The sequence below is a fragment of the Equus asinus genome, chromosome 2, assembly GCF_041296235.1.
Source record: "Equus asinus isolate D_3611 breed Donkey chromosome 2, EquAss-T2T_v2, whole genome shotgun sequence".
In the NCBI taxonomy this organism is placed as follows: domain Eukaryota; kingdom Metazoa; phylum Chordata; class Mammalia; order Perissodactyla; family Equidae; genus Equus; species Equus asinus.
In genome coordinates, this window is record NC_091791.1 from 180445074 (window position 1) to 180517162 (window position 72089).

At 37.8% G+C, this 72089-nt stretch overlaps 1 protein-coding gene across 4 annotated transcripts; it reads left to right on the top strand.

Annotated features, from left to right (window-relative positions):
- Positions 1 to 1451: 1451 nt before the first annotated feature.
- BRMS1L (BRMS1 like transcriptional repressor) lies at positions 1452 to 28404 on the top strand. Of its 4 annotated transcripts, none has more exons than XM_014853083.3 (11): positions 1456 to 1794; positions 4829 to 4919; positions 7250 to 7289; positions 8738 to 8865; positions 10652 to 10731; positions 21801 to 21897; positions 22951 to 23034; positions 23681 to 23745; positions 24478 to 24517; positions 24952 to 25099; positions 26538 to 28404. In XM_014853083.3, exons 2-11 carry the CDS (start codon positions 4874 to 4876, stop codon positions 26653 to 26655), a joined length of 846 nt encoding a protein of 281 aa, XP_014708569.1. In that variant the 5' UTR covers positions 1456 to 1794; positions 4829 to 4873; the 3' UTR covers positions 26656 to 28404. The 4 variants fall into 4 exon arrangements, with proteins under 4 accessions (XP_014708567.1, XP_014708569.1, XP_070360356.1 ...); XM_070504255.1 differs by having other exon boundaries at positions 24973 to 25099; positions 26538 to 28397; XM_014853081.3 differs by lacking the exon at positions 7250 to 7289 and having other exon boundaries at positions 1452 to 1794.
- The last annotated feature ends 43685 nt before the right edge of the window (positions 28405 to 72089 follow it).

Here is a 72089-nt window from a genome sequence, read left to right on the forward strand (position 1 = left end):
AGTTCAGTTTTGGAGAATATAGTAAGAAGGGAGAAGTAGGCTGACACTAGATAATACAAACCCCTTAATTTGGATTTCACCCTGTAAGAGATGGATAGCCCTTGAAATGTTCTCTGTCATTAAATTCTAACTTTATCTAATTAAAATCTAACTTTAATCCAATTATGCCTGGATACCCTTACCATCCTCCATCAAATGTCTTTGGATCTCATGTTTGAGAAAGAAATGCTGTACAATCCACAATATTCTATGAAATATCTTTCAATAGCAAATCGCCACTTCAAGAAGAAACCCTGAGGGGGCTGGCTTGGTGGCCTACTGGTTAAGTTCTCTTGCTCTGCTTTGGCGGCCTGGGGTTTGTGAGTTTGGATCTCAGGCATAGACTTGTATACCACCCCTCAAGCCATGCTGTGGCAGCATCCCACATACAAAATAGACGAAGACTGGCACAGATGTTAGCTCAGTGACAATCTTCCTCAAGCAAAAAAAGAGGAAGTTTGGCAACAGATGTTAGCTCAGGGCCAATCTTCCTCACCAAAGAAAAAGAAAAAAGCAACCCTGTCTTTATAATGGATAGATTGTAGATTTGTCTGCAAATGAAGTTTGCTCATCTGTCAAATGGGGATAATAATAGCACCTACCCCAGGGCTATTAAATTGGGAATTAAACTCAATATAACCTATGTAAAGAGCTTACCAGGGTACCTGATACAGAGTAAAAGTGGTCAATTAATATGTTATTATGATTATGATATTTATTGAGTTTTCTTTGTCTGTCATCCCTGTCATTGAGAAAATATAACATTTCATTAAGTCAAATATATGTTTTAACTGAAAACTGAAGTTAAATCAAGACCGGTGGCATTTCGGTTGCATTTGGTAAAAAATAAATGCAAAAAATACCAGATGAAAATGCCTAGATTAAACTTCCGTCCCTTCTATATTATTGATGCAGAAGTTTCAAGAACAATTTAAAGATTCTTGTGCAACGTAGAAAGTGCAAGTTATCGTCTGCAGTTACTAATTCAATATAATAGTTTATTAGTAGTAATAAAGGTTCTTAGGTACAAGAGACGTTTCTCCAGTTCCCCAAGCTCAAAGAGGAGAAAAACTCCTCAAGCTAGAAATCTTTTCACCTCTGACAGTAACATCTTGGACAGCCAGGGAGCTCAGACAATCATTTGGCGGGAAAAGACTAAATACAGACCAAATTCGCACAATCTGTTTCTGTTTAGTTTATAAACTGCGATCAAGGCTGTCAGCTTTTGTGCCTTGTGGGACTTGAAGTCCAGAGGGAAGAAGTGATCAGGGTTGTCGAGGCTTGGAAGCCAGCAGCCCCTGCAGGTCTGCGCAGCAAGGACTACAACTCCCGACACCCACCGCAAGGCCGCGCTGTAATTACGGGCAACCAACCGTACCCGAGCAGGGCAAGCCCCGCCCCCCGGCTCGGAGGACTGCCTCCACCAATGGCAGAGCTCCCAGCGCACAGCCTGCGGGTTAGGTTGTGAGGCTCGGGCCGGGGGCGGGGAGGAGCCGAGGGGGTTCAGACCGAGCTCGGCCGCTGGGTGGGTCGGGGCGTTCGGCGCGCCCTTCATTGAAGCGGCGGTGGCCGGGCTGGGCGCCGGGAGTGGGAAGCGGCGGCGCGGCTGGAAAATGCCAGTCCATTCCCGAGGGGATAAGAAGGAGACGAACCATCACGATGAGATGGAGGTGGACTACGCCGAAAACGAGGGGAGCAGCTCGGAGGACGAGGACACGGAGAGCTCGTCGGTCTCCGAGGATGGAGATAGCTCAGGTGCGCGACCCAGCAGGGCTGGGACCCTGAGTGCTCGCGCCCGGCGCGCGACAGGCCGCTCTCGGCACGCCGGGCAGCTGCGTCCTGCTGGGAGAGCGGGGCGGGGAGAGAGGGAAGGGGCGGAGACTGGCTCCCGGCCCTCGGCAGCACCCGGACCGGCGGCGGGGCGCTGCTGGCTCCAGGCGGGTCCCCGCCGGTGGGGCGGGGCAGGGCGCGGGTCCGGGCTCGCCCCGCTCCGGGACGCCGCGCAGTCCTGCTCGCCGTCGGACCCGCCCTCGGGACCTCCGGGCGCTGCTCGGGGCTCTCGACGGACGCGGGGAACGCCCCGCAGCTTGTCTGGGAGACCCTGGAAACGCCTCCTCTACCCAGACCGCCCACTTCTTCCCTTATTTTTCTCCTGTGCAACCCTCACTTCTCAACATGGGTGTGCTGTCGGGCCAACGGTAGATTGTACCCGCTCTTGGCTGGCTCAGAACTTAACCTCAGCGTCCAAGTCAGCCTGTCAGTCAGCCCTGCACTTCGGTGCTCTTGCGGGGACTGACTTGGGATGTGGCCAGTTTACAGCATCTCTCTGAACTTTTCAGGACTGAGAAGAAGAGCCCAACATCAGGAGCGATTTTGGATCTTCCTATGCGTGTAAATTGGCTGATTTTCGGCAGCTTTGAAATTCTCCAAATCTTTTCTTCCTTGCAATCTTTTCTAACTTTGGGCTGTTTCAGGTTTTTTTGGGGGTCGGGGTGGCAGAAGGAATGGGGGGCACATTAACACCACAAATCAATTTTGCAAACTTTTAGGAACGGTTATTAAAAAAATAAATGGAACTTGTGATTACCTAGATTCTTTTCCTTCTATCCACATGATGAGGATGAGACTTAGTTCTTTCCTGGCTTGATTTTGGCCATGTAAAGCAAGGCTTGGTGACAGGTTGATGACAGTCTGTTATCGCCCCTACGCCCTCTTTTCAGGTTTCCCTTTTAAAGCAAATCTCCATGGAAGTAAGTAATTTCAATCAGTAAACTAGCTATCCAAAAATAAGTGTTTATGACTAGCTTCCTCGTGCAGCACTGGGCACTACTCAGTGTGAGGTATAAATAAATAGTTATGATTTGATCTCAGTTAAAGAGCTTGATTAAATTGCCACTTGATTAAATTGCCAAATGAATGCTTAATTATAAACAATGCTGTAGGAATTCAGAGGCAGAGGCAATCTTGGCAGAATAGGGTGGTCAGCAAAGGCTAGTTGAAGAAGGTGGGATTACCTTAATTATCTTGAAGAATGGGTACAATTTAGATTGGGGTGGTAATGGTCCAGTTGTTTCTAAAGGTGGAGGAATGTAAGAAAAAGTGCAAAGGTCAGAGCTTAAGGCTTATTTGAACAGTGAGAAAACCAGTTTGGTTGGGAGGAGGATTTGAGCTAGAAAAGGAAAAGGAGGGTATAGATGTGAAAGATTTCAAAAAAGGAGAAAACAGGATTGATGAGTGCAAGTTTAGGAATGAAGGTAAGAGGGAAAACCCACATACAAGGAGAATGGTGGTAGCATGAACAGAAATAGGAAAGTAAAAGGTTTGAGATGAAGATGAAAGAGAGAGTGGTTCAGACATGTTGCTTTTGAGGTGATGGTGTTGTATTTAAGTCAGAGTGCCCAACTGACAGATGGAAATGTGGCAGTGGAACCTGTCTAGGATGGGAAACATAATTTGGAAGTCGTCTGTCTAGCTTTGAAAGTAGGTGAGATTTCAAAAGTGAGGAACACAAAGAAGGAACATCTAGACTGTCTGAATACATTTCCTAGATTTGTAAAACACTTTATCATCAAGTGTGCTTTGTTTTTTTGGTGGGAGCTAGGATCTCGCAAAATGACATCTATTTGTTAAAATTCCCCCTCTCTAGTTTTTATGTTGACTGTTGTGATTTTTCACTGGTTTTTATTCCATCCCAGAAAATAATGGACAACTTAATTTGTGAAGAATGTAGTAATAATTTGAACTACAAGTCGGATTTTTTAAGTGCAAAGAAATGATTTAAATAAATTTCAGAGTTTTGCTTCTTGTAAAAGCATCTCTTTTCTGCCATATGTCTTGCATGTTAAACTTGCACAGTTTTAGTCTTAAACCTTGCTACCGAGCAGGTCTTAAGGCTACAGAAAAAACTCTGCTATCCAGAGATATTGGGGAGTGAGTCATCTTGAGGGACCAAATTTTACATAGTCAAAGAGTAAGCTGTTGAGAGCCAGAAAGAATTTTAATCTGTTTTAGAAAAGTTAAAAAAATGAATCATCTACTTTCTTGCTATATGAAAATAACTGGACGTAATTTGATCCTTATAGTTTGACCTTTATTTGATGAAGATCAAGATGCAGATCACTTTGCACTTCATTTATTTTGATGTGTTGAATATATGTGAGGTAGAAATAGAAGATATGGAATATAGGACAGACCTGGTAATTAACCGTTGCTTTCCTTAAAGCGTTGGCTTGTTTTCTTCTCATTCTCACTGACTGACAGTAATGTGGGGTGAGGGAACAATGGGAGTATAAGAGTAGGAGACCAAGATATCCTGTGGTAAACGTAATGAGTTTAGTTTTCTTTTTTATGTGTCTGGGCAATCAGCCCTGTGAGCAGTTCTGAAAGAAGAATTCCCAAAGTGTTTTTGAGCAATTTTAACCTTTAAAGGATGTCATCATTTTGGTACTTAAGTTCTGGTGAGTGGTGGAAAACAAACCAAAAAAAGTGGGTTAGTTACTTCATAGTCATAGCTTAATGTAGCCCTTTAAAATGATTTAAAAATGGATGAAAATAAGAAGGTCTAGAGAATGCTCTAGTTTTAACTCTCATCTGTATTTTAGGTTAAAACCTATAGTGGAAATTATTTTGGATAAATGTTTATTTTCTCTTAACGCTTAATATAGGCTTTGCACATCTAACTTCATGTTACAGGTTTTTTTTTGTTCTTTTTTACCATTTGAATTAACATTCAGATATATTTGGAACATAAAATTAATTTTATCTTTGATACTTGCCTTTTTATTAACAGAAATGGATGATGAGGACTGCGAAAGAAGAAGAATGGAATGTTTAGATGAAATGTCCAATCTTGAAAAACAGTTCACCGATCTCAAGGATCAGTAAGTAGTGGCTTCAGAAGGTCATTGTCACTGAATCTCAACCATGTCACATGTGTTCCAGCGCAAGAGAAATGGTATTCCCTCGGAACTGTTTTCCTTTTTGTATTTTATGGGACTGAGTGATCTGAAAGGGGCTTCAACCATTGTTTGCCTGCTAAAGACCGTATTAACTAAACTCAGGGTTTCGAGGCAGGTTTTTGGGGATGAAATAAGATTTCTATGAGAATGTTGGTAGTTAAAATATTCCCCCTGGGTTGTTGCACCCAGGTTCTAATCTGCTTTGTTCATTCCTTTGTTAAATAATTGGATAAAGATAGCATTGTTAAAATTTGAGAATAAGAGAGAATATTTCCCAAAGATGGCATAGTGATTTTTGTTTATATCTTAACATTGAATAGTACACACATTACGTGTTTTTTACATGCGTTGTTTAGTTTGCTTCTTGCAGGCGCTCCATAAGGTTGGAAGATAGATAGTCTTATCTCCGTTTTACCTGTGAGAAAGTTGATGCTCAGAGAGGCTAAGTGATTTGCCCATAGTATATCAGAAAGTGATAAATTAAGCCAGGCTTTCTGCCTCCTTGTGCTGCTGTGGTGTTCCTTCCACTGAGGCATATTACACTGGAGGAAATGTAGAGGAGTAGAAAGAGCATAGGTGCTGAACCCAGGCTTTTTTGAAAGATTAAAAAGGAAAAATAATAGCTTCCTTATTATCTGCCGTGAGGAATGAATGAGCAATATGTAAAATTCCTAGCCTTTTGCCAGGCGTGTAGTGAGTGCTTATTAGATACTGTTTTTTCCCCTCTTTATCATGCCAGAAGTCTTATGTGAAGTTGGTAACACAAGAATGGGCCCCAGTGATTTGAGAGAACAGAATAGATGCAGATGCAGATTTAAAAAAATCTTGAAGGTGAGCTTTCACGTTGGAACTTGCTGGCAAGGTCATGGGGCGTAGCTGCATTTTAGGAATTGTGAATGACAGAGAGAAACTTCTGAGATATAGACACCTTAATTTATTCAGAAGCTGCTCTTCAGTTTATAAATTCTTCATGATTTTGCTGCTTATTCTTTTTCTCCTACTGCTTCCCTAGGGAGTCCCAAAGAGGAGACGAAAACCCGTTTAATATCTAGAATTTCCACACTAAAATGGGACAGATTTGTTTACCATCTAAATCCTGCTGTTTATGCCATTTCTGGCCTTAACTTTCACTGGCATTAGGATGAATGTGTAGATAATGTTCCATTCTAGTACAACAAATTAATGTAAACAATCCAAAAGAATTACAGGTTTAAAATTTGGGCTTTAAAAAACATGGTATTGTTTTCCTATTTTAAAGCTTTACATTATTGATTTTAAATTAAAATTAGTTTGGATCCCTAAAGAATCCATTATTTGGACAACATGGAGAATTCATCCAGGATCATTCTGGAAAAGAGGAAGTAAATTTGTGCTTTTGTATTTTAGCACAAGTAATCTGTGAATGAATAATTCTCATACAATTAAGATATGCTCTTGAGCTTTTAAAGTGTATTTTATGGTTATCCAAGAAATGAAAATTACTTTGAAGCTCTAGTACAACATATTACACAGAACTTTGCAGCTAGTCAGTCATTAGGCCTCTTGTTCATCTTGGGGCTGGTTGCCTTGATTTTTGCTTTATCGTAGCTCCCTGTGAACACGAGCCAGTTCCCCTACCAGCTTCATTCATCTCTGAAAGTGTTAAAAGTAGGCCCATTACTATTATTTAATAGGATTCTTTCTCAAGGAATTGGTATCCAGAAATAATGTTTTAGAAAAAAATAATTAATCTTTACACCAGGTTTATAATTATCTTATTTTTTCATCTTGCCTCAATTAGCTTGTTTGTTATTTTGTCCCATTGCACTGTGTGTCTCTGTGAGCTGTCTGAAATCCTCTTTAGAAGAGGTGGGAAATATAATAATAATGATGATGATGATGATGTAATTATTCTGTTTCTCCTGTTCTAGTACCACAGAACATGATAGCACTCCTTTCATAAGGCAGAAAGTGCACCGTTTGCAGTTTGTATAGTGGTGTAAAGTGACTTCTTCCACCTCCTTAAAAAGATAGAGGAACTTATACCACCTGAGTTTCCATTCATTTCAATGTTCAATATCCAACAAACATTAATTGAGCATCTACTCTATGAAGTGTATTGTGGTTGCTGCTGAGGGACTAAGGATCCTTGCCTTTGATGAGTTTATACTTGAATTCCAAGGTTGTAGAAATTATACTGATTTTGAGGAATCTATTCTTTTAAAAGGGTAGTTAATTGCATATTGTTAATTCACATATCTTCTTCCTTCAAGATGCTGTTCACCCATTCAGGATACTTTATCAATATTTTGTGTAAGTTTGATATTTTTCAGGTGCAGTCATCCTTTGTATCAAATTTTTAGCATTTTACCTAAAGTTGTATTTGTAATTACTATAAGTATCACGTTGTACTTTTCTGACTTTACACATTTGTTTATTATTGTATCTTGAGTTTTAGAAAAATATAACCCAAATGTGACAATGTATTGTTTTGGCAGTTAACTCAGATAATTTTTCCCTTTTTGTTTGGAAAAAAAAAAGAATATTTATTGCATTAACACTCAAACTTGCTTTGTTCCTTCAGAATCATCATATAAATCTTTATGCTAATTATAACGATCAATTATAGACAATTAATATTGATTTTCTTAATTGTATTGGTTTATATTTTCAAGAGGAAAGAGGAGAATTTTATACGAAAGCCAGGTATCATGTTTTCAAAGCCAACTGCTAGTTATGCCAGCACCTGTAAGCATAATTGGTGGCTTTTTTTGGAAGTTACTATATGCCATCCTTGTGACATAGTATGACACAGTCTTCACCTATCATAAAGTAATAAACGGCAAAAAAAAAGAATTTTTAAGAAAATGATCTTAAATTGTTAATAGGCTTTGAAATTTTTAAGATATCCTTGAAATGCCACAAAACCAGGATTAGAAGTGCCTTTCATAAAGAATGACAATGTAAACATTTTTCTGTTAAAAAGAGTTAGTTCTGTTCTGCAGGATTATTGCCAAAAATAAAGAGTTGTCTCACATACTCTTGTCTTTGATAATCAAGCTAAAGGTATTGGTGTGACAGCTGGCAAATTAGAGTATTTTTATGTAGCTTCATAAATATGGCAACAAGGATCCGCTGCCCCGTTTCTCGTTTCCCCATCCACTGAGCAGCTCGTTTTGTTATGGCTTCTTCATCTGCAGTCCAGACAGCCTGGGTGCGCCAGATCACATGTTCTATAGTCATTGGTTTTACCTTCATCACTGTGCTTCCTCTTTGTTCTTTTTAAAAAGCAAGTGGGCTGAATATTGTAATACTGACTCCTTTTCAGGAGAGGTGGAGAGAAGCCAGGGAATAATTTATTTTCACAACTAGTAATGTCTATATCGAAATTATTCAAAATAATTTCTTTGTTTCTTTTAAATTCAGTGCTTAAATGACCTTTTCTCTTAGAATCGATTTATTGTTCTACAATTAAAACAAAAATAAAAATCTGAAGTGCCAAAAAGTAGTTATTTCAGTTGTATTTTTTGTATTGTGAATTAACCATTAGTGATATATCTTAAAAAAGATAGAAAAACGTCTGTTTTGTGATTATGTGCAAAAGTCAAATAATGTCACTGAGTTCTTGAGATCAAGGCAAAAATACATTTGGTAGCTTATTAGAATATAAATGATATTAGGAAGAGATAATGTATAGAAATGGTAATTGTTAGCCTTTGTTGGGCTTTTAAAATTAATATCTTAATTTTTGCTTTGTTAAGACTTTATAAAGAACGCTTAAGTCAGGTGGATGCAAAACTACAAGAAGTCATAGCTGGAAAAGCACCAGAATATTTGGAACCACTGGCAACTTTACAAGAAAATATGCAAATTCGTACAAAGGTAGCAGGTAGGAAAGTGCAACATCTTTTCATGTGGTAGAATATGGACTCTGATAGATTTAAAAGGTTTTATCAAGTGAGTGTTTGCTGTTAGTGGAATTACAGATATATTTACATGACCAGAGTATTTCACTATCAGTCAGCCCACAATTATTTACTAAATGACTTTTGCTTTTTCTCTGCTGCTGTGGGGGATCAAAAAAAAGGCCTCAAATTACTAACAGTGTTGTTCAGAAGATACTTTCTCATGAAAAACAATTAGAAACCATGATACTTTCATTAAGGAATACTGTTACTCTCACAGTTTAACTTCCTGTTAGGTAAATTAAGGTTCACTTTAAGTACTTAGTATATTTCATCTATAAGAGTGATAAGGATTTTTTTATTTATAAAAACACTTAAAAAATGTTTGATCAGGATATTAAGAACAGGAAATTAGCCTTTAACTCTGTAATTTAATGATAATTTTTTATTTGGATACGTTTGTGTACTCTTGTGGCTAAATGAAGAATAAAATGAAGATGTGCTGTATTTGTATGGTTAAATTTTAGTCTTCTGTTTATAACTGGGGTCTGGCCTCAGTATTGTGTCCTAGGGCTCATAACAAAGGATGTGTCTATTTGTAGGTCTCTTATGATTTTTCATAATCAAACTAAAAACTGAATTTTAATTAATGGAGATGCTGATTGTTTTGTTTTTGGGAGACACTAATTGATCCTCATGTGCCTGTTATGTAACACCTAACAAATTGTTGGTAATAGATTCTTTTTGTACTAAATCCACCTTAAACCAAATTTTATTCGAGTGCTTAATATTAAGTATGTAGATGATGTGATACTTAACCTACTATTTTTATATATTACCTTAGTGAACCCTTAAAAGTAAACATGTCCTTACTTTTCTTCGACATTCTAAAAGAGCTAAGTGAGACTCACTGGGTGTTTAGGAAATATTACTTGAGTCAGTTATCACTTTTCTACTATGTGGCCTCCTTTACTTTTTGATTATACAGAGAGTAGTGTGTGTGAATGTGTTACTAATGGCATAGTTCCAGATATCTGTCTCTTGCCTTTACTGTACAAGAAAGAGAATTACATTTCTAGGGCCAACTATGGCATAGAGTTTAGCATATACATCTAGAGCTCTTTGTTTGCCATTTTTGTGATGGCGTCTTGCATGGCCATGTTGCCTGTTTTATGCTGTTGCCTTGGTACCTCTAAGGTGAACTCTTGTGAGCACCCGTCCTCTAGGAAAAACCCTGTCAGGAGCACTCAAACATCATATCAGTTTACACATTTTGTTATATCAGTTTATATATTTAATCCTCTTGGAAGTTTCGGACTCTGAAAATAAATAATAGTTAAAAATAGTAGTTTTAGTGGTTATGGTATCCAGTTGTTACTTTGAATATACATAATTAATGAAACCAGAATTTATTGACTCTGTTTTCATTATGAGTCCTAAGAGATTGTTTTTCGTAGGAAAAGAGTTTTATTTTCATTTTGATCATTCTTTATCAAACATTTTGGAGTATTCTTTAGAAGAGTGGGATAAGAAGTAAAATTTGCAGTGTAGTTTCTGTCTAGCTCTTAAATTCTTAAGTTTTCTATTCTTCTTTGATTTATATTTTAACTGAGCCTTTTAATTTTTAGTTTGTAAAGATAGAGTTAGAATCACTTGTCAATTTCTTCTTGATTCATCTTATAAAATACAGTTAGGACAGAGTTTCTGTAGGGAAGTGATAATGAAACTCCTTATTCCTAACATAATCAGAGTAATTGTGTTTGGTTGCAGGAATCTATAGAGAACTCTGCTTAGAATCTGTAAAGAACAAATATGAATGTGAAATTCAAGCTTCTCGCCAGCATTGTGAGGTACTGTTATTTTGCTTAACTTTTAAGCTAATTTCAGCTCTTCAAGTCTTTTTCTGAGTGCAGTAGTTAAAAAAGTAAATAAGTGAGATAAAATTAAATAGTACTTTAGCTCATCGCTTGTATGATTTCTTTCTTTCTTTTTTTTTTTAAATACAGTTGCATTGGAAGCTGTATAGGACACACAGAAGAGACCATAGAAAAAAACTAAGTGAGATAATTTTAGAAGTTTTGCAACTATTACCTTAAAAAGACTTTGTAAAGATTATGTCATATAGCATCACTGAAAATATTAGTATAATTAGTATAATCAAGTTAAGACTCAAAAAAATGTATATCCAGGACTATAGTTAGGATGTTGGTCTATATTATTAATTTCTGACTCTCTAGATCTATTTCTGCATCTTAGGGCAGATAACTTTTCATAAAGCCTAGACAAGATCATAAATATACTAGTGGAAATAAAATGACAAGTTCTATACTGATTCTTATCTTCCTTTAATATACCAAATCTTTATAAGTTATCAAAATACTAAGAGTAGATGGGTATAAAAATGATGGAGTTTGTTTCATTTTCTTGATTGCAACTGGGATGAATTATGTTTTGATGTTTACTGGTTGCTTGGACTTTCTTTCCTAAGAAGTACCTGTTCATATCTTTTGCCTTTATGTTGGGCCATCAGTCTTTGCCTCATTGACTGTGGAGGTTCTTTATATGTTCTGGATACAAATGCTTTGCTGATGATATGCTTTACAAATATTTTTACCCAGTGGTGAGATGTCTTTTCACTCTTTTTGATGACTCGATGAATGAAAGTTTTACATTTTAAGGTAGTTGAATTTGTCATCTTTCCTTTATGTTATGTGCTTTTTGTGTCTTCCCTGTTTTGAGATAAGAAGATGTATTTTCCTTTAAAAGTTGAAGTTTTGCTTTTTAACGTTTAGATTGCTAAACTACCTTTAATTTTTGTGTGTGGTATAAAGTAGGGATCTAATTTTATTGTTTGCTTGTGGATAGGTAATCTCCACATTACTTATTACATACTCCATTGTTTTTCTGCCAATCAGCATTTCCATCTCTTTTTTGTGTCAAATGTCCACTTAATGTTTTTTCTATTTCTATAAAAATATACCTTTGGGATTTTCATAGAGATTGCATTGAACTTGTAAATTGCCGTTGGGTAGTATGGGCATTTTAACGATGCTAAGTCTTCTGATCCATGTACATGGATGTCTATTCCATTTATTTGTGTCTTCTTTAATATCTTTCATCAGTGTTTTGTAGTTTTCAGTGTACAAGTCTTTCTCCTCCTTAGTTTATTCCTAAGTATTTGATGCTCTTGTAAATGGGATTGGTGTTTGTCAATTTCCCATATCTCCTTATATTTCTAGGAATTTTTGCTTTGTATATGTCTATTGAGGCTATATTATCAGACTCTCACATTTTAGAGGTTTACATCTTTTAATAAGTGTAACATTTTATCCTTTTTTAATGCTCTTCTTTGTAATGATGATTTTTGCCTTGAAGTCTATTTTGTCTGATCATTAGAAATAACTAAAACAGCTATCCTAGTTTTATTTGGCCTGGCATTTGCCTGATAAGAGGTTTTTTTTATCCTTTTGTATCCTCCAACTTTTTCTGGCCTTATATTTAGGTGTATTACTTGTAAGTAGTATATGCCTTGATTTTAAAAAATCCATCTTAACAATCCATGTCTTTTAACTGGTAAATTTAGTCTAATTATATTTATAGTGATTATTTTGATTTTTAATACCAACCTATTTTGTGTTTTCTAGTTGTTCTGCTTTATCCTTTTTTATTCTTTCCTGACATTTTTGGGGGTGTGTATGATTTATTGAGTTTAAAAAATAACATCATAAAATCATACCATTTCTATTATTTATTTGTTTATTTTTTAAAGGTTTTATTTTTCCTTTTTCTCCCCAAAGTCCCCTGGTACATAGTTGTGCATTTTTAGTTGTAGGTCCTTCTAGTCATGGCATGTGTGATGCCACCCCAGCGTGGCCTGACGAGTGGTGCCGTGTCCGCACCCAGGATTCAAATCGGCGAAACCCTGGGCTGCTGAAGCGGAGCACGTGAACTTAACCACTCGGCCATGGGCCCGGCCCCTATTTCTATTATTTTAATGTTTGCCCCCATACCTTCTCTTTCTATTATTTTAACGATTACCTTAAATTTTCAGCTTGCATACCTACCTTAGTAGGATCTAAATATTAATCAATAACTCTGTCCTCCTCCTGAACTATAAAGGACCTTACAACTCTCTAACTCCAATTACTCTTTCCCAAATTACAGATGATAATTGTTCACTATCTCGGTTCCATCTTGTTTTTTCACCCTTCAAATGAGATGTTATTTTGAGCTCATAGATGTAGTTCTTTTTAGGTTTATCTACATTTAACTAGTTATTTTGCTCACTGTTTCTGAGATGCAACTCTTCCTTGCTGGTTTATTTTTTACTTCTTGAAGAACATCCTAGGCATTCTTTCACTAAGAGTCTCTTAGTGGTAAGCTCAATTTTTATTTTTCCAAAAATAGCTTTATCTGTAGTAATTCTGGAAGGACAGTTTAGAGGGATATAACATCCTAGGATGACAATTATTTCTTCTTAACATTTTTAGGATCTTACTTTCCACAGTCTGTGCTTAGAAGTCTACAATCATTTGTAGATAACTTTCTTTTAGTTCCTCTCACTGGCTGCTTTTAAGCTCTTTTCTTTGTTACTGTTAAGTTTCTCTACTGTGTGTCCCCACAGAGATTATTCTTCTCAGCTGTTATCTTTTCTGATATTGCCTCTCTTCCATTTTCCCTACTTCTTTCTTCAGGAGCTCTAATCAGCTGTATGTAAGTCCTCTTTGTGTCTTTCATATTGCTTAATACTTAATTCATATTTTTTATTCAATAAATCATTACCTGAAGTTCTTTAGAATCTAGTTCTGCTGTCTTTAAATTTCTGCCAGACCTCACAGCTTATTTCCTTACTTCATCATTCTGGACTAAAGCAGGCTTAATGGTAGGAATTCTTTGAGCCTTGGGCAGAGGATATAGCGATAGTGTCTGCTTTTATTTCCGCTAGGTTGTTTCAGCTAGGCATCCTGGCCTGCCACCAGCACGTGACTGCTGTGGTTTTTTGGCTTGGGATTTCCTGGAAGATGCAGGTAGTCTGTATTAGAATCTCAAATACGTGGAGGTCAGGCCTGAGATGACATCTTTTCAGGGAAAACGTTTTTCCCCACTTACTGCCTGGGCTGAGACAGTTGTATTTCCCTCAGGTGGGTCTTCTCTAGTCTGCCTTTTCATGGAAGGCAGTAACCCTTCGGAGCTGTGCAGGATCCTAGTTCTCACTCCCCACTTTGCTTCTGCCCAAGATCTTTCTCTTTTTCTCAAACAGCCACTAAAAACCCTGCCTCTCTGTTATTGACACCAGCAAATACACTCAAGAAGACCCGAGCTTCACCATCCGGTTAGCATGCTGGTTTCTGGCTCCGTGTTTACTTTTGGTCGTTGAGGGTCTCTCTGATTTTCTTAAGAGCTTAGCTGTACCTCTAGAAGGATCTTTGTGATATTTTATCTAGAGTATCTATCTAGGTGTTTTGGGAGTTTTGTTTGTTTTTTGGGGATATCTAGTCCACTATATTGCCAGAAATAGAAGCCAACAAGATAGCTTCAAGTAATATTTTTTACTTAGACAAATAGATTGATATTCTTTCTTTTCCATCATTTTTCAGCTTTGAAAGTCTTCCCTCCTCCATAAAGATGCTAAATATTTACCTAAATTTCTTCTACTTTGGTTATGGCTTGATGTTTTTTATGTTTAACGTATAATTAATGTTATAAATAATTGTTTAATTATATAATTAATCTGAAGGTACTCACCAGTAATTCAAGGACATTTTAGACAGAGGGAAATAAAGGGTGAAAGGAAACTTATATTTAGAGTGTTATGTGTTTTATATTCACCTTCTCATTTTAATCCTTACAGCAACCTTATGGAATAGGAATTATCTTGATTTTATGAATGAGGCTCAGAGAGGTTAAGTAATTTGCTTGGGGTCACACAATTAATGAGCAGCAGAACCAGGATTGAAATCGTTTGATCTTTCTAGTATTCGTGCAGTTTATCATTAAATCTGAATCTTATTATTCAGGGCTTTTCACCTGCTTATCCCTTAGTTCTGCGTTTGACTCATATAGAAAAAACTCTGAGAGGCAAGGGAAGTGGGAAGAAGGAAGACACGCTGCCAACTGTCGGAATAAAAGTTTGATGAGCAGCAGATAGGAAGGAGGGGCCAGGAGCAGAGGCTGGAGCTGCTTACACAGGTGCGTGTGCAGAGAGCACGCCCAGACCCACAGAGGCAACCACGGCACTGGATGGTTTGTGTCAAATTCAGGCAGGAAATCACGTTGACAGAATACTACAATGTGCCAGACACTGAAACGGGGAGGTACTTTATTTGGGTTATCTCATTTAAGCCCCCACAGGGCTGGAGATGAGTATTAAGAGCTGACAGCAGGAGGGAGCAAGGTCTCCGTCAGGCTCTTAGGGTTCAGGGTTAGGATTCAGTTCTTGAGAAGATTGATGAGAGCTCTTCAGGGCTCTGATCTTTTGGTTTCTATTCATTTAATTGGTTTTTTTTTTTCTGAGTATAACATTAATGTGTCTACTGAGAAAACTTGAGAAACAAATCTAAAGAAGGAAATAAAATCAACCATAATCTGCTAAACAGAGTTAATCACTGTTAAAAAGTGTGCATATGTTTGTAAAATTGTTTTTCATGTACCTGGTATGACTATATATATACTATTTTGTATCCTAACTTTTTTTTTTTTTAAGGATTTTATTTTTCCTTTTTCTCCCAAAGCCCCCCGGTACATAGTTGTGTATTTTTAGTTGTGGGTCCTTCTAGTTGTGGCATGTGGGACACTGCCTCAGCATGGCCTGATGAGTGGTGCCATGTCCACACCCAGGATCCAAACCGGTGAAACCCTGGGCTGCGGAAGCAGAGCAGGAGAACTTAACCACTCAGCTACAGGGCCGGCCCCACGACTAACCTAACTTTTTTACGAGCAGCATTTCATGAGCCTTTCCCTACATCTCTAAATACTCTTTGAAAATTTGCTTTGAACAGATAACGTGTGTACACATTTCTGAAGGCACAGGCTTATAAGGAGCAACAGCAGTCCCCTTTCCCATCTCTCAGTCCTGTGTCCCAGCGGCAGTTCTCTCTCTCTCGTTTAGCTACTGCTTCTGCAATTTATCCTCATGTTTCTAAATAATATCAGGTTTATGTTTCCTGTTATGAAAGCCGAGGATTCCATGATAGTTTGCCTCGTCCCATTCTCCTAATATTGTTATGCCACAATTTTTGTTTCTGTTGTAACTAACCATTGTTTACTGAGCCAAGAGTTATACTATGCTTAAACTTCCCTTCTTGTACAAGTATTTTTTAACCTTGGAGTTAATAATTGCTTCATTTATTGTTAGTTTTCTCTGTCTTTACCAATTCCTTCCAGATTCCAGCAGATCTAAGAAAGCCCCCTAATGCTGTTTTCCCTGTGATCAAGTGCATCAAGTAATCCATGAGTCCTATTTTCTTCTGGAATCTTCCCTCCTGGGAGCAGCCCCTAAACTCCTGGATCCCCTGTCCTCCTGCTCCATCCTTCAGATGCTGTCCAGGCCAGCTGCATCTCTGTCTTCATGGGCTGTCTCTTCAGCATCACCCTGGAGCTCCCCTTTACATCTTTCCTGCTAGATATTGTTTTCTTTTTCAGTTTGTAGAGTAGCTTTTTGAGAAAAGGTATATAGAACTCAGTTTTTTGAGACCTTTTGTATTGGTTATCTATTGCTTTGTAATAAATTAGTCCAAAACTTAGTGGCTTAAAACAACAAACTTGGGGCCAGCCCGGTAGCACAGCGGTTAAGTGCACACGTTCCGCTTCTCAGTGGCCTGGGGTTCGCTGGTTCGGATCCCGGGTGTGGACATGGCACTGCTTGGCACGCCATGCTGTCGTAGGCTTCCCACATATAAAGTAGAGGAAGATGGACATGGATGTTAGCTCAGGGCCATTCTTCCTCAGCAAAAAGAGGAGGATTGGTGGCAGATGTTAGCTCAGGGCTAATCTTCCTCAAAACAACAACAAACATTTATTATTTTGTGGTCTCTGTGGCCAGGAATTTGGGGGCGCCCTTGCTGGGTGGCTCTGGGTCAGGGGATCCCATGGAGCTGCAGTGGAGAGGTCAGCCAGGGAAGCACAGACCTGAAGGCTCGACTAGGGGCTGGAGCATCTGCCTCCACAGTGACTCTCACGAGGCTGTCCAGTTGTTGCTGATTGTTGGTTGGAAACCTTAGTCCCAGGGGCCTCTGCACTGACTGAGGGCCCCCACTGCCTGGTAACCGGCTTCTCCCAGAGTGAGTGATCCAAGAAAACAAGACAGAAGTGACTGTGATTTTTATGACCTAGATTTCTGCCACATTCTGTTCATTAGAAGTGAGTCACTACGTCCTGCCCGCATTCAAGGGGCGAGGAGTTAGCCTGTACCTTTTGAAGGCAGGAGTGTCAAAGATTTATTGGACATGCTTTAAAACTCCCACGTCTTTCATGTCCAAAAGCTCATACCTAAAAGAATATCGAATTCTAGATGGCAATCAGGTTTCCTCAGAATGTTGGATGCATTGTTCCATTGTCTTCTAGCTCCCAGTATTGCTTATGAGAAGCCTCTTATCATTTTGATTCCTGATCCTTTGTATGGGACCTGTTTTCTTCCTAAACACCTCTCAGATCTTTTTTTTAATCTTTGATGCTGTGGAATAGCACAGATGACATGCCTCGATGTGGGTCTCTTTTCGTTCATTATGCTGAATACTCAGAGGACCTTTTAATCAAGAAACTCTTATCTTTAGTTCTGGGAAATTTCTTGTATTGTTTCTTTAATACTTTCTTCTCCGTAATTTTCTGTTTTCTCTTTTTGGAACTCTTATTGGTTGAATGCTGGACCTCCAAGATTGATCTTTGAATTTTTTTTTGTTCCTATTGTCCCTCCCCCTCCCTTTCTTATTTTGTTCCCTTTAAGAGTGTGTTCAACTTTCTCTTCCAATTCGTTTACTGAATATTTTATTTCTGTTATATATTTAATTTCCAAGAGCTCTTATGTCCTCTGATTACTCATTTTTTATATTTTTTATAACATCTTGTTCTTTTTTCATGAGTGTAATCTCTTTTCTCTGAGTATTAAATATAGTTACTTTGAAATTTTTTCCTTCTTGACTTGTCTCTGTTTTTTTATACTTCTTTTCTGTTTTTCTCTCTGCCTTTCACTTTGTATGCTTTTCACAATGACTAGTCATCTTTGGCCATTATTCATATTTAAGAGTGAGTCAGTAAAACCTGCCTGTGTGCAGAGCTTGTCAACTACTGAGCTCTAGAAGTTTTCTTCTCACCGTTGAGCCTAACATGACGAGGAGGGGCCTTCTCTCTAGGACCTTCTGTCTATTTTCCCCTAGAGTGTCTATCCCGACCCTCCTTCATTTCTTTCTAGATCTGAAAGCTGTCCTCAGACTTTTTAGAACATTGTCCCTTCTCTCACGTTCTTTCTTTACAAAGTGCACACTCGTGAATGGTGTAACATAGAGCAGATCTCGGTGTCCTATCTTAGTTTAGTTACCATGTTCAGAGATTATGGCATGAGATTGTGCCCCTCCCTTTGTGAGAACTACAAGTGGTGTTTGTTGATTTATTTTGTGCATATTTTTTGTTGATTTTATTATGTCTAAGGGAAGAGAGAGTTTATGATCTGAGTTCATCTGTAATCTTATCCTAGAAGTCTCTCCCTACTTTTTTGAACTCTGAATTTTTACTGTCTGCAGAGCAGTAATATGGATCACCATAATTTGTATAGCCAGTATTCTATCAGTGGATTTTACTTTGTTCCTCATTTTATGCGTTACAAATACTGCTATTGTGAGCATCCTTTCACATACACCTTTACCTGAGGTTTCTATTTCCTTAGGATAAAATCCTCAAAGTATAATTAGTAGATCAAAGGATACAGTCATTAAGGGCCTTAATATTTGTTTCTAAGTTACTTTCCAAAGTGTTGAATTGGTTTATACACTCAGTATTAGTCAACATTGTTTATTATAATTGAAAAAATAGAACAACCCTGCCAACTGAAAAATAATATCACATAGTACCCATTTTAATTTGCATTTGTGTTTTCTTACTCTCTCTTCTTTGGCCTATTTTGGCAGAGAGTATGGAAAATACTTAGATTTTTCTTAGTGATTTATCCCTGCTTGTTTAATGCTATCTTAGGGTTAAGCTCTTATCATCTTGCAAATATTTTTTAATTGCCTTCCTTTTACTTTTGTTTGCTTTTTAATGTGTTTTTAATTTTTATGTGATTAAATGTATTAGTCTTTTCCTTTATGACTTCTCCTTCTAATTTTGTGCATTGAAAGGCTTCCTTCATCCCAGCATCAAGGAGTCACCACCTTTTCTTTAGTTCTTTTAGATTTTATTTTGTAAATTTAGCTCTTTAGTCCATTTATTTTTTTGTATAATGTGAGGCAAAGAACCAGAGTTGTTTCTTTTTATAGTTAAACTCATTTTTCTGTTGTCAGTTATTGTCATCAGATTTCCAGATGACTTGAAAAGTTACCTTATCATATACCACAATTTCCCATAATCAGATCTGTTTCTGAGCTTTTAAATTCTATTCTGCTTATCTTTTTATTCCAGTGCAGTACGCTTTTAAAACACTATGATTGTAGAGTTTTAGTATATTTTGCTCTCTGGTGATGCTAGCCCTTCAAAATCTCCCAGAACACCAGTCCTGAAGTCAGGGCGCCGCCAAAGGGGACTTGGTTCTGAACACAGGCCGGGGGGAGACCAGCACAAACGCGGAACCTCGGAGCCACTTTCCTGGGGCCCTTCGAAGCTGCCCTGATGAGGACAGCAGGGGTGTCAGCGTTGGAAGGGCTCAGTGAGCAGGTTCACTGAGTACATGTGTGGGGATTGGAGGGGTATGGGATCTGGAAGCCAGATATGTAGTTAGAATTAGTGTTTTCAAAAAGCTGAAGTACCTGTTGAACATAGAAGCCTCTGCAGGCACCAAAGCAAGGAGTTTGGATGCCCTTGTCTTTTCCAGGCGTCTTCCAGCTGCTCCATTATGACTTTCTTTCCTCCGTAGGGAAGCCTCTGGAGGGTCTTGTGGCGGTGCGGATAAAGGAGAGAAGAACACAGAAATAAGAATGAGAATAGATTCAAGGCCCTTCTCTCTGTACACCTGAAAGTGTACCTAGAATATCTTTAGAGATGCCTTCAAAGCTTCAGACATTTCAGTCCCACTGTGGCTCTGTTTTTTAATTATAAAGGATGATTAGTGGATTTATTTTAGAATTTCTGCTTGGCCTAGGACAAATTTGTCAATTGAAGGGAAAGAGAATGCACCAGGTAAACTTTCATATTCATAAAAGCAAAAGCATTATCGCTCTTGCTCTGCATTCAGAGTTGGCCTTGGTTGGACAGTCCAGGTCTGTTTACAGCGGTCATGCTCTCTGGACCATGGCTGGGGCCTGCTCTCCCTTTTTCTCTGATATATAACATTTCCCAATTCTTGTAGCACAATGTAGATAAGGCTGGAATATTTCGTAAGACTTTGTAGCAAAGACAGAGGAACAAGTAAAAGGGGGTAAGCATAGAGAGTAGCAATGAGATAATTTCTCAAATGAGATCTAGTTTTAGTCTTCTTCAGCTTTGCTTTCTCTCTAGCTCCTGGCTTGAGATTGACAAAAGCCATCTTCTCTACCACTCAGGAGAACCTTCAAGTATGTGTGGACTCTCAGTTTCAAACCTGAAAGAGAGGACTTCATGATTGACACCGGGAATGCTGCCAAATGGCTGTGGTCTATGCCTTCCGCTTAAATCATATCTAACTGTGTAGGCTCTATGAGACAATCGTGTCTAGCTAGATCCCAATAGCCTAATATCCTTACTGGAGATGAGCATGTGGTGGGTGGGTTGGGAGTCTGACATAAGCTTTTTACATAATCAATCTGTATATTAGACTTATGCACATTTTATGGCTTTTAAAATAAGGGGTACAGGGGCCGGCCCAGTGGTGCAGCGGTTAAGTTCACACGTTTCGCTTCTCAGCGGCCTGGGGTTCGCTGGTTCGGATCCCGGGTGTGGACATGGCACTGCCCGGCGTGCCATGCTATGGTAGGCGTCCCATGTATACAGTAGAGAAAGATGGGCATGGATGTTAACTCAGGGCCAGGCTTCCTCAGCGAAAAGAGGAGGACTGGCAGTAGTTAGCTCAGGGCTAATCTTCCTCAAAATAAATAAATAAATAAATAAAATAAAATAAGGGGTACAGTGTTTTCTAATTAGAAGAACGATGGGCTACAACTAGTAGGTGTGGGTTCCAGTTTGATTTGCCAGTGAGCAGTCTTGTCTCTTTGGGAAAGTCATTCGATCTTTCTATAGTTTTGTTGAGAGATTTGGATATAATTAGTGTGTAATTTTATGATTTTGTAAATAATTGGGTTATTTAAAATGATTATAAAATTTGTGCTTGAATCTTTCTTTCTATGGTATATATTAGTCTCTTTTAATATGATGCTGAGATGTCAGTGAGGAATAAAGGCCCGATTATTGTTCCAATGAGAAAACATGATCCATTTTATAATGATGTACTTTATAGGACAGCTTCTCCATTATGGTGACAGGTGGGACCTGCTTATATTTAAAAGGGGCCATGAGAGCTTACTTTACCTTTTTATTAGGTAAATATTTGCCTCTTTATTTATCACGTATAAATTTAGATGTTCTTAAACAATTTAATTGTATGTAGTTAAATCTGTATTTAGATTCTATATTCTATAGTTTCATTTCTTTCACGTAGTTGACATTTCATCTTTAACATTTTTAAGTTGAGCTAAAAAAAGCAAAAGGGCCATATGTTAAAGTACTTTGTTATTTAGTACTCTTCATTAAGATAGACTGATTTTTCCTTTCTGCTTATGTGTAACCTATTTTTTTTCCCCAGAGTGAAAAGCTTTTGTTATATGATACCGTCCAGAGTGAGCTGGAGGAGAAGATAAGGAGGCTCGAAGAGGACAGGCACAGCATTGACATCACCTCAGGTGACGGCCGTGATGGGATTGGCGTGGTTGGTTAAGTGACGCTGAGCCTTTGGTTTACTGTCGTGCCTCGTGATAGCTTAGCCTCCTGCTATCAGGGTATGTAAAGTGAGGTCTCCTAATGAGGGGAAGGGGAGACTTCTGAAGAACTTGACAGGATTGTGATTGTTGCTTTGATTTGAGCTCACACTTCAGAAGGACATAGAAAATGGAGCACATGAAAATGGACAAAATCGAAATGTGACAGGAACTGTGCAAATGAGAACAGTAAGAATGTTATTATAATATAGGAATAGGATTGGAAGACAGTAAGAATAGTATTGGGAGACAGTCACAGTATATGTTCTTTCCTCTGAGTCTTGAAAGACCGTCACGTGGAAGAAGGAACAGAAACCTTTTCTCGTTAGGACCGTGCATATCGGGGCGAATGGATAGAAGTTTCAGGGAGGCCGGTTTGTGTCTCAGAAAAAGGAAAAAGACTTATTAATAATTAGATCAATCGAATGTGAAATTGGCTTTTTCAGGGATATTATGAAAAGGCTTTCTACACTGTGTGGCAGGTTTACTGGGTTATCCTACAGTTCTTGCATATGTATTATTTTACTGTTGTAAGTTTGATTTCTTTAGTATAGAGTAGGCATAGTGGGGTCAGACGAGCTGAGCCCTAATGCCCCTGCTCCATCATCTACCAGCTGGGTGAGTGGGTGACAGTTTAGCTTTTCTAAATCAGTCTCCTCATCTGTCAAACTGAAATAATAAGAATACCTACCTCAGAGGTAGCTTTGAGGATTAGATGAGACAATGCATGTAATGTGTATTTAACAAAGTGCCTGATGCATGTTCATCAATTATTAGTCATTAAGTGCCAAGTTGATGTTTACTTTAATAAAGGCAGAGAAAAATTCATCTATCTATAGCTGCTCATGAAATTATATAGTCATATGTGTATATACATAGCCACCAATGCAATTTTGCTACCAGGAAATTATATAGCCTTTTTTCAACCCCTTTGATCTCCAGAAATCAGCTAATACTTGATTTTTATTGACTTGCCAGAGCTGTGGAATGATGAGCTCCAGTCAAGAAAAAAGAGGAAGGATCCTTTCAGTCCTGATAAGAAGAAGCCAGTTGTGGTTTCAGATATCCTTTCCTAAATTCTCGGGGGGTTCTTTTGCCTTGATGTGAATTTTTGCCTTGTGCATACCTCTGTAACTTCTGTTAGTACACTGACTTTATTTGTATGATCCTGGAATAAGCAAAAGATGATTTATAAAACTGATTGAAGGCAGAAGGGTAGATTAAGGGTAAGATTAGATTAAGAGGGGTGGGGAGGAGTAGAAATTTAGTTACAATCTCAACTTTGAAAATTCATATGGCCTTCCAGTTCATAAGGGCTTAGATGTGCAACAGCTGTTTAGTATATAGCGCGATTGTTTAATTCTGATGTGTAATTTTTGACATTTTTAATGTTTCTGAAATTGGAGTGCCTTTAAATTAAATTAATAGATGCATTCGATCTCGGCATTCCCTGTGTTGCCCCCTGCACCTCAAAACAGTGATTAGGTTGGTGGTGTATCTTACCATCAATGATATCATAGAATTAAGAGAATATCGTTATAACATCTGAAGTATTGAAATATATTTTATCCTGGTACTAAGTTTTTTGAAGAATAATTTGAAGTCAGAATTCAGTATGCCAGAGGATTATGGCCAGAAATCATCGCTCCGTTCTCATATAATTCAAAGTGTGAAATTCTTACAGCTAAATTGACCTTGACTTTTCAACGTCCATATATAGTTTATATGCTGCAAGATCTTGATATTCTTGAAGACTGGACAACAATTAGGAAGGTATGATTAAAGAGCAATGGAATATAAATATGTTTTTATAGCCTACTTTTTAAGATTCTATGGTTTTTCACTAATATATCAAAATACGATTATTGTAAATATGCTTTACTTTGTAACAATCTCTCTAAGGCAGTTAATGCTAATACAGATAATAGTGGATTGCAAGAATATTTTAGGAGAGACATGTCAGCAGCTTGATTATATTTTCTCCTGTAATAATGTAATTAGCAATTTATGCAAAAGTCTACAGAAAAGCCTTTATTTAGGTTGCCCCACAAGTAACAAATAACCATTCTATGCCTAGTCCTTCACCCGGTCCTGGCTTACGGAGGCACTCAATGTTTGTCGAATAAACAAAAGTGGATGTTTGAACCCTTATTACGTGTCTTACATTCTGTCATCAAACATTCAAGAGTTACAGGATTTTCTGTGCTTGTTTGAAAGTGGAGACTTGTTTTCCTTATTGAATTTTTCCGTTTTTAGCAACTTCTTAGTTGAGAGTTAGAGATTATTCCAGGTATTGATAACACTTCCGGGAGAAATTGTTATTCTTTGTATGTATTCCTTATTCATATTTCTTAGACGTGAACAGTTTATTAGAGCAGCTGAAGATTATATTTCACTGTTTGTTATTGAGGTCATCAGTAGTGTGGTAAATATTAAATAGATACGAAAATATACTTTTAATCTATGAACTCAGATGATGTCTTCCTTCCTCTTTTTTTTATTAAGGCAATGGCTACATTGGGTCCACACAGAGTGAAAACAGAACGTAAGTCATTTAGTCTAAGTTCAGAAATCTGCCCTATGAGGACTTGTTGAGTCAGGCTTGTTAACTCGTCTGCAGACTGAAGAGCTCCCCCAGCAGGGGTTTCATTTCATCAGTAAACACTATATCTGGAATTAGAATATTTTAAATCCTACTTAAAATTGGCACTAGTAGTTGATAATATACCTGCTTCCCCTTCTGGCACTTGTCTAGTTGATGAATGATTTATTGTACATTGTTTAGCTTTTGTTTAGTAATTATACTAAAAACTTAGTGAATTTTATAAAAAACATAAGAAATTTCTCTTATTTCTATTAGATTTAGGTTTGTTATCTAAGAAATATTTTTAGTGTTTTTTCACGTATATGCATGGATTGGTGTTAATTCTTAATGCTCTGCGCTTTTGTTCTTCTGACAATGTCTTATTAATATAACAGTTTTTGAACTGATCCCTTTAGCACCTGTGAAACTGGAAAAACATCTGCACAGTGCTAGATCTGAAGAGGGAAGATTGTATTATGATGGTGAATGGTATATACGTGGACAAACTATATGTATTGATAAAAAAGATGAATGTCCTACAAGGTAAAAAGCCTTTATCATTTCGGTCTTGCTCAGTATTAGAGTTTGCAACATTGTTATCAATAAATATTTGCTGCCTCTATAGGCATACATTCATAGTGTATCATTAGTTCTCTGTGAATCCTTTTTTCTCGTGACATATGATTTGATTGGCATGTGTGTGCATAGTGTTAGTATTTATACACCAGAGTTACATATTAAGTTCGTGAATGCAGCATTAATACGAGTGGAAATGTTGGAATTATTTAGCAGGTAAGTGATCCTGATTGTTAATTCTTATAGTAGATGAATTGTTAGGATCTTAATATTATGACCTTTAAATTAGACTACTATGAATTTTTGGTGGACCTATTAATATTAACCCTTAACTTTTTTGGGTGTATTACAGTATTTTGGATAAAAAGAATTTGTATCAATTAGAATAGGAAAGGAATGGAAAATTAATGAAAACTTTAAGAGGAACAGTAATTAAAATATAACTTGAAAGTAAAATTGCCTTTTAAAAAGACCCAATCTGTCTAGGCTTAAATAAAGTTTATATAATTATGTATATGGCCTTCTAAGTTTTATCTGGTTGTGGCCTTTGGAAAATGTGAATGCTAATCACTGCTTCTGTTCCTTTGGTAGTTTAGGATGTAATTCTCAGAGTAGTAACCTTCTACAGTAGGAAAACATCTTTTCCTAGGTATCAGTGGTAAATAAAGTGTTTGCATTTAGTCTAGAATACTCATTTTCCAAATACAGTGGTTTTATTTGGATTGTAATTTCATCTTTAAATTTTTAGGATACCAGGAGCGTTGTGTACAATAACTTTTCTCATAGAAGCCCATTGAACTAATCACTAGGTTATAAACGATACCCCTGGATTCTTTGCTTTATCTTATTGCTTTTGAGACATTTTACTTGCTACTTAGCATGAAAGTGGTTGAGATGAAATAGTATTAAAGAGGATTAAACACAAATCTAGTTTTAAAGAGATTTCTACATAAAGATGAGTAGTGTGCAGAAAAATTCGTACAAGTACCGTAGATGGTTTGACCCTGGGAATAAGGCATTGGTGTTGGAAAGATTTCCTACAGCCCAGGCTGCTGTGAGTTGGAGGTGTCATACCGCCCAAGTAGCGATTTTAGCTCCACTGTATATTTTTGGGGGGTGGGCTGGGGATGGAGTGGGAACAAAGTGCATTAATAGTTCTAGTAGTGAATTTTACCAACTCTATTAAGAAAAGAAAGGTGGTTATCTATTAAGTGTTGCTGAATGTGATATTTTTAACAGCATGCCCTGCTGATAGTGCAGTGTTCTGGTAAATGACAGTTACATCCCTGGATCTACTCTTGTGGTCCAGCTATTTTGGTTTTATAGCTGGTACTCTAAAATGAGTGGAGGAGGCATATTGTAATTCATTCATTCATTCCTTTTTTTTTTTTTTTTTCCTTTTTAGTGCCGTAATTACAACAATTAACCATGATGAAGTTTGGTTTAAGAGGCCTGATGGAAGCAAATCTAAGCTTTACATTTCACAGCTACAGAAAGGAAAATATTCAATTAAACATTCATAATCATGATTAAAGTGTTATCTAAAGCTACCTTATTAGTGTTACCAAATGTGATGTGCCATGGGAGTAAAAAATGTATTCAGTAACTTAATATTCTCATCGAATCATGAGAGACTGTGTATTTGTAGGTAGTACTCTAAGTAGACCTCATGTTGATATGTTATTAAGAGACAGTAATAAAAGTTTAATCATGATCATTACATTTATTTGCCTTTTAGGTCCAATGACCAATAGGTATATATGGTAGGGGTTTCTTACTGAACTTTTTTCTTTGTTTTTTAAAAACATTATGCAAATCTGTCTTGTCTTTAGTGAACTATGTTGCTAAATGGCTGCATTTATCTGCCATTTTTTGATTTTCCATGTCTTTGTCTTTCATCGTGTGTTTGTAAATAAGCCTGATAAAATGTTTCCTATAAATGGTTTGTACTAGTACATTAGTGTTAAATCAGAACTGAAATTTAAACATATATACATGAGTATGTATATTTGGCATCATCAGCTTACTTAGAACTGATGGCCTTACTCTACAATCTTGTTTTACCCCAATTTAGCTCTTGGGTTTGAAAGCTAAAAGGAGCACTTTGGTAGACTAGCAGCTCTCCTCTCCTCTTCCTTGACTTGACGGTGGTGACCGATTTTTACAAATTACACTGAATGTTAATTAGTAACATTAGTGTCAAGTAATAACATGCTTCTGCCTGTATTTCTCGTGACCCGTTAGAGGGCAAGTTTCTGCGCCTGGTGTTCACGATGCGGTAACTGACAGTGGATGGTAACTGACAGTATTGTGGTGCTTGCTGTACATGTCTGATCTTTTGAAACAGAGTTTAGTAAGCATTTTCCAGAGGTAAAATTAGGTTCCTATCCTAATTTTATTCCTAGGGCAAGATAGACTGGGATAATTTCCTTGAATCTTTTCCCAAATTAGCATTTTTATCTTTGGTCTTTCCACACTTTAAGGCCACTTGGTGCAATTGAGGAAGCATTGGCCCCTCTTCCCTTAGCCACATGCAAAATTAGCTTCTAAAACCTCAGGAACAGTACAAAGAATCGAAACCCTCACTACAGCAGCGCAGTTGGCTGGAGTATATCTTAAGGGACAACCAAATCAAGTATTCCTGGTGGTCTTGTGCACTTTAATTTCTGTTCTAACGAGACTTAAGAGGATGAGGAAGAGATCTACTTATTAACACTTAGGGCAGGAATATCTGCATTATTCCGTTTATTTTCTTACTCTTTTACCTCTGCAAACATCTTCCTGTGCAGATCACTACTTCACAGTTGCCAAATGTTAAAATATTTGACTTCTGAAATTCGTTATCAGCAAAGTTATGTACGTTCTGTTTCTAATGAACATTAGCAAATGTACATAATGTCACAATCCAATAGTATTTGACAGTACTTATGTATACAATGTTTCATAAGCATTTTTAATAAGATTTGTATTTTTAACTTTAGTATATAATAAAAAGATGTGTTTGAGTGTCATCTGTAGTGTCTTGAGTTACTTGTCCATAAATTCTTTTATTATTTATAACCTATCCACTTCTAAGAACTATTTGAGCCAATTTACACTAATAGATATGGAGTGTTGGAGTGTTGAACAAATGTTTCTGCTTCCCTAAAGCACAATTCAACATCTGTTGGGGCATATCTAGATATTCAAGATGGCTAAGTTATACTTAATTTAAAAATATGCATATATGTTATACTTTAATAAAAAATGTACTGCCTATGCTCTGAAATTCTAAATGGACTATCTTTATTTTAAAAACTATGCTTTAGTACATTTACTTTCAAAACATTAATATTTATATCCAATGATTCTATAATATTGATGTTGATTCAGGTAAGCATATGCTTATTTTGATTTTACTACTATAAAATGTATTTTGTTATTGGCAGTTTGCCATTAGACTTGTGGTCAAAGGGTTCAGTTTAGGAGAATTGCTGTGAAATGTGATGTCACAGCTGCTGCTGCTGTTATGTATATGATCAGCCTCTGTCTTAGGATCAATTTATGGGCCTTTCCTGTGACAGCTCCCAGTATTTCCTATTCAGTCCAACCCCTTCCTGCCATTTCCCATTAAAAAGAATCCAGTCATCACTAATCCAATTCGTCACTAACATTAACAGACATTAACATTAATGGCCCACTCCTCATTCTGTCCCTTTCTCTTACTGGTTGCCGGGGTGTTGAGTACTTTTCATTGGAACCTTCCTCGTGTAAAAGTTGTACACATTGTTACTCAGAACTCAAACACCACTGACAGAACTGTGTATATACCTTATTGATGGTTATTTAGAAAGAAGAACAGGGATGTTTGCTGTTATTTCTAAGATTTTGTTTTTGGACCTAGTAAGACCAATGCACTAAAACTGAACCAAAATGAATTTCTAAGATAAGGAAAATGGATATAGGATGAATGAATATACTAGTTAGAGTGTACGTAGTTTCTTGCCAAATTGGAATATAAAGTTTTAATTGCTAAAGATAAGGAAATCTAAAATATTAAAAAAAAACAAACATGAAAGCTCAGAGTGAGGTTAGAGAAAATGCGTGTTCCTTGTATTGTCTTTAGGGATGGACTAGGGTAATTGTGGCTGGCTCCTCAAGTGGGATTAAGCATGGAAGTGTCCCCCATTGGTCACTGTGGCCCAGAGTCTTCCCCTTTACTTGATAGGCCCAGAAACTTGAACTTTGTCTATATACCCTGTTATGGGCTGAATTGTGTACCCCCCCCAAATTAATGTGTTGAAGCCGTCATCCCAGTATGTCAGAATGTGGTTGTATTTGGAGATAGGGCTTCTAAAGAGGTGAGTAAGTTAAAATAAGGCTGGTAGATTGGCCCTAATCCAATCTGACGGGTGTCCTTATAAGAGGAGGAAATTTGACAGCAGATGTGTGCACGGAGGAAAGACAATGTGAGGACACAGCAAGAAGGCAACCGTCTGCAGAAATCAAACCTGCCAACACCCCATCCTGGACTTCTATCCTCCAGAACAGTGAGAAAATAAATCTCTGTACTCTGAGTCACCCGGCATGTGGTATTTTGTCATGGCAGCCCTCACAAACTCACACGTGCCCAAGGTGACAGCTCTGGAAGCAGCAGATTGGCCAATTCGCAGTGGACTGAAGTGACAGCTGAGTGTCAATTGCATCGTTTAGAGTGGGAAGTATAACAGAAGGAGACCTGATTCCTCAAAGCAACTAGTTGGCATAGTCTTTCTTCGAGGGGAATCTTTGTGAAAGCAAACTTGTTCTCGTGAAACTTCAGGGAAGGACCAGTCCTCCGTGGAGGGTACCTCCTTCCTGCTTTTGTGCTGGACACATTGCTCTAATTTGACTTTCTTTTTTCTTGGTGCCCTACTGACCAAGATCGCTCCCGTGTTAACGCGCTGCGCAGTCCTTGCCCACGGCCCCTCTGAGTCCTTCTTATACCCTGCGCTCTGCCACTCTGGCCAGTTTGTTGGACCAGTGTGGCCCCTGACTCCTGGGCAGCTGGGGATAATAATACTTGTAATCAGAGTGCTTGTCATGTGCCAGGAACTATATTTAATATATAATTAACAGAAAAATCATCATGTAATATTGTTCATGCTTAAAACAAAGTGAACGTAAATGTAAGAATTCTGGTATGTTTTTATAAATTTACCATATGTTAGGAATTTCTGGTCATCATGTTTTTCTTAAGACATGAGAGGCAAAGTACTGTGGCAGAACATATATATATATATATATATATATATATAAGATTGGCACCTGAGCTAACATCTGTTGCCAATCTTTTTTTTCTTTTCTTTCTCCCCAAAATCCCCCAGTACATAGGTGTATATTCTAGTTGTAGGTCCTTCTGCTTGTGCTATGTGGGACGCCGCCTCACTGTGGCCCGACGGGTTGTGACATGTCCGTGCCCAGGAACCGATCCAGCGAAACCCTGGGCCATCGAAGTGGAGTGGGCGAGCTTAACCACTCGGCCACGGGCTGGCCCCCAGAACTTATATTTTGAATGTTCTGAAATTGAGTTGATGATCTCAAGTTGCTAGTCTTTCTGAAAAATGTGCGTGTTACATCTATCTATCTAATCCATCTGTCTGAACTGGAAAGCAACCGTAAGTCTAAAATTTCTTTGCTCCTAAACCTGAAGCTAATGTATTCTCTTTCAAAGACACGTTATGAAAGGAGGTCAGGGGAAGATGCAGTAACAGTCTTTAAAGTTCTTTTTTCCTTTCCTTTTCCATTTTCCTGTATATGATAGCGCTTTGAGGTGGGTGACCTTGCCAGGAGACTTTTGCATTCTCTTGAAGAATGAAGTGCCATAATTCTAGTCCAGATGCAGCCACGTGGCAATGTTGCGTCTCTGCTAATAAAGATTACAATTTATGTTAAACCACTTAGAAAACCATCTCCTTGAGCAGAGGTTCAACGACGTCTACTATTAGAAGGATGTTGAAAGAAATATCATATTTCATTTATTATTGAAACAATTTGAAAATGGCATTGTAAATAGCAAAGAGTAAAGTGCTTTCACTTGTTTGATGACAAATTTATGATTTCTGTTTATTATGTTTAAGTACATCTATGGGTAATTGCACTTATTAAGGAAAAGTGATTTTTTTTTGCAGGCTTCAGGAACTGTTTAAATTATTCATTGACTAGAGCAGTTTTTGATTTGAGGCTTACACTCCACGGTGTTAACTTTTATTTTATCAATATACTTATGTATGCATATGTAATCACAGTAGCTACACACAAGGGCCAACTTGGTTTGGGCCTTTCCTACATGCACTTCAACTGTACCCTCTCTCATGCCAAGGGTTCTGTTGGGGGTCTGGGCACGGATGAAGGGGAGCACAGGGTTGCACCCAGTCGTCACCCCTCTCCTCCTTTAGAGCTGTCCTCGCCTCTCCCTCCTCCTGGTGTGGCTGCTTAAGGGAGTTCTCGGCACCAGTCATGCCCAAGCTGACTCTCTGGGCAAGGCTGTCAAGGCGGGAGGCGACGCGAGAAAGAGAGGCTGCTGCTCCGGCCACTGTCTGCAAGATGCCTCCTGTATTCTCTCCTGGATCTCTGGACTTTCTCTTTTTCTACCTCCATTTTCAGCTTTAAAAGGTTCTGTAAGATCCTATGCCCTATATTGGTGGCTTTTCTGCCAGTTAAATAGGGCATAGCAGGTCCTGTTATTTGCATTAAAGGAATAGTGTCTGTGCTCTTCTGTGCTTCTCTTTTTCTTTCTTTTTTAACGTACTGTATCTCGGTGATCCTTCCACATCAGCCCCTAGAGAGCTACCACATTCTTTTTAGTGAGGGCATGGTGTTCATCTTATGGAATAACCACATGGCGTTCCGTGGTGTGGAATACCAGCACAGTGTGGTGGATATATAATTGTTCCTTCCCTCCCTCCCTTCTTCCCTCCTTCTCTTTGTTCCTTCTTATCAAACAAGGCTGAAGTGAATACTCTTGGACATATATCTTTGACCACGGGGAAGAGTATATTTGTGGTATAGATTTCCAGTCTACTTGAAATTCCTTGGTCAAATGGTAGGGGAATTTTATATTTTATTAGATATTGCCAGAGTTCCCTGCAAAGAAATCGTACCAGTTTACACCTCCACTGGCAGTGTATGAGGATGCCTCTTTCTCCTTATCATCAGAAATACTGTTGGTGACTGATTTTCAAGGTCATTCTTCTACCTTCTCTTTCCTTGTTTGTTTACCTTCAGGCTGCGTGCTAGGACCTCATTCAAGTCCTTTTGGAAGTTTCCACTCACTTCTTTGACTTCAGCTGCCACCCATGTCCCGACAGTCCCAAACCTGAACCTCTGCCCTCGCCCCGGTTCCGCTGGGCATTTCCATCTGCTCTTCACACTTTTTTACACCTAACACTTACAATCCCAAATATTATCTCCCCTTCACGTACCTCCCCCAACCCCACAGGTAGTCCTGTTGTGTTCGCATCCTTGATTCATGCCTCCATCCGCCCAAATTCAGACCTTGGAGAGGCCGTGGCAGGTGGTCAAATTCACGGACTTTGGAGCAAGACTAACTGGGTGTGAACTCTGCCACTTATCCCCTGTATGACCTTGGGCAATTTCTTAACTTTGTGTGCCTAAAATATCCCCATCTGAAAATGGAAATAATAATAAAACTTCATAGGGTTGTGGTGAGGATTAATGAGTTAATATACGCTATGTGCTTAGAACAGGGCCTGTTACATGATAAATCCTATATGTAAGGGCTTTTTATGTATTTTGACTCCTCATATCTAATTAATTACCAAGCCCTATAGATTTTAACTCCAAAACATTTCCTGAAATCATCCTCTTGTCTCTAGTCCCACCGATGCTGCCTTAGTTCAAGCTGCGAATTTCTTTTCCTGGGTGACTGTGGTGAGCTAACCGGCCTCTTTGCTTCCCGCCTTTGCCCTCTGTAGCAAATGTTATATTTCTAAAACCCAGAACTAATTTTTTTACTCTCTGCTGGACTTCAACTCTTCTGTCTGCCCAGCACTCCAGGTCTTCTTTTTCCAGGAAACGCTTCTTCCCAACTGTGTGGTTCCAACGGGAGCATCCGTTTCTCTCCTCTCTGCCAATCTTGGTCACAACTGTTTGAACTAAGCGGGAACGTTACTCAGGCTGCCCCACTTAGAACCCTTCCCTGAGATCTTTCAAACTATAACTGTGGAAAGAGAGTCAGTCTCCCTCTTGTCTTGAAACTGGCAAGACAACAAAGTTTTGGAATTATAGGCAATGAAGTTCATGCCCTGTGGAGAAAGATGGCACAAAGCTGAAGAGAGGAGAGATGACAGATAGAAGCTTGGCATTTAACTTTCTGCTTTCAGCTGACCCACGGTCCATCAGCCCCCCAATGTTCCTCACGTTAATGGGTCTTTAATCAACTTCCCTTTTTCTAATTTTTTTTGAGTTGAGTTTCTGACTCTTGCAACATTTACCATGAACACTAGAGCTTCATATTCTGTTGATTTTCATTTAAAAAATTATAATAAAATTTTATAATTTCACCACAAATTCAAGGAATGAAAAATAAAGGCACTGGTAGAATTGCAATGGTACATGCGAGAAAGAGAAATGCAGCCTCCGACTACTAGGAACTGCCAGGCGCTCTCTGCTAAGCCTTGGTGTTCTCCTGAAGGCCACTATGACCGGACGAAGTGAGACGGAAAAACAAGACCCCTCCCCCTCATAATCTTGTTAAAGTAGATAGAAACAAGGTCAGCCTGCAAACCACAAAAACATAAGACCTCCCCCTATCCTGGTGAATATGAACAACTGCTGCTGCTTTATTAATTACACTGTTGCCTCATAAATAAGGTTTATTAGGACACCCCACCATAGAATTGCCCCCACTTCCTGACATTTCCTTGAATCCTACCAAAAGTCAAACACAAGCCCAAATCCTGAAAGCCCTTTGTGAATACGTTCTGTCTCAGACACCCACAGTTCCCTACGGGGTGTGCTCTCCTCCTGCAAGGAGCAAGAAGCCCAACTTGTTCGACTGCAGCATGTTTCTGGTGGTCTTCAGCTGGAGGGCATTGACACACGTTTAAAACAGTCTTGGCTGGGTCAGCCCGGTGGTGCAGTGGTTAAGTTCGCGCACTCCCCTTTGGCGGCCGGGGGTTTGCAGATTCCGATTCTGGGCATGCACCTTATCAAGCCATGCTGTGGCAGGTGTTCCACATATAAAGTAGAGGAAGATAGGTACAGCTGTTAGCTCAGGGCCAGTCTTCGTCAGCAAAAAGAGGAGGATTGGCAGTGGATGTTAGCTCACGGCTAATCTTCCTCAAAAAAAAAACCCTACCAGTTTCGGTTGAAGAGTTTTTCATTCGATTTAACCTCAAGATACTCAAGTATATTTTGGACAGTTTCTGGGAGCTCCCAGTATATTATTATAGTTATAATGACTGATAAAACACGCTATCATAAAAGACAAGGCGAAAGGACATTTCATGAAAAGCCTTTTGTTCTGCCATCGAAGTTAGATAGCACTTTGCTTCCCAAACTAGCAAATAGTGTTAATATTTCTACCACATTAACCAGGGACTGTCTCCTGGAAATGTAAAAGCTCTAGTACCCATGCATTTTGATTAAAACCTGAAGGTGGCAGTAAATTCCTACCAGACTTAGGTGCTTAATTTAGAATTTGTATTTGTTCTCCTAATTATTCAAAATCATGTAGTGAGGCTGCAGTTGTATTTAATTCTATTACGTACTTATCAAGGCGTATTCAGGAAGAAGATAAAGTTAGAAACAAGGATTATATTGTTATTACTGTTTATTGACTGAGAAAGATTTACCATGTAAAAGGCTTAGGAACATTGCAGTGGATAATATGCTTTACAGTTACTATAGAAACACAGTATGTAATTAAACAAAAGGAAACATTAGAACTTTTAATACAGATCAAAGTGCTCTGAAGGGATGTGGCAGTAAAGGGACAGTTTATATTTGTCTATTAAATTATTAACCCTCTTGTAGGCTTTTGCTCCACACTTCTCCAATTTTATCCTCAATGTTCTTCAAATAGAATTTTGTATAGTTGTATTTTTACCCAATGACCTACTTATAATCAATAGAATCTCTAGACTATTATTAATCAAGAATGGCCTAATGAATAATTTAATATAGAAAATTTACAAATAGCAAATTTATAAAGATTAATCTGTATTGGAAAATGAATTGCTTCATTGGTCTTTTATATAAAGATCTAGAAATAGATCATTTCATTTTCCTTCTCTTAGAAGATAAGCATTGTCATTGGTATGTTGAGTTATACCAAAAATTATAACAAGGTTTTAGTGACCTCAGTGTATAGGCACAAGATTTTTATAGCTTTAAAAATTAGGAAGCATAGAATTTCTATAACATTTCTAGATAAAAGGTAAAATAAACAAGAAGTATACATATTAGAGTGTAAATACACAAAATAAAGTAATCAGTCTTGTTGAGCAAGATAAATAATGCTCTATTTTAAATACTTTCCTATGATGATGCTGACATGGAAATAATTACCAGTTTAGAAATTGTTAATATGGATGATCTGAATTTTCAAGATATTTTATCCCTCCACTTAATTTTATTTAACTCTTTTTTTTCAAAGATTTTATATTTTCCTTTTTCTCCCCAAAGCCCCCGGGTACATAGTTGTATATTTTAGTTGTGGGTCCTTCTAGTTGTGGCATGTAGGACCCTGCCTCAGCACGGCTTGATGAGCGGTGCCATGTCCACGCCCAGGATCCAAACCAGCAAAACCCTGGGCCGTAAAAGCAGAGCATGTGAACCCAACCACTTGGCCACGGGGCCGGCCCCTGTTTAACTTTGTTTTTAAAGTCATACTATAATAATAGCTACTTTATTAACAATAGTAAATGCAAATTTAATTTTCACAATTCTGTAGAAGTTTTTTTTTCTTTTTTGGTCATCTTTTTTAGGCAGTTAGAAATTTTACAGAGACTGAAAGAGGATAGTCATGGGTTTGATTTTTTTTTTTTTTGACCAGGGAAAAGTGTAAAGTTAGAAATATAGACATATGACATATATTTATTCCAGAAATATTGACACATGTTCACAATAAAAAATTTCTAAAACATCTATTTTTAATATAACAATTTTCAATAATTATAAATGACTAGTCTGTTTCATTTTTAAATAGTGCATCTATTTGTTTGTAATACTTGAAAATGTGGTAAAATTAAAAAAGAACGCCTTTTAACTATAGATTCTATATAATTCAGAGATATTTTAACTTATGGTACTTGAATTCCATTTCGTTTGTTGGTGAACTTAATAGTAAATATAAATATAACACCCTATGACCTATCACCAGCTTAAAACTTAAAATGTACCAACGATATCTGCATTATTTTGTAGTTATTCACTGGTGGTGGTTAATACTGGCTGCCAGCAGAGGGCGCTTTGAGGTTTATCTGTTAGAATTCCAAGACGTTGGTGGCAGAAGAGTCTAGACTCTTCAAATGGGTTTCCTAGGAGTAAAGACATCTCTAACATTTCTTTATTGCCTATGATTTCCTGTCTCGTTTTACAAACTCCCAGACTGTCTGGCAAGGGATAAGACGGCCATCTAAAAAAACCAGCTGCCGTTCCTAGCAGACAGCACCACAGGTGTCTAAGAGACGGTCTTGTGATGTGAAATCTGAGGAAGGCAGGAGGCTCCCTGGATTTTTCTCCCAGACTCTTTCCAACTGACTCCATCACCACTGTCAGAGTTCTCCCCTAGAGATCGGTATGGAGCCCAGAAATCAAAGCTTGTGGTTTTAAAACTGTCTAATTTAGTCAACAAGAAAGTAAACACCAAATAGAAAAGAGGAAGCCTGAGGGGGAACCAACGCTGAGGTAGCCTTCCAGATGACCCAGGGCAGCGTCTTCATCCTTTCTGATAGGGATACATGTCCTGATACATCCATGTGTATGCACACACATACACCACACACACCCCTAAAACAAAAGTGCCTTGAAACAATATTTACCCTTATAATGTAGGAAAGAGGTATATATAATTCTTAAATACTTAAATGAAACCTAGAAAATAAATTCTAACTGGGTTTTTCAAGGAACCTGACACACTTGATTTACAAATGTATAAGGAAGAAGAAATGCCAAGAATAGCCAAAACACTTCCAAAGAAGAACAACATGAGGAGATAGCCCCTTATCAGATACCAGAATTTTAATAAAGATTCAGTTATTAAAACAGTGAAGTAATGGCATAAGCATGGGTGATGAGATCCATGGAGCGGAACAGAGCTCAGAAGCACACTCATCACCCTTGTGCATCTACAGATGTTTGATTTATGGCAGAGGGGGTGTTGAGAGCAATGAGAAGAGTGGACTTCTCAATAGTGGTTTTGCAAAAATACTTACCTATAGGAAAATATGGAAATTGGACTTCTACCTTTACAGAAAAATTAATTTCAGATGGAAACTTCTGGAGCGATGATGATGACAGCAGCATAGTTTTTCAATCCCTTTTCTTCTCCACATAAAAACAGTCAGAGAAACTAGATAGGAAGACTAGAAACTGATGGACTCCATTTACAGCAAAACTAAGTGGAGAATTTTCCCTGCGAACCCCGGCCGACAAGGCAGTGGTGCCCAATGCCATCAGCCACAAAGCACAAACAGCATCTGTGGGGAGGAGGAAGAAGGAGGCAGCAGGGAAGAAGCACACCCTGAAAGTAGCCAGCAGGTGTTCTCTGGGAGATGGGGTGGCCAGTGTGAGGAGAGCAGCTGAAACTTGGAGAGATTTTCTCTCTCCAACACCGAGTGAGTGCAGGAGGCCGGCAGTAAGAAGCTGGTGGAGCTGGAGGAGTCTGGCCCCATGGGCTCTCATAATGGACCTGTCAGGGCCCTGTGGGTCAGGGCCCCACAGTGAGGAGAAACTTCTGGGAATGGCATCAAAACTGAGCAGGATAGAGACAGTAGAGATGAAGGAAAAGAGAAAGTTCAGCTTGAAGTGGGGTAACAGAACCAAAGAAGTCCAGAAAACAAGCTGCCATATTATTGAGCGCCACTCAGAAACAACTGAAGAGGGAGCTCTGTGATGCTGGAGAAGGTTTCCTGCACCTGGCTTGTCTAGGGGTCCAGAAAAGCCATTTTCGTATAAAAATCAAAAGTATCAAGGTCAAATCCCATACAAAGTTATTACCAAAGAGAGTAAGGCATAGAATAACATTCCTATGCCAGAAAGATATGTCCTCAAAACAGATCAAAGCTGTGATCCAGGGGATGGGTCCCATGGCCAAGTGGTTAAGTTCACGAGCTCTGCTTCAGCAGCCCAGGGTTTTGCCAGTTAGGATCCTGGGCGTGGACACGGCACGGCTCGTCAGGCCAGGCTGAGGTGGCGTCACACATGCCACAACTAGAAAGACCCACAACTAAAATATACAATTATGTACTGGGGGGATTTGAGGAGAAAAAGCAGAAAAAAAAAAAAGAAGATTGGCAACAGTTTTTAGCTCAGGTGCCAATCTTTAAAAAAAAAAAACAAAAAAAAAACCCCCCAACAAACTGTGATCCACTATTTCACAACAACTGAAAGATACTAAGGAAATGTTACAAAACATGAAAGAACCAAACATATCACAATTAGAAAAACTCAGAAATGAGGTGACAGAGGTCAGCCAGAAATACAAAATAAAAGAAGAAATCATTTCAAAAGTGAAGACTAAACTAGAAGATACACGAGTGAATAAACCCACTGCATATTGCCTTAGAAGAAATAGATGGGGAAAAAGAGGAAAAATAAAAAATGAAAAATCAATGAAGTGTGAGATTAAAAGGATTCAAGAGGAAGTGACAAATATTGAAGATAGACAAAGAAGATTGATTCCATGGATTATGGCGTCCCTGAAGAAGAAAGCCAAAGGAAAGGAACACAACAAATACAGAAAAATATAATAAGGAAAACTTCCCTGAAATCAAAAAAGATTTGAATTTTATATTGAAAGCATAATTGAGAATATCAAATCAGAAGAACCAGTCACAAGACATATTCTAGTAAGATTACTGAACTTTTAGGAAAAAGAAAAATTGGGGGGATATCTAAAAAAAAAAAACCCATGTGACTTATAAGGAAAAAACTTAGATTATCATTGTATTTTTTCAGCAGAATGCTCTATGCCAGAAGAAAGTTGAGAAATGTATTTAAGATACTCAAAGAAAGAAAGTGCAAGCCAAGAATTTTATATTCAGCAAAACTAACTTTCAGAAATAAAGGGCACAGGGGCCAGCCTGGTGGCATAGTGGTTAAGTTCACACATTCCGCTTTGGCAGCCTGGGGTTCACAGGTTTGGATCCTGGGCGTGGATCTAGCACCACTTGTCAAGCCATGCTGTGGTGGCATCCCACATAAAATAGAGAAAGATTGGCACAGATGTTAGCTCAGCAACAATCTTCCTCAAGCAAAAAGAGGAAGATTGGCAACAGATGTTAGCTCAGGGCCAGTCTTTCTCACCAAAAAAAAAAAAGAAAGAAAAGAAAGAAAGGGCACAAATTGTTGTCAACAGACAAGAACTCAGGACACATTATTCCAGTGAACCATACTTCCGAAATCCACAAGAGGACGAGCTTCAGACACCAAAGTGCCCAGAGGCACATCAAAATAAGGGGATTAAATACATACTTTACTGTACAACTAGGACTGAGGGATAAGAGCAGTGGCGTGTTGTTTGAGAAATAACATACATTTCAAATTAAAACACCTTGTTTTTCAGCCTATACCTATAACTTTAGTGTGAGGTGCTATTTCTTGGAAAATCCATTACCAGTTTTTAAATTTATCTCCCCAACAATAGAGTCACAGAAGTCAGACTTGGTAAATGCAAGATTACTCTCTGATTCAGCAAAGAAGTCACTCATGCATGTTATTAATGAATGAGATTCCTTCTAACATGAAGGTTGGTTGATACTTTTGTTTATATTAATAAGACAAACAATGTGAACAATGAAGATATGTATCAGAACTTCACTCGTTTGTCAATAATGCAAGTGACCTCTGATGAACCGGATAATAGTTTTCAAATATTTCCTCACTTTTGGGTGCTATTCAAAATGTAATGGCTACAGACACAAGACACTTTTAAGTTTAATGTGCATTATTAACATTTTCTCCATCACTTTCTTAAGTCTAGACAATCATAAAAAGCAATAAATCAAACTCTAATTTGTAGAATTTGCTGGTTTCTCTGGTGTGAATACTCTCACCACAGCTGACTTCAGGCTACCAAGACGATATCACTGAATGTGGAGCTGGAAGCATCATGCAGTGGCTCACCGTTCCATAGTCACACAGCGTTCCACCGTGCAGATGTCACAGATGTGAAAAACCTTAAAAGCGTAGCTAGTAAAAACATGCAGTAAAGTAATTAGGGAATGATGATTTTTGAATTTTCTACGTTTGCTTTTAATATAATTTATTTAATTGTACATCTATATAATTTCATTTTAATAATGGATGTGTTTAACAACCAGCTCACAAGATTCCTGAAAATGTAACAACTGGCTCTCCTGAGCTGGTGTGAGCTGGCTCCAGCCCACCACCACACAAGAGGGAGAGTGTGTAGTAGGTAATTGTTCCGACAAAGCGAATAGAGTACAACTATTTTAAGAATAGAAGAGACGGATTTTTAAAATGTTTTCAGTAGTCATATTGCTGGTAATATTAGTGTTATTCTTCTGAGACAGTTGCATGTGTAAGTATGAGATAAAATAAGTAATTACGGGATATATTACTTCTACCATTCTCCGCATTCTTGAGAACCAGAATTCTCATATGGAAGAAAAGAGATATACATGTAATAGAAAAGAGTTTACATAAAAGTTTGGGTTGAAATTGCAATTATCAATATGGATGCAATAAATATTTTATGTATATTTCCTAGTTCTTTCCACCGAACAGGCCTAAAAACAACGATCAACCCAGAAACAACGAGCATCCTTCGTACCTAGATTGTGGTACAATCTACAATTATCATTACAGTTTCTCATTAAAAGAAACCAGATGTTCTTAGAGAAATGGTCAAATCTAGGACTTGGGCAAGAAATGAGCAAGACAAGCCTAGAACATCTGTATTACCAGAGAGAAAGAAAAACCAACAAAAATTACTAGAGTCATGTCAAAAGGATTTAGGGGCCAGCTTTAAAGGGCTCCTAATGGTCAAAGATGGGGCAATTTGAGCAAAATAATGATAATAATTACAATGGATCAAAGCCCATCAACATGTTTAAATCGAAAAGTTCTTAATGATTGTATGTGTGTGTGTGTGTGTGTAACCTTTAGAGAATGACAAGGAAAAAATTCATTATCTTGAAAACTGATGAACAAAAGGCAAAGAATTCAACATTTATCCTACCTTTCCTTATATAAACCGCATCACTTGGTATGGTAACAAAAGAGTGGATTTTTATAAGGGTAATCCAACAAATAAACGAAAATAAAATGACAGAATTTGAATATCACCATTTGCCAGTTTCTAATAAATGGCCATAAGCACTAAACATCAATGGCTGCTAAGTTCACAAAATACGGTGATAATCAGAAACTACATGCTTGTTATCATTTTGAACTTGAGGCTGATCTAGTCTCTGAATCCAGCTGACGATTTGCAGAAATTCAGAGGACAGAAGAAAATCTTGGATTATAGCAAGAATATGCAATCAGCAAAATTCAGTCTGTGGGAAACTCTACAGTTTCAAACGGCCCAGATTCTTCAGCTGAAAAAAGTATGAGGAAATGACAAGGATAGAGGAAGAACTTTATAGAATAAGAGATAATTAAAAGACATAATTCTTTTTAAACCAAGCGAGACTAGCTGATAGTGTAGGTATGCACATTTGGGTAACAAAACTATTTTTAAAAAGTGAGGCAGTGATTAGTATAACAGCCAGACGGTGGTGACGTACGTGGGCAGAGGAAGGCTTGTGACTGGGATGGTACACGCGGAAGCAGCTTCTTGAGCTTCTTAACCGGGGGGTGTTTGCCTTACAGTAATTTCTTGAGTTATACATTTGTTGTATATGGTTTTTCTGTCTTCACGTTTTATTTTACAATAAAAAGATTCTAAATGATAAATTCCAAATGGATTTTTGGTTTGCACCAACACACTCATCCATCTCACCTCTGAACTGGGCCTTGCGTTTTCCCTCCTGTCAGCTAATTGTAGGGAACGTCTGGTAGGCCACAGATGCATGCTGAGGGAGAGGGGTTTGTGCAACAGAGGCAGGCGAATGCGGAACTGGGCAACATGTTGTGTTACTTATCTGTGCCCTCTGGGTTCGCTCAGTCTCTCCTGCCCCCTCATCTTATGTGCCATGGGACATCAAGTGACTCTGTGACCAGAGCTGTTCATCAGGAGTTGCATGGTCAGGTGCTCAGCCTCTACTGAGCCCCAGTAGCAAGTCAGAAGCTGCTTTTCAGATAAGGTATAATCTCTTCTACACTGTGCCTTTATCACATCTGCTCCACTGTCTCTCTCAGACCACTCATAGCAATTGGCTGCAGTAATTGTTGCAATATGCACATTTCTTGCTAAGGATTCTTTTCTGCTATTTTCTATTCTACTGTGGTAGCCAGTTTCCAAGATGGCCCTTGATCTTGCTCACCTCCTGGTGTTCACATCCTTGTGTAGCACTCTCTCACACTGAATATGACTGAACTTTGTAGCCAAGAGGGTATTATGTAGATGATGAAGTGTGACTTCTGAGGCTAGGTCATAAAAACCATTGTATCTTCTACGCTGCTGTCTCTTGGATTACTCACTCTGGGAGAAGCTGGCTGCCATGTCCTGAGGACACTCAAGCAGTCCTGTGAAGAGGTCCACATGGTGAGGAACTGAGACCTTGCTGAACTTGTGAGCAAGCTATCATTTCAAAAATTTTATATAAATGAAGTCATGCAGTAGGTAATTTTTGGGGATTGACTTTCCTCATTCAGCATAATTCTCTGGAGTGAGACTGCAGCTTTTTCTGTGGTGTTTGGCTAGAGTAGAGCGGTTATCGTCTGCAAGTTTCTGCCTTGCTGGGCAGCCTCTTTCCTAGAGACAGCAGGCTTTGTTGGGGCTTTTTTGGTCTACACCCATCAGAAACTGTGGGTTGCCGGCTTCTTTAGCTCTGAGTCTGAGATATATGAGGCAAAATGAAAACCCAGGGAATTAACCATCAGCTGTTCCTCAGATTCCAAAACCTCTAGCCAGTCTGCCTTCTTTTTCCACCTTACGGAGTCTTCTTATGTTTGTTTTCTATATCACATCCAGAGTTTTCAGTTTTCGTTAGTGGGAGGAATAGGGAAAACTATGTCCACCCCATCTTCTTGGAAGTGGAAATCTCCATGGCTGCCTCTTAACTACACAAAAGGAAACTGATTTTTTTTGGTGAGGAAGATTGTCCCTGAGCTAACATCTGTAGCAATCTTCCTCTACTTTATATGTGGGATACTGTCACAGCATGGCTTGATGAGCAGTGCATAGGTCCACACCATGGATCCAAACCCGTGAACCCCAGGCCACCGAAGCAGAGCGTGAGAACCCAACCACTACACCACTGGGCCAGCTCCGAAACTGATTGATGATGTAGTTTTATACTTTTTTGTCTTTATGGTTTAAATATTTCAGTCGTGGTAGAGAACATGTTGATCTTTATTCATTTGTTCAGCTCTTACTATTCAGTTAAGACAAATAGAAATAAACATTCAATTAAAAATGAATAGAAGTAAACCAGCTCTTTGGATAGTCTGTGTTACTTCTGATTGTTTTGTCCTTATGTGGATGGGTGTAGAGGAGAGAATGAGAGTCTGAGGGTCATGAGCACCTTGCACTGGCTCCCAAGGTATTTTGAGGAACCTCACACTCAGCAAAAAAGTCTCTTTCATGACTGAATTATATCCCCAAAGTCTTATAAAATGTGTTTTCTATTGAAAAGTTTAACATGGGCTCTCTTGTTTAATAAATACACACTGAATAACAGAGAGTTGCTCCATACCTTGCCCTTGAGTTGTGCTTCCCCTTACGGATGACGGGCGGGTTTGGAAGAACCGGCAATATGGCACAGACAACTTTTCTTAACTTCAGGTAAAGCCTGCAGTTCCATCCAGGGTGGTGGACAGATAGAAAAGGATGTTGGAATTAGCACAGAGCCAAAGCTGAACCAGTGTTCATGCTTCACACTGAGTGTGGGGAAACATTACCCCAACTGTGCAATGAATTACTTCTGGTAAGACCAGAATTGCCTACTTTTAATTTGAAAAGACATCTAGGCTGAATGTCACTTCTTAGACCTTCAACATCAGTGGTTTAACATGATTTTCTCCTTGTGCTTTCCAAAAGAAAACATCAGTGTGTAACTGGAGTGTGGGCTTTCGCCCAGTCATTTGAACTTCAACGTCTCCTTCCTGCTTTACTTTTACTTGATTTTTCAGAATATGCATGATCTTCTTGGTTGCAATTTTCTTTGATCTTTCTATGCTTTCTATTCTTTCAATTTTTTTCGTAAAAACACCTCAGTATATCTAGTTTTCCAACCCTTAGCCTAGCCTTAATGAGATTGATGATATCACGGTCACATAACGTTAGTGACAACAGCTACTTTTTATACAGTGCCCTGTGCCCAGAGCTACCTCTGTCAGTGGTAACTGCAAAAGAAGCCAGAGAACAAACTAAGGTAATTTGAGGGCTTTGGCTGCTCGTATCAGTCTTTTTGCATCTAACCCACTTTCTTTCCCTTTCACATGGTTATTTACTTGACTTGATCATCAAGACCTGGTTATCCCTCCACCTATCCAGTGTAACTTTGACCTCTTCATTTCTAGATCCTTGACTTTTTCTTGGCAGTTGACATCTCAGATTCCCTTAGCTGAACTGATCTGTTTCCCAACCTGAGGCTTGTTCCAGACCCAGAGCCTGTGGACTCCCTAGTGTCTGACTCCTAGACTCTAGCTTATTTTTTGACCATCCACCCAAATTACCAGCTTTTGGACTCTTGACTTGTTTCTGGTCTTCACCTTTCCTCACACAATCACATGTGGCGACTTTGTGAAATGTAAACGCCTTCTTGCCAGGCTTGGACCGATGACCCTATCCAACTTTCTCCAGGCTTATATTGACGCTTGGAAAATTTGACTTTTCACATCCAATTGATCATGAAACGCTATCAAATTTGTGTCTTAGAAATTTCTAAAACCCATTCCCTCAGCATTAGGCAGGATTGCTTCAGCTGCAAATTACAGAAACAGCATTCAAGCTAGCTTTGCAAAAAATGGAATTTATTCTTCCTCATTTCCGGAAAAGTCCAGATTGAGTCAATTAGACTCATTTATTTAAACAACGTCACCAGGAAACTGCCTCTCTCCATCCCTCAGCTCTGTTCCTTCTGTGCACTCTTTACTCTTGGACAAGCAAAGTTTTTATGGTGGGAAAGACGGCCCTGCGGCTCCAGGCTTACACAGTGCTTACAGACCTGACTTCTGGGTGAGAAAACTGGGGCACAGGGGCTCAGGGTGGGAAGGATACTCACTGTAGCAGGATTTGAACTTTTTACCTTGTGCTACTGATTAGATCAATGCACCCGTATACCATTACAAGTTGTATTACAAAGTGGGAATTCAATCCACAGAGACATGACTAAGTAGAATATAAAAACCCCGTTAATTAGGCAGTAGGTGAGCAGGACCAAGTCAACAGAATCAAATACTATCTAGAGGACAAGCTAGTGAAGAACTGAAGTGTCAGTGAGATTGAACAATATGGAGGTCAGTGACGAATTTGACAAGGGGAAGTTTGTTGGGACTAACAGCCAGAATGTGGTAGGTTGAGAAACAAAAGGGAGAGGAAGGAATGAAGGGGAGCAGAGAAGGAGGGAGCTCGTGGGAGGGGAGATGTTGGGAGGCTGAGGGCAAGGAGCCAGTGGAGAAGGCAGTTTGAAGATACAGGACAGAGTAAGGTACTTGAAAAGTCACAAGAGGCAGGCTGCTTCTTCCCTGAAACAGGAGGGAAGAAAAGAAGATTCATCTATAGCTAGGTTTGTGTTATTGTTCTGCTGGCACGAATTTGAGGGGGCTCTTTCTGATGGCTTCTCTTTCTCCACCAAAACAGAAGTCTGATTGCCTCAGATTGCCTGCTGAGTGACTTGGCAGGGCTGTGGGGTGTGTGTGTGTGTGTGTGTGTGTGTGTGTAGAACTCAGAAGTTTGAGAAGAACAGAGAAGATTTTGTCTATTTTACAGAGATGTGGAGAATAGGAAAGTAACAGCTAGAAAAAGTAGTTTCTTTTCAGTGTTGAAAGCACATTCATGGTTGATGACCATAAAACTATAGGAGATTCCGTCTGTTTGACTGTGATTTTTCTCCAGCAAAGCTCAGAGGACAGTGGAGGAGGTAGGGAGTTATGCAGGTTGGAAGGAAATGGGACAATGGAATTTCAGCCTGTGCTCTTCACAGGTCATCTATTCTGCCTGCTTTGACAACATTTTCCATTTCCTCCGTGGATGCTGATCTCATTAAGTAATGACTGGTATTTTTATTTTCTTAGAAAACTGTATATTTCATATTTTTTTTAAAGTTTTAGCATAGAGTTGTAGATAATATTTTGTAAAGAAAAAACCCTTCCATATCTATGGTTACAGCCCCCATTTCATTCCTTACTTTCTGTAGGTATTTGTTCTTTTCTCTTGATTAGCTAGAGGTTAGTTTGTTTTCATTTTTCCTTTTCAGAGAACCAGTTCTTAGATTTATTTTTCAATTGCACTGTTTTTAAGCCACTTTTACGGTTGTTCCTGCCCGTTGCTGTTTCCTACATTAGACAGCAGGCCGTAGGCGGAGACGACACATCTCACCCATCCCAGATCCCCAATAATGCTTCACGCTGATGTCTTTCACAACCATGGGATTTGATTCATTTTTGCAGAATTGACTTAAATCTTAATGTGTGTTATTTTTCCTTGACATTTTGTAGAAGAAAGTAGGGATTTTATTGAACTTGCTCTAGTTTTTTTAGTTTAGAACTTGTATGTATGATGGGTTTTTCCATTCCCAACAAATCAATGGCAAATTTCTACCCATTATGTTTTTTTTTTTTTTAAAGATTTTATTTTTTCCTTTTTCTCCCCAAAGTCCCCCGTACATAGTTGTATATTCTTTGTTGTGGGTCCTTCTAGTTGTGGCATGTGGGACGCTGCCTCAGCGTGGTTTGACGAGCAGTGTCATGTCCGCGCCCAGGATTCGAACCAACGAAACACTGGGCCGCCTGCAGCGGAGCGCGCGAACTTAACCACTCGGCCACGGGGCCAGCCCCTCTACCCATTATGTTTTATGAGTTAAAAGGCTTTTCTTACTGGGGAGCATGTAGGAAAGGGAGGAGATGTCAGAAAACTTTACTTTATGATTTTTGAAATTGGAATTAAGAGCTGATGTTTGAATTGTTATCCAGTAGCCACTTGCTGGCTTTGGCTATAGCTTCACTGCACAGCACTAAGTGGTGTGAATACAATAGAACTGAACAGGTTAATTTCTTTCTGCAAAAATGTTTTGGTAGAGTGTTAGTGAGTGGGTGGGATAATGGGCATTTGGGCATTCTTGTACACTGCCTGGGGAGGTGAACATCATTACGGCCTGTGTGAAAGGCTATTTGGCAATGTCAAAGTCTTAGATTATGCACATACCCTTTGTCTCAGAAATACTGCTGCTAAGAATGTATCCTATGACAATAATATAGACGAAAAGGCAAAGATATAGGTATGTACATAGATATTTATTGTATCATTGTTTAGAACAGAAAAAATGGAAACAATGAAAATTTTGAATAATAGTAATTTGTATAGATTTTGATATAGCTATACAATAGGTGGCATATTATGCAGGTATTTTGTAAAAACACGAATGTGTGTGTATATATATATAATTTGTACTTAAAAATCTGGACATGGGTTTTAGTCAAGGTAGCAGCAGGGTACAGCGGGCACACTCATCTTGGGTAATTTAGCAGAGTTCAATATAGGGATTATTCACAAGGTGTAGGCAGGATACAGAGAAACAACAAGGAATAGTGCAGTTCCTGGAGCTGGCAAGGGCGTAGAGGGTAGGATGCTCTTGTTACCTCTAGGCCTGCTGGAAGGAGCGAGAGGAAGGGGCTGGGAGGCAGAGAGAGCAATAGAGGCTGCCTTGATAGGGTTCGTGACTTGTCCTGAAGCCATGTAGATTTCCAACAGCAACTCTGCAGTGTGGTTGCCGGGGAGCGAATATCTTGGCCTCCCTTTCCTTCCTCCCCCTGCTCTCTTACTGGTGTTCTTCATTCACTGAGCAAAACCAGAAGATAGGCTGCAGAGGGGTTCTTTGCTGTGGCCCACAGATCAGTCTCTAAGGCACAGAGCAGGGTGGACAGGATTGCGAGCAGATCTAGAGGGGCAGACGGAAACTGACCAGCTCAACAGACGTACAGCAACATGTTAATAGAGGTCATCCCGGGCACTGGGATTAGCAGTTCATGTTCTTGTCTTTTCCTTCTAATTTTATGAAAATGAACACATACGACATGTAATTTTTTAAAAGTTTTTTCACGGAAATAGTTTACCTTAAATTCTCTGAAATTTTGAACTTGCTTTGCCAGAATTCAGCTGTTTTGTACCTACACAGCTGAATGCCCTTCTCAACCCTCAATCCTTTCTTACTTAAAAATACCCTCAGGGTTTCTTTAGTTAGAAAACAAGGAGTTTGCTTAATTCCAAACAATGTTAGCCTGTGGAGGTGGGGTGGGGAATTGGCTTTATCTAGGAATACTTGTTGCCTTTTGATGAAATTCTTACGACCATTGTGAAATTTAAAGCCATTATATGTAAGAGTAGTCTGAGTTTCTCAAAAGAAAGGATCCTTAAAAGTCTAATATAATTCTGTAATTCTGATAGAAAGTAGAATTTAGTTGGATTAATAGATAGCATTATGAAAGCGTTGCTCTTGAAATGAATTTATTGGGCTAGATTAAGATAACGTCCTTCAGAGGTACACACAGGAACATTTATGTTATTGATTTGTGAACCCGCTCCCCTATGGAGCAGCTTTAATGTATGCTTTTTTTTTTCCCCCTTTATTTTGAGGTCTTAGAACTTTGATGATAATGTATAATCATTCTAAAAATGTTGATGATATCGCCTGCAGTTAACTTTCAAGGTGTACCTTCGGTAGAAAGTGTTTTGTGTAAATAACCCAACTATGCATTGTTAAACTTTCTCATCTTCTTTTTCTCAGCTATTGCTTTTTTTCTTTAATGGCACAAAGCTTTTAAAAAATTGCATCTTCTAGGGGCCAGCCCCGTGGCCGAGTGGTTGGGTTCACGCACTCTGCTTCGGCGGCCCAGGGTTTCACCAGTTCGGATCCTGGGCACGGACATGGCACCGCTCATCAAGCCACGCTGAGGCGGCGTCCCACATGCCATAACCAGAAGGACCCACAACTAAAAATGCACAACCACGTACTAGGGGGCTTTGGGAGAAAAAGGAAAAAAAAATTGCGTTTTCTATTAGTGTCTTTTACGGGGAAAACATGGGAATGTGTGTATGGCATGTCAAGATGCTATCTATCAAAACCAGTGATAAAAAAATCTTAAAGGCTGTCAGAGAAGAAAAAGGACATTGTCTTCGTTTCCTATAGCTGCTGTAACAAATTACCTCAAACTTAGAGGCTTAAAACAACCCAAATTTATTATCTTACAGTTCTGTAGGTGAGAAATCTGACATGGGTCTCACTGGGCTAAAATCAAGGTATCATCAGGGCTGCATTCCTTTCTGGAAGCTCTAGGAAGGAATCAGCTTCCTTGTCTCTCCCAGCTTCTAGAGGCCACCCACTCTCCTTGGCTCATGGTCCCTTCCTAAATCTTCAAAACCAGCACAGAGCATCTCTTTAATCCTGCTTCCATAGTTACATTTCTTTTTCTGACTCTCTTCTGTCTCTCTCTCTTCCACTTTTAAAGACCTTTGTGATTACATTGGGCCCACCCAGATAATCCATGATAATCTCTATTTTAAGGTCATCTGATTTGCAACCTTAATTCTATCTGCAACCTTAATTACCCTTTGCATGTAACCCTACCTACTCACAGGTTCTGGGAATTAGGACATAAACATCTTTGGGGGCCATTATTCTACCTAGCATAGTCCATCTTCTGGCCCTTAAGTATAGCTATATGTGTCCCACGTGTAAAATGCATTCATGCTATCCCAAGATCACCAATTACAGCATCCACACAAAGTAAAAAATTCCTTCTAAATCTCATAACTCAAAGTCCAAATCTCATCATCTAAATCAGGTATGGATGATTTTTCTGCCTACCACATACATGTTACATACAAGGAATAAAGATAAGGATGACGGTAGCTTTCTCACCTGAAATAATACAAATGAGAAAATAGTGGAGCAACCTCTTTCAAGTAGTGAGGGGAAAAATTGCCAATCTAGAATTCTATACCTAGCAAAAATGTATTTATTTTATTCAATCCAACGGAAGGCAGAAAAAGAAGAAAAAGGGAAAAGAACAAACAGAACATACAGAAAAAATGGTAATAAGATAGATTTTACCTAACCATACCAAAGATGGCATTAAAGGTAAATGGTTCCAACATCCTAATTATAAGGCACAGATTATCAGATTGAATGAAAAAGCAAAACTGAATTATATGCTCCTTAAAAGAAACACACTTTAAATATAAAGATGCCAATAGGTAAAAAGTAACATATGGGAAAAGATATTCCACACTAACTAATCATATAAAAGCTGGAGTGGTTATCAACAGCAAACAAAATGGATTTCAGAACAAGGACTATTAGCAGGGATGAAGAATGTGATTTCATACAGATAAAACAGTCAATTTATCAAGAGAGTTTAGCATTTATGCACCTAACACAAATTCAAAATACAAGACACACGAGCTGATAGAACATGAAGGACTAGACAAATACACAATTACAGTCAGAGATTTAAAAACCTTTCTCTCAATGATTGGTAGAAAAACTAGATAGAAAATAAGCAAGGATATAAAAGACTTGAGCAAGACTATCAGCAAACTTGAACTAATTGATATTTTTAGAAAACTCCATCCCACAGCAGAACGCACATTCTTTTCACATGCACACAGAGCATTCACCAAGATAGACCATATCTTGGGGCATAGAACATGTCTCACTGAGTTTAAAGGTATTCATGTCATAAAAACTTATTTTCTGGGGCCGGCCTGGTGGTGCAGCGGTTAAGTGTGCATGTTCTGCTTCGGCAGCCTGGGGTTCGCAGGTTCGGATCCCAGGTGCGGACATGGCACCGCTCATCAAGCCATGCTGTGGTAGGCATCCCACATATAAAGTAGAGGAAGATGGGTATGGATATTAGCTCAGGGCCAGTCTTCCTCAGCAAAAAGAGGAGGATTGGCAGTAGTTAGCTCAGGGCTAATCTTCCTCAAAAAAAAAACCCAAAACTTATTTTCTCTGGTTACTATGGAATTAAATTAGAAATCAATAATGAAAAGATCTCTGGGGAATTCCTAAATATTTGGAAACTAAATAACACATTTTAAATTCTAAATAACCCATGTGACAAAGAAGAATTCAAAATAAAAAAGAGAATGTATTTTGAATTGAATTAGAATGAAAACACAACACATCAAAACTTTTTGGATATTGCTGCTAAACCAGTACTTGTAGGACATTCATAGCACTAAGTGCCTATATTAGAAAAGAAGAAAAGTCTCAATTACCTCAACTTCCACCTTAGAAAACCAGAAAAAGAAGAGCAGATGATACCTAAAGAAAACAGAAGAAAAGGAACAATAAAGAGAAGAATGGAAATCAATGAAATAGAAAACAAAAACAGTAAAGTCAATGAAACCAAAATCTGATTCTTCAAAGAAATCAAAGTGATAAACCTCTAGCCAGATGATGAAGAAAAACAAAAAAAAGACAAGACACAAATTACCAGTGTCAGGAATGAGAAAGGAAATCACCACAAGTCTTACAGCTATTGAAAGGATAAAGGACTATTATGAACAACTTTATGCCAATAAATTTAACAACTTACATGAAATGGAAAAATTCCTTGAAAGATGCAAACTACTAAAGCTAATTGACGAGAAATAGATTACCTGAATATTCCTGTATCTATTAAAGAAGTTAAATGCATTTTTAACATAGTTAAAAACCTTTCCACAAAGAAAATTCCAGGCCCAGGTGGAATTATGGTGAATTCTACCAAACATTTAAGACAGAAATAATACCCACACTACATGAACACTTCCAGAAAATTGAAGAGGAAGGAATATTCTCAATTCGTACCATGAGACCAGAATTGCTTTGATACTAATAAGAGAAGAAAACTACAGACTCATATCTCTCATGAACATATATGCAAAAGCTCTAAACAAAATTTTAGCAAATCAAATCTAACAATATATAAAAAGCAAACATTGGAGTGACCAATGGAGTTTATCCCAGGGGTATAAGAATGGTTTAACAATTGAAAATCAATCAATAAAAATCAACATATTAACAAACTAAAAAATAAAAATCATATGTCCATCTCATTAGATACATAAACAGCATTGGACAAAATCCAACATCCATTCCTGATAAAAACTCTCAGGAAACCAGTAATAGAAAGGAACTTCTTCAACTTGATAAAGGGCATTGATGAAAAATCTAGAGCTAGTGTCATACTTAATGGGTGAAGACTCAGTGCACTCCCCTTAAGATCAAGAACAAGGCAAGGCTGTCTGTTCTCACTATTTCTACTCAAGATTGTATTAAAGGTGCTAGCCAGTGTAATCAGGCAAGAGAAAGAAATAAAAGGCATCCAAATTAGAAAGGAAGAACTAACACTATTTTTTCAGCAGATGACATGACTGTCCATGCAGAAAATCTGATGGATTCTACAAAAATGATACTAAATGTGACCTTACCAAGGTTGAAGAATATATTTGATTGTTATAATATATTATATGTTATATATATTACATAATGTTATAATATATTATATAATACATGTTATATACTATATATTACAATCAATCGTATTTCTATACACTAATTAGGAACAATTAGAAATTGAAATAACATTTATATAGTGTCAAAGATATGAAATACTTAGGGTTAAATCTGACAAAAGATGTGTAACGCCTATGTACTGGAAACTGCAAAATATTACTAAAGGAAATTAAAGACCTATATAAATGGAGAGATGTACCCTGTTACAGATGGGAAGACTCAATATTGTTAAGATATCTAGTGCCCCCAAATTGATCTATAGATTCAATGCAATCTGAGAAATCTCAACATATCGTTTTATAGAAATTAACAATTGATCTTAAAGTTCATATGGAAATGCAAAGACTATAATATAGCTGAAAAAATTTTGAAAAAAACAAAAACAAAATTCATAGGCTAATATGAATTTTTTTCAAGACTTATGATAAAGCTGCAGTAATCAAGACAGTGTGGCCTGGGGTAAAGATAGATACAGAGACGAATGTAACAGAGTAGAGAGTCCAGAAATACACCTATACTTTTAAGACAATTGATTTTTGACAAAGATGCAAAGGCAATTCAGTGGAAAAAAATCTTTTAAACAAATGGTTCTGGAATAATTGGATATCTATATGCAAAAAGATATATAGAACTTTGATCAACACTTTTTACCATGTATAAAAATTAACTAACGATTGATTATAGATCTAATGTAAAATCAAAATTATAAAATTGCTAGAAGAAAATATACAAGAAAATTTTTATAATCACGATTAGGCAAAGATTTCGTTTGTACATATGACAACAAAAGCACAACCTACAAAAGAAAAACTTGATAAATTGGACTTCATTAAAATTAAAAACTTCTTCTTATCAAAGACCCTATAAGAGAATGAAAAGACAAACCATAGACCGGGAGAAAATACCTGCAAAGCATACATCTGATAAAGGATACACAGTCCCGTTTAAAAACAGTCAAAAGATTTGAACAGAGACATCACCAAAATCATATACAGACAGCAAATAAACACATTAAAAGATCCTCAACATCATTATTCATTAAGGAAATGCAAATTAAAACCATAATAAATACTACCACACACCTTTCAGAATGGTTAAAACAAAAAAGACTGGGGCTGGCCCGGTGGTGTAGTGGTTAAGTTCCTGTGCTCTGTTTTGGCAGCCTGGGGTTTGTGGGTTCAGATCCCGGGTGAGGACCTATATACAGCTCATTAAGCCATGCCGTGGCGGCATCCCACATACAAAATAGAGGAAGATTGGCACAGATGTTAGTTCAGGTCTAATCTTCCTCACCAAAAATAAATAAATATACAAAATAAAATAAAATGCATATCAAGAGACGATGAGGATGAGGAACTAGAATTCTTATATGTAAACTGTAAATGTAAACGAGTACGACCAGTTTGGCAATTTCTGAAAATGTTAAACATACTCTAACCATATGTCCTGGTCATTTTGCCCAAGAGAAATGAAAACTTATGTCTATACATAAACTTGTACATGCATGCTCTTAGCAGCTTTATTTGGAATAGCCCCAAACTAGAAATAACTCAGATACCCCTCAACAGGTGACTAGAAAAAGAAATTGCATTATTTATATGCAGTGGAATACTACTCAGAAATAAAAAGGAATGATACATGCAACAACACAGATGAATCTCAAAATAATTGTGCTGATTCAAAGAAGCAAGATACAAATAGTACCACTTGTGTCAAATTCTAGGAAATGCAAGCTGATTTAAAGTGATTCAGTGCAGATATGTGGTTGCCTGAGGCTGGGGGAGATAGGGCTTGGGAGGGACAGGAGGAGAGAATACAAATGGGGAAGAAAGGTTGTGGTGGTGATTGCACTTTCTGAGATAGCTACTAAATGTCTCTGTACCTCATTCCTGACTGCAACGCCCTTGGCTCAGCTGACATCTTTACATTTGTTTGGTTTTATTTTTTCCAGAATTGGAGTTTAGATGATATAAGCTAAGATCTTATGGTGGTGATTGCACAGCTATATACATACGTATGTTAAAACCTGCCGAACTGTACACATATGTAATCAGTTTATTGTATGGTCATGTCAATTGTACCTCAATAAAGGTTTTTTTAAAAATAAAGATGCTATATTCATTTTTCATTATTCTACTAGTAATGGGTTGTGTTAGGGATCATAAATCCTTAGAAAATGTTTTTGAGCTAATTTTTATATGTAAAATGTTAGTTTGGGATGCCCAAAAGTTCATGAAACATTTTTTTTTCAATGATTCCCTTTGAATAATATACCGCAGCGTTACTACGCAATTAGCTTTTGGTTTTTATCCTTGGAGTGTTGGCCAAGAGTTCTAGACCAACAACAAATTTTGAAATGTTGTTTCTTTCAATGTTCTATAAATAATAGTGATAAACACTTCGCAGCGTTCACTTTGACAGAATACGAGGACACTGGAAATTGGCCTATTAACTTCTGACTCGTCTCCCTTCACATCCTCAGCAGGCAGTGTGCGTGTCCCAGAATTCTAAAAAGCAAGCGCACGGAGGTGGTATCTGGGCTGGTTGGGCTCCTGGCAATCCCACGACATTTTCATTTATACCCAAAGGGGGCTTTTAGAAAGAAACTGCAGATTTGTTTCCCGTGAAATAATTAACTTCTTTTTTTTTCTTTGATGCAAATTCCATGACCTTTTTTGAAGCTTAGGATGCAAAACATACTTGTGACCAGTCAGTGTTTGGGAGCCCCGAAAATTCCAGATAACAGAGATTCTTCATGAAATTTATCTTTGAGGGATATTGAAAACTTGGGAGGTTTTTTCCACTCGGTTTCTACTCTCAGGTTAAAGATTAGCCCAGAGATTGAGCCTTCACTTAAAGATTGTCCCACACATTTCTCAACCAGTGCATTTCCGTCCTAATGGAGTGAAATCAATCTCTTTATGATGTGTTTTGCAGCCAGTCTCCCTCAATTGCCGGTTGCCTCTAATTTCAGCTAAACTGTGTGATAGCTGACACAGAATCTAAAATAATTGGGTGGTCACTCTTGACTCGTTTCAAGAATGCAGGTATTAAGGAGGTCTCTAAAGGTGAAACAGGGTAAGCGTCATGTGGACGTCAATGGACATTTACGGTTCTTTTCCCCTCCTTTTAGTCAATTATGCACATGTATGGCTCATAATGAGCACACGTGGCTGATATTTCTAGATAGGGCCAATTGAGGCAGGTGGTTTGTCACTTTCTGAGATAGCTACTAAATGTCTCTGTACCTCATTCCTGACTGCAACGCCCTTGGCTCAGCTGACATCTTTACATTTGTTTGGTTTTATTTTTTCCAGAATTGGAGTTTAGATGATATAAGCTAGGATCTTGCACAATACTCCTTAAATTATTTACCCTTTAAAAACAATACAAATAGGTATATCAAGCTAGCCTATGTCTGTATATGTTTTGAAACAATAGTTTTGATAGAAAACCATAAAAAATCCAACATAAATTTTATCAATTATATCCTGCACCATATTTTTCAAGTCATAAAATGCTACATATATATCTATATATATATGCCTTCTTGGTGTTACTATGAAGTAATTATTAGTTTTTGTGTGTGAGTTGTGGCATAGGACTCAATGCTTGGTAATCTGATATGCCTATATTTTGTTTCATTTTTGCTCTTGGCTAGAATGATCCAGATATTTGAAGTATTTGTGGCTCTTTTCTTTTAAAGGTCAAAACATGTACTTTGTGTATCATCAGAGTTAAGTTCTATAGATAAGAAAAAAAGGACCGAACTGATAATTACCTAAATTTTAATAAAAAGTCAAATTATATTTAAGGTGTATGTGTATCTCTTACATTTTTGAATCAAACTTAGTTAGTCTGGGGTCTTATAACTTTTCACCTGGACTCTTGAAATACCCTTTCATTTGGTTCCTGTCGTGCTCAGACTGTGGGGTGGCTCCAGTGGCTTCCACTCCCTGGTGTTCATGGTCCTATAATTCTTTCCCCTTGAAAGTGGGAAGGACCTGTGATTTGCTTCTAGCCTACAGAATATGGCAAAGGTGAAGGGGTTTTTCAGATATAATTAAGGTCCCATATGAGTTGATCTTAAAATCAGCTGATAATCAAGATTATCCTGGGTGGGCCTGAATTAATCAGGTGAAAGTCCTTACAAGAGGGTCTGGGCCCTCCCTGAAGCCTTTCCTTGCTGGCTTTGAATAAACAAGCTGTCACAAAGTAAGTAGCCATGTTGGAGAAGCCCATGTGGCAAAGAACTGTGAGTGACTTTTTAGGAGTTGAGAGTGGCTTCCAGGAAAAAACTAAAACCCTCAGTCCTATAGCTGCAAGGAGGTGAATTCTGCCAACAACATGAGAGAGCTTGGAAGTGGATCTCTCCCCAGTCATGCCTCTGATGACCTAGCTGACACCTGGATTGCAACTTGGTGAGGCCTGGAAGCAAAGAACTCAGCTAAGCTCGGCTTCTGACCTACAGAAACTGTCAGGTAATGAGCATGTTGGTTTAAGCTGCTGCGTCTGGGGTAACTTGTTGCACAGCAATAGGAAATTCATACAGCGCCTCGTCTCCAATCTCTTCCTTCTAGTTTTTCTTTCTTGCTTCAGCTAGCATGGTCTTTCTGAATGAAAATTTTGATGGTATTTCTTCCCAGCTTAAAATCCTGCAATAACTTCCCATGATCTAAAAGATGAAGTCTGAACTTCCCAACTATGGCAAGAATCTTCATGATTTGGTCCTCACCGACCTTTTCCTCTCCTCTCACACTTTTCTCCCATGTGCATCCTGTGCTTTTATAATCAGAACCACTATGTGCCAAACCCTCTTTCACCTCCACGCCTTTGCGTGTGGGTTCTTTATCCTTGGTTTTCTACCCTCTCACCCCTTGGTAGGCATAGGGGTTATTCCCCAGGATTCCTGTTGTCCTACTTCGGGGTATACTGTAGGATGGCACTTCCCTTCCCCATTAAAGCTAGGAATGACCATAGGACTTGCTTTGGCAAATGAAAACAGAGCAGAAGTGACACGTCTTAGAGGTAGAGATGTGAGGAGCCAGTGCGCGATTTCCAACATCCCCTATTCTTGCTAGAACAACTGGCGATGCTCCAGATGCTGGAGGCTCTGCCAGGCTGGGTCCCAGAGTGAGGAAACATAAGAGTCCCCAAGCTGACCTGACAGGTTTTGTGAGCAACTATAAATCTTTGTTGTTATAAGCCACCAAGATCTGGGGATTTTGGGTTCCTGTGGCATAACTTATGTTACACTGGCTGAGACGTCACTCCCTCTGGTCGACATATACATCCTGTAGGACTCGGCTCAGATGTGACTCTCTACACAGAGGGAAGTGTTTTCTTCTCTGTGTTCCAACAGATCTTAGAAGTACCTCTTTATTTCTTTAGTGACTATCTCGTAGATTGCTGTGAGGATTACTTGAGCAAATATATAAGGTGCTTATTAACAATGGGCTGGCACACTGTAAGTGCTCAAAAAAGATTAGCTATTATCACTATTATTATTTTATAGCACTTCTCTTGTTTAAATATTTGTTTTCTTTTAGACTATGCTCATTTGGAGGGCAAGGACTATGTCCTCTTTCATTGTATCGTAGACACCTGGCTCAGGGCCTAGACCACGGAAGACACTCACTAAATATTCACTAGTAAGTGTATATTTAATGCATACTAGAAATCCCTATTTGTAAGTTTCTCCACGTAGAGAATACTCCCAATGTGTATATTGTTACCATAATTTATAGAGAGAGTGTAGGAGAAAGTTATGCTTTTCATTATTTTCATAGCTATTGAGCAATGAGAACCAGTTATTAGACTACGTTCAAGATTTTAGTAGACTTGAATTCAGTCTGTGACCTTGGACAAGTTATCTAACCCTTTTAAGGCTCTTTCCCTCATTTGTAAAACGGATATCTACCTACTTCATAAGGAATTAAATAACTTTTGTAAAATAGCACAGTGCTTGGCACATAGGAAAACATTTATTTATTTATTCTTTTAAGATTTGACTTAAATATATTGTGAAATGATTATTCCAATAAGTTTAGTTAGCATGCATCATCTCATACAGACACAATGAAGAGAAAGAGCAAAAAAAGAAAAAATATTTTTTCTTCATTATTTATTATTTGTTATTGTTAGTTCTTATTTTTACCTTTGACTTTTCTCAGCTTGAACTACATGTTTAGATGTCTGTTTGCCAACTGGTGGTCTAATACTTTCCCCTTTATTTTTCATAGAAATGATCTGATAATTAATAATTTTTCCCACAGGCCTTGAGTTTCACACTCTATTGTAAGTGGCATGAAATAATACTGTGTATATTTAGCAATTTGAATTAAAAACAATACCAGACATTTCTGTTGTCATTGTATAAGAAATTCACTAACGTATTCAGCATTCTCAATATAATAAAATTCTACAAATAAACTGTGCTTGTCCCAAAAGATGTTAGAATTGAAAAGCACATCTTACGTATCTTTCCTGCCAATATCACAATGACATCGCTTCTGTCTCAAAGAACCAAATGTTATCTGTATTAAGTCTAGATGTACCATTTTTTACAGATCCTTGCATCCTCAAAGGTAGTTGCCAAAAATACTCGCAGTGGGTAATCTTTAACTCATTCTAGAAAACCTGTTCAATTCTTTTCCAATGAAATTGCAATCTAGTTAAAACTAAGTATGCCTTTAGAAACAGAATAAAAGAGTGAAGAAGATTAAAAAAGAAAATGGTCCAAAATGTGACTCATTCTTTTGGTTTGAGTTTCTAAAGAGATGTGCAAGGGAGAGCGGAATATGGATTTTCATTTCATGGTGAGTAAAAAAATTACCTTAGTGGTAAAATGAACACCGTTTTGCATGAAATACTGCAATTTCTTGAAAGAGTAATTTAAAAACTTATTTGGATCGTTGTTAGCAAAGTTCACACCAAGTTTCTTCAAAACATAGCTCCCAATCTTTTACCAAACTTTTCATAGTATTATAATGGTAGAATAAGGAAAATATTTTGATATTAGAACATATTTCCTCTGCATCATAATGAAACCCCCAATTATCACAGTTCATGATTCCAGCAAGATTTATAGTACTGTAGGTGAACTTGTAGTCTTTTTTCTTTTATATATCATGTTACAAAATTAATTACAATACTCTGAAATGTAAACTGTGATGAATGAGTATTTGGAATTGATTTTTTCCTGTAAAATGTTTTAAAGGTTAGAAGTACCCTTAAATTGTTGGGCCAGTTTTTCATCTTCTTAACTTTTAGAAGAAATTAAAATACTTTATTTCACCATCTATTATAACTTCTTTGTCACAGTTTTTCTTTTTTGTAAAGTGGGGATAGAATTTATTGCTACCATAACCAAAAGTGATATGATGGATATTTAAAAAATATGAATCTTATAAATTCATAACTAAAATGACTTAGTGAAATACTGTTTTATTTATGGATTTGTTATTTTCATACCAGGAAATGTCCAGATTACAAAATTCCTACATAGAATTGGCAATTATATATTTATTTGAATGCATAATGGCATTTAATTATAGTGCTGCTGTCACCAATCTTTTCTAGTATCATAGAGGTTAATACCAAATATTTAAAAATCTAACTGTTAACAAGGAATGGTTTGGTTGGTTTGTGTTTATAGAACTTATCGTACTCACGAACAACAGAATAAGAACAAAAGCAATTTATTCTGGGATGCAATATTTACTCCTTTTCTATAAAAGTAAATACTGCACCAGAAGAGCAATTTAGAAAAAATCTTTTATGAACAAAACATGCCATGTTTCAACTTTCTAATTTATACAACATCTGCATTTTCAGAGGTATAAATTGTCAACCATGACAAAACTCCCATATTCTAATATGGCGGAAAGGTCAACATGCTTGCCGTGACAATCCCTTACACGGTCTGGTGCGTTTACGTGCCCATGACAGTCCCTTACGTAGTCTAGCGCGTGTATGTGCTGGAGTCTGGAAGGCAGACAGACCTTGGCTTCTTCCCTAGTTTCTCCTTGCTGTGTGGAACAGGCACGTGACTCGTGTCTCTCGGTCTCAGGTTTATCGTTTACAAAATGGCGTTCAACCGTTTATCTCGCAAGGTCGCTGTGAGGTTTAAATAAACCCTCGTAGAACATACTTCCAGGTTCAGGGTAAGCACTTAATACCTGTTACTATTATTATTACAAGCGTAGTACTTTACACTTTATACCTTACAAAGTACTTTCACATACAGTCTCTCATTTGAGAGAATTAGCTCCTGGTTGACAGCACAACCTTTATCACAGATCTATATGCAAGTGTTTAATAAGCATGATTGCTACCTGATTTGTTCAGATGAAAAAGCAGCAGGTTACAAGCCCTTTACTTTGATGTAAGATCACAATGTGTTAATGGTACGATTTTTTTTTACTTAAATTGTACCTGACTTCAAACCATTTAAAAACACAATTTCATTCATTCACCCTTGTCAGGTGAAGCTTTATTCCACAAAGCTGTCTTTTATGTCCACTTTATAGATGGGGAAGAGAAATGTGAAATAACTTCCCAAGGCCAGAGGGCAACTGGGTCCATAACCAACCCTCACTTGATGGTGGAATGCTCAGAAAACGCCATCTTCTGCTCTGGCTTTTGATGAATCGTGAAATTTTCCAATCTTGTTGGGAAGCATTTGAATGCACAGAAATGAAAAGCAGGCGTTAAAATAGTGGTGGTGTGAAGACTTTGGTAGTGGCCCTGCCATCCAGTCTTGGCCATTTGTGCCTTTAATCTTCTCAGTGACCACAAGTGTTAAATTCATTTTGAAAAGTACCCCGCACCCTCCAACCTTAGGAAGGTGAAAAATAGTTTGGGGAACAGTTAAAAGACCCATTATATATCGAGTAATATTCTTTACAAGATTTCCTGAAAGCACTCATATTTGACCCAAAGGTTCAGAATTTTTTTCTCTGTTGGTGTGGATGGAGTTAGGTTCTTGTCAGAAGGAAGTGGGGTGATATTGGCACTAGTTTCAGACTGACCTATGAGGACACTCTTCTTTAGGGGGTATTTCTAGAGGCAAATGACAGTTCTCTCACACCAAAACATGCAGGTGATGGTGGTGGCCAATTTGCGTACTCAGCAAAGATGGCTAGGTCAAAATTGAGCTAATTGACAAATTTCATTTTTTTCCTGGGGACAAAAAAATATTCTAAGAGCTTTGCGGGAAAAGGGGATATATGTGGGGCCACTATTATTCCATTCCGATTTATGCATGTTGCTATTTATGAATGGCTTCCTTTTAATTAGGTGTTTAATTTAAAACAGAACTTGTGACTATAAAAACCCCCAAAGTACAAAGTTGGAACATTAATCATTTGGGGAGACTCAAAAAGTCTTTCAATCACAAGGCTCTCCTTGATTGTACAGCACATGAAAGAATTCTTTATTATTTTATTGAATAATTAAGAAAACATGGAAAACAGCTTCCACTGCTAAATAAAACCTAATTTCTGTTTTTTCAGAATTACAATTTTTGTTGTAAAAAGTTCTGCTTCAGGGGCCGGCCCTGTGGCCAAGTGGTTAAGTTCGTGCGCTCCCCTTCGGTGGCCCAGGGTTTTGCTGGTTCGGATCCTGGGCTCTGACAAGGCAGTGCTCATGACGCTGTGCTGAGGCAGCATCCCACATGCCACAACTAGAAGGACCTACAACTAGAATATACAACTATGTACTGGGGGGATATGGGGAGAAAAAGCAGGAAAAAAGAAAAGAAGATTGGCAACAGTTCTTAGCTCAGGTGCCAATCTTTAAAAAAAAAAGTTCTGCTTCAAAGAACATATTTCTTTTTAATTTTTGAGTAAGGTTAAGTTAGACAGGGTTTTTAATTTGGGTGTTTAAACAGAAAACTTTTTTTGAAAAGGAAAAAGTAAAAGTATTTTTAAATTTCTTGTTCCTTTGCAGTTTCCAAAACTGAAGTCATGACTTAAGACAAAAGCAAATGAGATGGGACATTCAGTAATTAATGATCACAGGAAAGAAAGTGCACTACACTGAGTCATCAGTCCGTCACTATAACCCCAAGCCTCTAACACTTTTGAGGAAAAAAATGCATTGCAAATAATGCTTTAATTTTCTCCCCAGATGAAAATTAAAACAAAGTGTTTCATGGAATCATTTTGAGATAATCTTAGAAGTATTAGGAAAAAGGAATGGGTCTGTTTTATACTTCAGGGGGGACAAGGGTCACATTTTAGAACAGAATTCTGTGATGACTTCTAACGGGAAAATAAAATATAGGTGACATCTCCAGGAATCAATATCCTCTTTTCTCCATTTGTGGTGTTTTGCAGGCTGATTAATTTGCAGAGGTTGAGTTTGATTGCTGCTGAAGTAGAAAGCGTTATAGATTATCTGTTATTCTTCAATCCACTTGGCTGAGGTCTATGGTTCTATCTCTATGTATTTATTTATCTACCATTCCACATGGTGCTTAGCACTGGAGCTCTGGGCCTCTCTGAAGCATATTGTGAAAATCTATTGTGCTGAGCTCGAGTCTCTCCCTGCATACCCCTCAGGAGAGCTGTTCTCTTAGGTAAAGGTAAATGAGCCAGACGGAAAGAGGCATTTAGAAAACAGCTTCGTGTGTATCTGAAGGATGTATCCAGCTAAATTTTGAAAGCAAGAAAGAGACACTAAAGGTTATAAAATTTATGTAATTTATATAGCAATTAAAGAAATAATAACTGAGAGAAAACATTGAATGTGTGGTGTTCTTAAATGGGTGAATGGAAGAGTTCAATATTTCCAATCCTTAATACCCATGGTATCCTGTCTTGGTTATGGCTGTTGACTATCACTCAATCCTGGATAAATATTTTCTTCGGTTTCTATAGTTAATTACATGAACTATACCGTCGATATTCTCTAAATCACCTCTTTCCAAAAGTTTTAGATAGAAATAAAGCATAAAGAGAGAGTGTTTTTTGTCCAATCTAGCTAGAAATGTTTTTGACAGATTACTTCTTTTATCAAATACTTTGTCTTTGAAATAGTTCAGCATTACGTAGTGGGATTATTTTAAGTCCTCTGACTTTTAGGTGTAGGTATAGTTGAAGTTGCATAAATGTGTACGTTGGAAAAAACTGGGTAACGTTTGCATACCTCCAAAGGTCAACTTGGTATAAATACAAACTGAGTCAAATATTACAATATAAATGCCTTCCAATAAACTTGATCCATTTTTTAGTCATTTGATGATAGCTTATTGTACAGCTTGTGAGAGTGACTGTCAAAACCACATTAAAAATACACACTATTTAAAGTCATGCCCTTTAGAAGGATAACTCAATTATAAGCTAAGGATATTTCTTATGCAGAAAGAGATTTATGCTTTAATAATTATGATAATCTATAAATAATGAAAAATTCTTCAATTGGTAGTTGAAAATATTATTTAATTCATCATATTTTTGGAAAAATAGATATAACATTAAACGCTTTAATATAAAGTCCACATATAAAATAATCTGAATTCTTTCCCAGAAGCAAATACTGAATCATATTGGTGAATAAACACCATTATTGCTGCTGAAAACAGCTACTAAGAAATCTGCTCCCAATTAACCTCATAGACAAATGAAAAACCATCATCTAAAAACGGACACATTTATTTCTATAAATATGTAAATTCCTCAGCATTTCTACAGTGTTGAAATAAACTGTTTTCAATCTATATTTATAGATCAGAATTGGGAGCAATTTCTCTATCCTTTACAAACAGCCTTGACTGCCTACTCTGAGTTCAAAACTGCCTTCAAATGTGTCATTTTTTGTATACAAAAGGCATTCTAAAATTGTATTATGAAGTTATTGTGCTGAAAGAATGACCCTTGTCATGCTTTGTTTACTGAATGTCAGATTTTCATTTGTATTACAGCTGTGTACCATCGCGGTTTCGGTTTTGTATGAAGGGCAACTAATGCACAAAACAGTCGAACCACAGAGCAGTAATTAGTCTGGAAAAGATCAAAGTGTGCTCTTCTAAATCCAGCCAATTTGCTCTGGGTGTGCAAAACCAATAGTCTTTCTTTTGCTAAGGTCTCTTATTAATTTTTGCTTTCGTTTGTTGCAGAGCAGCTGCTTGACTGTCAATCCAACATCCTGCTTAAAAAAAATCCATTTTGATGCCACAAATGCAATTTCAATGGGTTTAGGAATAATAACCAGCTTTTTTTTCACCCCTCTTCTAGGAGATAGAAACTTGAAATGAAAGTTTTCAGCATCTGTAAAGTAAAAGAAAGCAACATAAGGCGTAGCTCTCTTTGGATTTGTGGCTCCAGAAAAAGCTGAAGGACAGTGATCTGTACATATTTCTGCTTTTAGTGCTTTTAACCAGCTCTACTCTCACACTCTGTGTCTATTGCTCTCTTCTCTTAACATGAGTTCTTTTTATCTCTATGGTCACGTTGGTGTTTTTCATAGAAAAATTGAATGATCCAAGTTATTAATTAAATTCTATCTTGCAGGAAAAATACCTTAAACTAATAGCTTACAAATCTCAGGATGAAAACAGTAAAATAAGAAGAATCACTGTGATTTTCTTGATGTAATTACTATTATTTTTGAGTGAGTATAGAAGAGGCAATGGAAGGTGCTAAACCAATTTTATCACAGGAAGTAAGTGAATAAAATTTGTGAAGGAGAACAGAATACAATGTCATCACTTAAAAAGTGAAATATGATCTTGGAGAATACATTTTAAGTGCAGTGTATGCATTTCTCCCCTTCTCTATTTCTGTCATTTATCCTTTCAACATTCTCTCTGGTAAAAAGTAGAGAGAGAAGTAAACTGGTTAGTGTATTGATTCCTATGAATATGGCAGCTTTTCTGTAATTGTGACCTTGAACTCTGTTCATATATTCTATCTCTCTCTCTATCTTTTTCTTAGTAAATTTCTTTACCTAAGTAGTGAATATTAACATGTATTAGCTGAGTAAATATATTTTTGTATGTCTAGTGTTGCAAAAATTTTGCTGGCTTTGATAACAAACCATTTAAATTTGATTCTAAGTTATAGTCCATCCAAACATATGCCAAATATCTGTTCTAGTATCAACGTCACTAGCTAACTAGATACTAAAATACAGTCAAGCAAAACAAAAACTGTAATGATACATAGAATTAGCGTAATGAAAAGAAGCACATGCAGTAATTTACAATAACTGATTCACAAACAAATGTGTAACATCCATGAAACAACCAGATAGTTTTGTTCTAGAAATGTTTTCAATTGAACAGGAATTTGGTGCTTTTGAAATGTAAGAAGATGACTCTACAGTGAAATTAAGGTATCTCTTTCTTCATTCAACAGGTACAAGTCAGACACTAACTCCTGATTTTCCTCTAAACTAACCAGGACATGCTCAATGAACTTGAGCTTCAGAGCTCTTCATTCTTTTGTAATATGATTTGGTGTCTTATTAAAATCTGTTGTTACTTCTATAGTCCTCATGATGCATTCCATTCTTTTCCACTCATCGTCATTTGAGTGGCCAACTCTCAAGATGATAGTGTGATGGGAATAAATTTATACTAGAAATGAAATAAATATGTTTAACCTACATTTACAGCGGCTGTTAGATAAAGTCTTGAGGTTCAAATAAAACCCCATTAATTACCTTTCTCCAGTATCATGTAGGCCTTAAGCTGAATCTCTCTTATAAGACAACTTGAAATGTGGCATTTAGCAAATAAAATGGCCTCAGGAATCTGCACACAGTCTCATTTAGAATGTTCTGAAAATCTTTGGACTGAGCCTTTTTTTAATTGAAACATAATTGACATGCAACATTATATTAGCTTCAGGTATACAACATGATTCAATATTTGTATATATTGAAAAATGATCATCACAATAAGTCTAGTTAACATTCATCACCATACATAGTTACCAAATTTCTTTTTCTTGGGTTGAGAACTTTTAAGATCTACTCCCTTAGCAACTTTCACATATGCAATACCATACAGACTGAGATTTTTAAAAAAAGGTGTTGAGAAGAATGAGAGGTACTAGAAAACTCAATAGACATTTTCCCAAAAAAAAAAAAAAAAAGAGAGAGAGAAGCTAATTTGCAGCCTGTAGATTGGTCGTCTCATTGTAAATTTAGACTAAATTATTGAAAGGATGGTTTGCAAATCCTAGCAAAAGTAATTGTCTCTGGCCAATGTAGTAAGACAAGAAAAAAATGTAAAAAGTGCAAGGACTAGAAGGGAAGAGATAGAAAACTTAAGACAACCAAGACACAATTAAACTAACGAAAGTTCACAGAGGTTGCTAGATAGAAGGCCAACAATAACAACAATAAAATTATCAACCGAGCTCTTTTATACTTGCGCTAACCAATTAAAAAACAATGGGGGGCTGGCCCCGTGGCCGAGTGGTTAAGTTCGCGCTCTCCGCTGCAGGCGGCCCAGTGTTTCGTTAGTTCGAATCCTGGGCGCGGACATGGCACTGCTCATCAGACCACGCTGAGGCAGCGTCCCACATGCCACAACTAGAAGGACCCACAACGAAGAATACACAACTATGTACCGGGGGGCTTTGGGGAGAAAAAGGAAAAAATAAAAAATCTAAAAAAAAAAAACAAAAAAAAAACAATGGAAAATATGGTGCCTTTCATTATAGCAAAAAAGACCTTAAAGTATTTAGAAAGTGACCTAACAAAATGTAGAAATACTTGGAGAAAAATATTAAAATTCTATTAAAGAAACAAAGAAACTTTTGTCTGCTAGGATCACAGCTTTTAGAGAAGAGTTTGAAACATGATAGGCACTGAAGAAATATTCATTGAATGAATGAATGAATCTGAATAAGTAGAGAGTTATGCCATTCTCATTGATGGGAAAGTAAGATTGTAGAGCCCTCAATTCTCTCTTTTTTTTTTTTCAGTGCAGTCCCAATACGGCGGGGGAAGCTGTAAGGAGAAGAAATGGGATTGGAAATGTGGTATAAGGGAGAACAACGACAACAAAAGTAAAAATGAAATAAAACAGTGGCCACGCAGGTACTGATGATGATGGAGTGCTGTGAACCAATCAGGTGGACAACGGGCGCCTGAGAGCCAGGAGGGGCAAAAAGAAACGACATGAAATTTTCAATTAACAGAAACTAGCAAGTGATTAAATAAAGGTGGGGGCTGTGGCTGATGTGCTTGACAGTGATCGCCATCCAAGGAGAGCTTGAAAAACCAGTTGATGTGTCGATTTGAGCAAGATGAAACGAGATACGCACAAGGGGAAAGTCTTGTTCCTAGGTCCAAAAACTCAATGGCAAATACACAGCATAAAGAGAGACGCCTTAACAAAATCACATGTGAAAAAGATTAAAGAGTTTAGTTGATTTTAAGTTCAGTATGAATTAACGGGATGATATAAGTGACTCATAACCTCCCCAAAATAAAGAAAAGCAATCTGATTTTAGGCTGTATTAATAAAGTAATAAAGAATAATCACATAAGCTGACAACTCTCAACTCTGTATTTGTGAGCCCAGCCTTCTGACATCAATACTTCTCTCTCACAGCATCTCAGATTCAGCAGCTGTATTAGCTTTTTCTCCTAAATATGCTGTTTTCTTGGTATTTTATGGCTGGGAGGGCCTGTTTTGGAGAGTACATCACCAGTCCAGAGAAGTTACTTACGCCGCAAACTAGGGAGTCAGTGAAGTCATCCTCATTTCAGGTCTCTCCCTGACCCTCACATAGAGTTGGTTTTCCAAGTTCTATTCACTTTAGTTACTGTTCATGTCTGTCTCCATTGCTATCGTGTTGATTTAGGCCTAATTCCCTCTAATGGACAGTCAAATAGTTTCCTGTATCTGTCTCCAATCTTGCATGGCCATCTACACTATTTTTAGAGTAGGCATTCGAACACACAGATATGATCCTGTTATTTCCCAGCTCTAAACCCTTCAATAGGGTTTCATGCAGTCTTCCCATTGTCTGTGTGCCCTATCCATAAGAATATTTGGAGCATGCAGACCAGTATAAATATATAATATAAATTAATAATATTTATTTATTCTGTGCATGATAAAACGTACACAAAAAGTAGTTTTAAAAGGATGATATAATATGAATTTAATTTATTCAAAATATCATTTATTAATATAACAAGTAAAAACAGCAAATGTATTTTTGCAATGTGCTTAAATATGCCTCATTAATTTTCAAGTGTGCAGATGTGAGAAGGACCCTCATATTGTTTTTTGGTAATGAAATCACATAATAATGGAAATGCGGCCATTTCAAATATGCTCTGTCCATACACGTTTCTTTTGAAAAACAGTTGTTTTCTCACTCATTGTTGAACACTCACCTTTATTCTGAAAGGGCAGATTGTCTTCTTGTTTGTTTGTCTGTTTGTTTATTTATTAAAGGCTTAAATTTTTACAGCAGCTTTAGGTTTACAACAAAATTGAGAGGCAGGTACAGGGATTCCCCATCCACTCCCTGCCCCCACGTGGCTCCGCCCTTGTCAACATCACTCACCAGGATGGTGTGCTTCCTAACAAAGCTGAGCCTACATAATCGTGCAAAGTCCATAGTTCACCTTGGGGTTCACTCTTGATGTTGTACATTCTATGGGTTTAGACAAATGTATAATAATATAAATCCATCATTATAATACCATACAGAGTATTTTCACTGCCTTAAAAATCCTATTTGTTCTGCTTATTCATCTCTTCCCCAACCCCTATCCCTGGCAACCACAGACCTTTTACTGTCTCTGTAGTTTTTCTTTTCGAGATTGTCACATAGTTGGAATCATACAGTATGTAGCCTTTTCAGGTTGGCTTCTTGCATTTACTAACATGCATCTAAGTTTCCTCTATGTCTTTTCATGGCTTGATGGCTCACTTCTTCTTATTGCTGAATAATATTCCATCGTCTGGATATACCACAGTTTATTTACCCATCCACCTGCTGAAAGACAGCTTGGTTGCTTCCAAGTTTTGACAATTATGAATAAAGGTGATATAAATATCCCTGTGCAGGTTTTTACGTGGACATAAATTTTACGCTCATTTGGGTAAATACCAAAGAGCATGACTGCTGGATCATATGCTAAGAATATGTTTAGTTTTGTGAGAAACCACCAAACTGTCTTCCAAAGTGGCTGTATCATTTTGCATTTGCACCAGCGTGGATGAGAGTCCCTGTCACTCCACATCCTCACCAGCATTTGGTGTTATCAGTGCTCCAGACTTTGGCCAGTTTAGAAGGTGTGTAGTGATATCTTGTTGTTTTAATTTGCATTTCCCTGATGATATATAATGGGCAGCGGTTTTTCATATGCTTATTTGCCATTTGTATATCTTCTTTGGTGAGGTGTGTGCTCAGATCTTTTTGCCCCCTTTTCAATTGAGTTATTTGTTTTCTTCTTCTTGAGTTTTAAGAGTTCTTTGTATATTTTGGATAACAGTCTTTTATCAGATGGCATCTTTTGCAAATATTTTCTCCCAGTCTGTGGCTTGTCTTCTAATTCTCTTGATATTGTCTTTTGCAGAGCAGAAGTTTTAAATTTTTTAAAAAAATTTTAAAAATTCTTTTTAAAGATTTTATTTTTTTCCTTTTTTTTCTCCCCAAAGCCCCCCAGTACATAGTTGTGTATTCTTCGTTGTGGGTCCTTCTAGTTGTGGCGTGTGGGATGCTGCCTCAGCGTGGTTTGATGAGCAGTGCCATGTCCACGCCCAGGATTTGAACCAACAAAACACTGGGCTGCTTGCAGTGGAGCGTGCAAACTTAACCACTCGGCCACGGGGCCAGCCCCAGAAGTTTTAAATTTTAATGAAGTCCAGCTTATCAATTATTTCTTTCTTGGATCATGTCTTTGCTGTTGTATCTAAAAAAGTATCACAATACCCAAGGTCATCTAGATTTTCTCCTATGTTATCTTCTAGGAGGTGTGTAGTTTTGCATTTTATATTTAGGTCTGTGATCCATTTTGAGTTAATTTTTGTGAAAGGTCTAAGGTTTGTGTCTAGATTAACTTTTTTTGGTGAGGAAGATTGGCCCTGAGCTAACATCTGTGCCAATCTTCCTCTATTTTATGTGGGACACCGCCACAGCATGTCTTGACAAGTAGTGCTAGGTCTGCACCAGGAATCTGAACCTGTGAACCCTGGGCTGCTGAAACAGAGCACATGAACTTAACCACTACACCACTGGGCCAGCCCCTAGATTAACGTTTTTGCAAGTAGATGTCCAGTTGTGCCAGCACCATTTGTTGAAAAGATTATTTTTGCTGCGTTGTGTTGCCTTTGCTCCTTTGCCAAAGATCAGTTGACTATTATCTTTTGGGTCTATTTCTGGCTTCTCTGTTCTGTCCATTGGTTTATTTGTTTATTGTTTTGCTAGTACCACACTCTCTTGGTTACTGTAGCTTTAAAGGAAGTCTTGAAGTCGGGTATTGTCAGTCCCAACTTTGTTCTTCTCCTTCGATATTGTGTTGGCTCTTCTGGGTCTTTTACCTCTCCATTTAAAACACTTCAGAATCAGTTTATTGATGTCCACAAAAGAATTTGCTGGGATTTTAATTGGTATTATTTTTTAAAAAAATATGCTGAGTAGGATGCTAATGAGAATCTATTCTCATCATAGGTAAGGTAAGCAAATTTTGGACATTTGTCTATTTGTAAAAGAAAAATGTACAACACATCTTTATATGTGAAAGTTCTTCTAAGTTCTTTGCTATGAGATAATCAACAAATCTCTTTGTCATAGCTCAGATTTTCATGAAATTTTTTACCTCACTAAAAAGTGATTTAAAAATGTTATAAAGATATGGACTGCATTTTAAAGGCTTTGTTTTTTACCAAATTAATGTCACCAATGAAATGGTCATCTGGC

Excerpts from the sequence above, each read along its gene's own strand:
- BRMS1L (XM_014853081.3), top strand. The coding sequence starts at position 1,653 with ATGCCAGTCCATTCCCGAGGGGATAAGAAGGAGACGAACCATCACGAT. Across the intron at positions 8,866-10,651 it reads AATTCGTACAAAGGTAGCAG|GAATCTATAGAGAACTCTGC; the intron begins GTAGGAAAGTGC and ends GTTTGGTTGCAG. Across the intron at positions 24,518-24,951 it reads ACACAGAGTGAAAACAGAAC|TTTTTGAACTGATCCCTTTA; the intron begins GTAAGTCATTTA and ends TTAATATAACAG.